This window comes from Salvia miltiorrhiza, unplaced genomic scaffold (assembly GCF_028751815.1).
Source record: "Salvia miltiorrhiza cultivar Shanhuang (shh) unplaced genomic scaffold, IMPLAD_Smil_shh fragScaff_scaffold_19_1, whole genome shotgun sequence".
NCBI classification, from domain to species: Eukaryota; Viridiplantae; Streptophyta; class Magnoliopsida; order Lamiales; family Lamiaceae; genus Salvia; species Salvia miltiorrhiza.
In genome coordinates, this window is record NW_026651441.1 from 1 (window position 1) to 58,849 (window position 58,849).

At 39.8% G+C, this 58,849-nt stretch overlaps 2 protein-coding genes and 1 long non-coding RNA gene across 4 annotated transcripts; 2 read left to right on the forward strand and 1 right to left on the reverse strand.

The window, feature by feature from the left end:
• The first annotated feature begins 7,730 nt into the window (after window positions 1-7,730).
• Window positions 7,731-14,566, forward strand: LOC131002787 (zinc finger protein BRUTUS-like At1g74770). The gene is made up of 12 exons (XM_057929257.1): window positions 7,731-8,191; window positions 9,032-9,250; window positions 9,550-9,744; window positions 9,812-10,158; window positions 10,275-10,503; window positions 11,104-12,746; window positions 12,955-13,173; window positions 13,256-13,393; window positions 13,554-13,788; window positions 13,879-13,938; window positions 14,083-14,154; window positions 14,239-14,566. The coding sequence occupies exons 1-12, from the start codon at window positions 7,937-7,939 to the stop codon at window positions 14,338-14,340; spliced, it is 3,714 nt and encodes a 1,237-aa protein (XP_057785240.1). The 5' UTR covers window positions 7,731-7,936; the 3' UTR covers window positions 14,341-14,566.
• A 132-nt stretch (window positions 14,567-14,698) lies between these two features.
• LOC131002788 (LOB domain-containing protein 27-like) lies at window positions 14,699-16,816 on the reverse strand. The gene is made up of 2 exons (XM_057929258.1): window positions 16,068-16,816; window positions 14,699-15,946 (listed from the first exon to the last, which is right to left on the reverse strand). Exons 1-2 carry the CDS (start codon window positions 16,814-16,816, stop codon window positions 15,844-15,846), a joined length of 852 nt encoding a protein of 283 aa, XP_057785241.1. The 3' UTR covers window positions 14,699-15,843.
• On the forward strand, window positions 16,201-17,147 carry LOC131002789 (uncharacterized). Of its 2 annotated transcripts, none has more exons than XR_009094411.1 (2): window positions 16,201-16,429; window positions 16,490-17,147. It is a non-coding gene; the product is annotated as an uncharacterized LOC131002789 (long non-coding RNA). The 2 variants fall into 2 exon arrangements; XR_009094410.1 differs by having other exon boundaries at window positions 16,499-17,147.
• The last annotated feature ends 41,702 nt before the right edge of the window (window positions 17,148-58,849 follow it).

Consider the following 58,849-nt stretch of genomic DNA (forward strand, 5'->3'; position numbering starts at 1 on the left):
CCAGGGCTCGGTACTCGCAGGGCTGCTCTGAACAGCGCTGAGTTTGGCAAGGCTGGTAGAGGTGATATCGGCAGAGCTGGTCAGAGCAGAACTGGCTTCGATTCTGCGCTGGAGATGTCGGCTCCTCTGCTCTGGTACCGACTCCTCTGCTCTGGTATTCGACTCCTCTGCTCTGGCTTGGGCAGAGTGGATCTCGGCAGTGCTGCTCTTATCAAGGGTTAATGCATATGTATGCTCAAAAGGAAAAGATTCAGGGATGCAATTGAAACTCGATTCTATCCGATTTTTATCCAATCGGGAAAGGTGGTCAGCTACGTGATTCTCGCTCCCTTTCCTATCCCTGATTTCTACATCAAACTCTTGCAACAGTAAGACCCAACGGATGAGACGAGCTTTAGCCTGAGGTTTAGTCATCAAGTATCGAAGTGCAGCATGGTCACTATGGACAATGACCTTAGAACCAATGATGTATGCTCGAAATTTATCCAAGGCAAAGATCACAGCAAGCATCTCTTTTTCAGTAGTGGTGTAATTTACTTGAGCGCTATTCAAAGTTAAACTAGCATAGTAAATCACACGTAACATCCTATCCACACGCTGACCTAGCACCGCTCCTACAGCAGAGTTAGACGCATCACACATGATCTCAAAGGGTAATGACCAATCAGGTGCAATCACAACCGGGGCAGAGCTCAACTTAAGTTTTAATGTTTCAAAGGCATGCATGCAAGAGTCATCAAATTTAAAAGGAACGTCCTGAGCTAGTAGTTTGCATAGAGGTTGGCTAATTTTAGAGAAATCTTTAATGAAACGTCGATAAAAACCGGCGTGACCTAAGAAACTCCTAATCCCTTTGACATCAATAGGGGGTGGCAACTTTTGGATTACCTCCACCTTAGCTCTGTCGACCTCTAGTCCATGCTTAGACACCACATGACCCAAGACAATCCCACGAGTAACCATGAAATGACTCTTTTCCCAACTCAAAGTTAGGCCACTTTCAATACACCTTTTCAACACTACATCAATCTTAGTCAAACAATCATGAAAAGACTGCCCAAAAACTGAAAAATCGTCCATGAAAACCTCCACGAATTTACCAATCATCTCAGAGAATATGGACATCATGCATCGTTGAAACGTCCCGGGTGCATTGCACAATCCGAACGGCATCCTCTTCCATGCAAATGTCCCAAAAGGTGTGGTGAAGGCAGTCTTGACTTGATCTTTCGGTGCGATTGCGATTTGGTAGTATCCTGACAAACCATCTAGAAAACAATAAAAATCATGTCCTGCTAAACGATCTAACATTTGATCAACAAAAGGAAGAGGAAAGTGATCCTTTTTGGTGACGGCATTGAGTTTCCTGTAGTCAACGCACATCCGCCATCCCGTGGTAGGACGCGTTGGCACCAACTCCATCTTGTCATTCCGCACAACCGTCATTCCTCCTTTCTTTGGCACGACATGCACCGGGCTCACCCACTCACTATCACCGACAGAGTAGATAATCCCTTCGGCCAGAAGCTTAAGGATTTCCTTGCGCACAACCTCCATCAGCATAGGGTTCAAGCGTCGCTGGGCATCTCTCTTGGGTGTAGCTCCTTCCTCCAAGTTGATCCTGTGCATGCATGTGGCTGGACTAATGCCACGGATGTCACCTATGCTCCATCCCAGTGCTGCCTTGTTTTTCTTCAATACTTCGAGCAGCGCTGCTTCTTGCTCTAAAGTTAGAGTAGCCGAGATGATAGCTGGCTTCTCCTCGCCTTCTTCCAGAAAAACATACTTGAGATTGGCGGGGAGTTCCTTCAGTTCCAGCGCTGAGCTCGGCAGGGCTGGTGGGGCATCGCTGAAGGGCAGAGCTGGCTTCGGCAGCTCTGTCATTGTCAGAGGCGGCTGGGCAGCGCTGAACTCTTCAGCTTCCCTCGCTAATTCCTCTATGTCGGCTGATCCTGCGCAAATTTCCACGCATTCTTGCTCCTGTAAAAATACCTTCTCAACCAAGCCATTAATAGCATCTATATATGAGCATTCAGTCACAAAGTTGGCAGAAGGCATAGCCCGATTTTCATGCACTGAGAAAGACACTGATTCCCCTAACACTGTCATTTTAATAGTTCCATTTTTGACATCAATCAAAGTGTTAGTGGTCGCCATAAAGGGTCGTCCTAATAGCAGAGTGTGGTCTCTGCCATTCTCATGCACATCCCCAATCTCAAGGACTACGAAGTCAACAGGCACAATCAAATCCCCGACTCGCACCAGAATATCCTCAACTATCCCACGGGGATACCTAACGGACCTATCAGCGAGTTGTAGACACATGCGAGTGGATTTCAAATTACCTAACTCTAATTGTTGAAAAATAGAGTAAGGCATCAAATTAATTCCCGCTCCCAGATCTAACATACCCGTGGCTTCCTTACCATTTCCCAAAGCAATATTAATCACAAAGCTACCTGGATCGCGCTGCTTTGGTGGTAAGGATTGCTGCATGATTGAGGTCGCTACTTCTGAGACTAGAATCTTCTCATTGTCCCCGAACTTCCGCTTGTTGGAGACCAATTCCTTGAAAAACTTCACATATGCTGGGACTTTTCTGATCACATCAAGGAGAGGAAGATTCACGTTCACCTTGGCAAGCATGTTGTAGAAGTCGGCGAACTGTTGGTCTTGCTTTCCGTTGCTCAATCTGCCCGGGAAGGGAATCGGTGGTCGATAAGGTGTAGAAGCTTTGTGGAGCTTGACCTCCTTCTCCTTCTCTTCTTCCTTTTGCTGGTCTCCCTTTTCTCCATCAGTCGAGTTGGGCAGATCTGAACTCGGCAGCTCTGGTCTGAACGGAGCAGAGTTCGGCAGCTCTGTTCTGATAAAGCCAGAGGGATCTGTTCTGCTCTGGCGGAACGGTTCCTCTGCTCTGACAAGGTCAGAGGAATCGGTTCTACTCTGACGGGACGGTTCCTCTGCTCTGGTTTGTGTTGGAACCTCCATTTTGTTATCCAAAATCTTACCACTGCGGAGAACAGTTACAGCAAGAGCTTGATGTGGCTGAGCAGGTTGGCCATGAAATTTCCCAGGCTGCTGTTGTTGTTGGATTTGATTCAAGGCACCGGAAAGTTGTCCAACCGTTGTCTCGAGCCTTTTGATTGTAGATGCTTGGGCCTCCATACTTTGTTTGCTGATCTCCATAAAGGTTTACAGCGTTTCTTCGAGCGTGGATTTTTGTGGTGGAATCGGCTGTGCACTCTGTTGCGGAATGGATTGCTGCTGCTGGTATTGTGGTCTGTATGGTTGAGAAGACCTTTGCTGTGGTGGGAAATACTGTTGTTGTTGTTGATAGCCTATTTGGGGTGGTCGACGGAATTGATTCCCCCCAAAATTTTGATTTCCCCATCCAGCATTCGGCTGATTTCTCCATCCTCCAATGGCATTTTGTTGGCCTTGATTCATGTTCTGCCCATAGGGTCTGCTTGGCCCTTGATTGTAGCCTTGAAATCCTTGTGCCGCATAGACCTCAGCTTGCCCTTCTGGAGTAAATTCTCCCATTCGATGGCACTCATTGGTTCCATGGCTGAAATCTCCACATATACCGCAAGGCTCAACGTACTGCATGGCTGGATTCGGCGGTGCTGACATCGGCAGCGCTGGATTCTGCACCGGAGCTGAAGTTTCCATCTTTCCCATCTTAAGATGCTCCACTTGTCTCACAAGATCGGCAACTTGCTTCTGCAGCTCAAACTGATTTGTCACGGCACTAGCCTCCACTCTCCGTCTACGGATTGACTTCTGTTGGGAGCTTTCGGCCAAGGTCTTGAAAATCTCTTTCAGATCTGCCGCAGTCTTCCGAGCTATGTTTCCTCCTGCCGTGCTGTCCACCATAAATTGGGCAGTTTGTACTAACCCATCGTAGAAGAACTGCATCAACATCACATTAGTGAACTGATGTTGAGGGCATTGACGGAGGAGTTCTTCATATCTTTCCCAAGCTTCGTGCAAAGGTTCGTCCGCTCCTTGGGTGAACTCCATTATTTTTGTTCTCAGCTCCTGTGTCTTGTGACTTGGGTAGTATTTCAGCATGAATTTTTCACAAGCATCTCCCCATGTAGTGATAGAGTTGGGCGGCAGAGATAGCATCCACGTCCTTGCCCGGTCTTTAAGTGCATAGGGGAAGCACTTGAGCTTGAGTTGGTCCTCCGTGAGAGTAAGCAGAGGAATCGTTTGCACTTGCGTGCAAAAATCTCGGATGAATTGCAGCGCATCCTCGCTTGGCATCCCGTGAAATACCGGCAGCAAATTCGAGTCATTCGGCTTGAGATTATAGTTTCTCACAGCAGCAGGGAGTACTATTGCTGACGTGTTGGTATCACCGATAACCGGCCTGGTGTAGTCTCCCATGTATTCCATGTTCTGTGCCATGACTTCTTTCTCCTCGTGTGTGTTCTGCACTGGTTGGTCAAATTCAGAACCAGCGGCTTCCTCCTCCTTTTCTACCTTGTGATCTGCCGTGTCTAAAGTCTGCTCTATACGGTCAGAGCTGGCTTCCGAGTGCGCCTCAGAATCGGAGTCAGAGTATAGCACGTCTGCTCTGGGAAGTGTGCGAGTGTTATCCAGCGGGGGAGTTAGTTTTCTTTTCAGACTACGTCGTCCCTGCATACACAACACTTAACACACGGATTACATGCACCGGGTGGAAGGGAAAGGAAAGTAGTAACGAGAAAAACAGAAATTAAATAAAGCAATTAAAAACGACACAACTACAACGCCTAAAACAATCCCCGGCAACGGCGCCAAAATTTGACTCAACCTAAACACCTCTAAGTTGACTCACAAGAGTACGAGGACATCCTAGCAGTGATAAGCTAACCCAAGTCGATCTCACAAGGAAAGTTTTTAAGGGCTTCTAATTGTATCATTAGAAAACAGTAAAGAAAGCAATAAAGAGATTGATTATTAAACTAAGACTTAGAATTAAAAACTTAATTAAAAACCGAATTATAAAATTCAACTAGACGAATTAAACTATTAAACCCTAGGCAAGATTTTAAAGAACCTAAATTAAACCTACTTATGAAATAAAATACTTGTGAATTTAAAGACTTCTAATCTAGGCGTGAAACTAAAGTGCATAATTTAAAATGCATGCATGAAAAGAAAACATAAACATAAACGAAAAGCATAAACATGATGAAACAAAGTAAATTGAATTTAAATACGAAAAACCGTAAAAACGTCTTGAATATGAAATTGTGTCACTCAATCACAATCCAAGCATAAAAACTAAATAAAACTAAATAGAAACCTAACTAGAACAATGAAAACTCGAAACTATGAAAGCACTAAGAAAGCAATTAAATCCTAAGCTTCGGATGCCAACAGCTCTCTAAGATGGCTTCTAAAACTAGGGCAAGAATTAATTATACAATGAAAACTATGGCCCTATTTATAGACTTCAACTCCTTCTGGATCACCATGGAAATTATCATGCAAAGTCGGACTCTAAAAGGAATAGAATCGTAGATGATAAGGTAACTCCAGCTATGACGCGCTCAGCAAGTAATCTCCACTCGGGCGGAAATCGCGGCTCTCGCCAGAGGAATGGCTATCGCCAGAGGAACGGATGACTTCTCTGATCTTGTCAGCGGAATGGGTTCCTCTCTGGTATTGATTCCTCTGACGTATCTCTACCCTCTGGCATATTGACTCCTCTGGCGCCTTGATTTCTCTGGCGCTTCCTCCGCTCTGGCGCTTCCTCCGCTCTGGCGGGTGATTTCTCTGGCGCATGCAATTTCTCTGACACGGAGCTTTGCTTCTCTGACTTGGTGCATTTCTCTGCTCTGGCTTCCGCGGCCTGGCTTGTCGATTTCTCTGGCTTGAGCAGATTTCACTGCTCTGACCAGCGACTTCTCTGGCTTCTTCGCTTCTGCACACCAGAACACCAAAAACGCCACTTCTCTCCAAAATTGCACTCTTCCAACTCGAAAACCTAAATCTCCTGCAAAGCATAAAATAAACCATAAAACGCACCAATTTCCAGAAGATTTAACTTAAAATATGCACATGCGAACCCCTAAAATTAGAACAATTAAGCATAAATCAGTTATCATTGTAAAGAAAAGATAGGTGATACTAAGTTGGCGGGAGATAATCGGAACCCCCTGAATTCGCCCCCTGGTTCGAATTTGTTAAACATGGAAGAGAATCCTTGGGCACTATAACAAATGAGAATGGCAATACAGGGTTGCCTTGCCGTAGGCCGCGTGTTGGTCGAAGCTCCCAATAGACCCTAATGTTGAGCAGAAACGAAAAGAAGATAAACTAAGCGCACCTCATAACCAGATTGCACGTCTGTTTCGAAAAACCCATGTGCCTCGTGACCGCTTCAAAATAATACCATTCCACCCGGTCATAGACTTTACTCATCATGTTTAATTTCAGTGCAGGGAACCCGTTCTTTCTAGTCTTTCTTGCTCTCAACTAGTGTCGGCACTCAAAACTTATCAACACATTATCTGTGATTTGCCTCCCTCTAATGAATGCACTCTGTATTTGATCAAGAGTAAAAATTTAAAATTCCCTATTCCTTAAGTTATATGTGAAAAATACCCTCTTTTATAAACATAAGTATTCTATGCCCTATTCTTTAAATACCCTTTGATTTGATGGGTTTGTCTGGTTTTTTGTGAAAGTCTTACACATTTGATCGATTTGACAGCCATCAGTCAAAAAAGTCAACGATTTGACAGTTATCAGTCAAGAGTACATATGACCGGAGGGTGGCTAGATCATGTTTCCGTGCCGAGCACCAAGTGTGAACTTGTTTCGTGGACGGAGGGAGTATTTCTTTATGTCGATTATTACTTTTCATCACAATAATAATTACTTCGAATAATTCATGTCTTTGAACCCAGTCCTGACTGGCAGAGCAGCGGAGGGCACAGGCTCGGAGCGAAGGGCGCGGTGGTATACTTATTTTGATGAAATAATTATTATTGTAATAAAAAATAATTATTGATATAAAGAAATGTAATGTTTCAAAACATTAGTTTGTTTCACGTCGATTATTACTTTTCATCAGAACAATAATTACTTTGAATTATTTGACCCAGACCCGCGTCTAAATTCTCCTGGACCCGCGTTCAAACCAGCCTAGATCCGTGCCCAGACTCGCGCCCCAATCCCGACCCGACCCATCTGATGTATACATTCGTTCTAATAAGAGAATTTGTGTTACATTTTATATATTGGCTCTTTAAATTTTTTCAACTATGCTTCATAGCTTATTTGTTAATACTACAAATATATATGTCTAAAAATACAAAACTTTGGGGAAGACGTCAAAATCATTTGGTGTAACTAAAATATTTGGCGCATGCACCCGTCATCTCATATTAATCGTTCTCTTATTTTATGTGGGCTCCTATTATTAATAATAACGTGAGTTTAGTATTCTGATTATTTAATTTGAGATGGCATATTTGAAATAGCGTATGGGCCCCCTAGTAAAGCCCAACGGGCCAAGGTCAAATAGCGGAGCGAAGCGTGTAAGCGTGAGGATGGCACGTGCCAAGCTGATGCCCACACTCTCTCCAGTGAAAGATCCGGTGCGGCAACGACAATACCTGTACAAAAACACCGGCACACGTGGCAGCGGCACGTTGGTCCTACCAACCCGCCAAATTTGTAACAGACAAAACATAAGCAGCCCGCGCCATGGCTAAAAGGTGTTAGTTAAAACGTCGGGGTCGTTGGAATTGTTTAGAAAGTTAATTTTTAAACAAAAACCGAATTAAATAAGTTTGAATCTGTGATGAAGGCAGCACACGCACGGCCTGAATCCCCATTAAATTGCAGCTCAATCCTGCCGTGGAGAACTCCCTTTTTTGGTCCCTCGCGCCATTGATGAAAGGTGGTGGTCTCGGCGACGGCGTCTTGTCGTTAAATGGGCGGCGGGGAATCCGAGAAGGAGGAGGACTGGCCGGAGCCTTCGTTTGCCGGGGCCAGACTGGTTGACGCGCCCATTCTCTTCTTCGTGGTTACTCACAAGGCTTTCCGTGCGGAGCTCGATTTCGTCCGCCGTGTGGCGGCGGAGGCCTCCGAGGGCGGCGCTGTGAGCGGCGCAGTTGTCGTTGACCTTAGCCGGAGGCTGGAGTTTTTGAAGCTTGTGTATGATTACCACAGTGTTGCGGAAGACGAGGTTAGACTCATTTCCAACAAAGCTGATTTTAGTAAATACATGATTTTTTTTTTCTGAGTTGAGATATGAACTTTCAATTAGACATTCTCCATTGTCAATGTTAAGATTTAGTATTCTGCTTTTGAAGAAGAAACTAAATTGTGAAGAAGAAGAAGAAGAAATTAGGGCAATTTTATGCTTTCTTTTTCCTTACTTGATGATGCACCCGAATTGGGGTGCGTTGACTTGGAGGAGTAATTATAGTTGCCAACGTTCCTTTTTGCTAGGAGAAATTTACCTCTATGTGAAAATGATGAATGCATTTGTGCTTTACCTACTTGTACATTTACTTGTTTGATCTTGACGTTCATAATTTCTTCAACATTTTTTTTTTACTGTCTGATGTTAAGAGAGCTTGAATATGAAGCACATGGCTGCTATTGTGCGATGGGGAATTCATTCATTACATACTACAATGAACTTGATAATGGTTTAAACTATACCTAACTAAAACTCAATTTGCTTCAGACGGATAAAACAGAGAAGATTTTGTTGTGGTAAACTTGGTTACAGAATGTAATTTGTGATATCCCTTAGGTAATCTCATTTGTTTAGATTAAACAATAATTACTTTCATTTTTTTATTTTTACGAGTCTACACCGTATTTCTGTTGGCGAGGGGATGCATCAAGGTAGTCCCAAATACAAATACTCATGTGTTGTTGTTGTTGTTGTTTTTTTCTCTTCTTTTTTTTGTGATATACCTTGAAAAACTTCAGCTTTGATATTTTTTCTGCTGAATTTTGCAGATTCACCGTGTGTCAATGACTCAAAATTGCAAATCTAATTCTTAAATAACAGGTTATCTTTCTGGCGTTAGATGCTCAAGTAAAGAATGTGGTACCGACGTATTCTCTCGAACATAGTTCTATAGATGATAGCTTCAGTTGCATCTTCCACTACTTGGATCTCTTGATGAACAAAGATGAAGATGCACATGAAATGTTTCAAGATCTTATTTCTTTGATTGGTACTGTGCAGACCATGATTTGTCATCACATGCATAAAGAAGAGGAGCAGGTATCTATCGAAGTTTTCAACTTTTAGCAAGTCAGATTTATTCTTTCCCCTTTCTCCGCAAGTCCAGATAGTAAGGGTTGTAGTCTTCTAGTAGCTTATTTGCTCTTCAAATTACTTGACGTATTTTTCTTTATTTTCTTAATGACTTAATGATGGAGCAAAAGTGATAATAATTTAGAGCTTTGAAGAACTGTTCACTTCTCAAGACTTAAAACAAAAAGTTGAATTCACAAAATTGAATGAATCAGTTGAGATCTAAGTATTCATTGTTTTTATACATATAACTTGTGTGGATGCAGGTTTTTCCTTTGCTGATGGAGAAATGCTCTCGCGAAGAGCAGTCTCAGCTCATCTGGCAGTATATGTGCAGTGTGCCCACCATACTACTGGAGGAATTTTTACCGTGGATGACTCTTTATCTTAGTACAGATGAAAAAGTAGATGTCCTACATTGCATAAAGCTTATTGTGCCTAAAGAAAGGCTGCTTCAAGAGGTAGATCCCAAGCCAAAATTATCAAGCAATGTCATTAAGTATCTGAAATTGGTAATGAACTCCACAGGTAGTTGTTTCCTGGATTCAGCACGAGAGTTCTTCTTCTGGTGCCAACAGCATATATGGAAAAAGACATCAACTTTTAACTGGATTATCCAATAGGGACATACATAAGCTATATCCACTTCAGATTTCCTGTGACCGAGAACAGCAATTCAAGAAAGCATGTTCAATCCAAAAGAACTGTGTGGAGGAACCCGTCAAGGGTATGCATATATGGCATGCTGCTCTGCGAAGAGATCTCAATCAAATTATTGAGGAATTGCATCATATAAGAAGCTCAATCTGTTCTGCTAGTTTGTCTTCGGTTATTGTTCAGCTCAAATTCATTGCAGATGTCTTGATCTTCTATAGGTAACCATGATGATTAATTTTAATTTTTTGGTACAAGTCTCCAACTCGATTGGGTTGAGACAATTTTGTGAGCCCATTTGATGCTTGTGACGCTTTCCTGTCTCATTTGAATGCAGCAATTCTTTGGATAAAATATTCTGTAATTTGTCAAATCTTGTGGCGGAGAATAGCATATCTCCATGCAGTCCACTCATAGATGAATGCCAGATTAAAGTTCTCCGAAGGTTGCTGCTTTATGAATCTCGAGGTTCGATACAACTAGAAAACTTTGTGGAGATGCTTTATCAGGAACTGGAATCCCTTGTAAGAGAGCTGGGTAAAAACTTGATGCTTCTTGAAACTGAGGTACTATTTGCAGTATGTTAATTATCAATTGTTCATTATTTTAAATGTTTTTCATAATCTAGTCAATATATCATGAATACCGTTATAGGAAATGCTGGTAATTATGCAATTCAAGCCGTAAAAGATTTGAAGTAAATTATGGATTAACAAGGCAATTTTTCTGTGAAGCATCTTGAAAAGTTTTCTATAGGGAATTGTATGAATGTAAAAGTGAAGTAAAAATTAATATTTGATAATGCTTTGTATTTTAGAATCTTAGTGTGAAATCAAAGTAAAGCACAGATATTCATAAAATGATCAAATCATATTTAGAATGTCAAACGATTGAAGGCTCCAAAGTACACCACCAATCAGACAAAATCTATCTGTCTAGTCAAAAGTGTGACAGCAATCAGACAGACCTACATAGTTAACCCATTGACAATAATACTTCTGATTGTCACATTTATAGAATATAAATTTGAGTATATCTTTCATCTATTTAAGCACACACATAATCAACTGCTTTAATCGTCTCTTTCAGTGGTTTGCTTTTAAGTTTCATATAGTTGGAAGTGAGTTTTGTTGCTTCAGTAACTTTATTCTTCAGTTTTTTTCCAGGTTTTCCCATCCATCAGCACGAGTTGCACTGTTGAAATGCAGATGTGGTTACTCCAGGCATGTCTTTATATGATGCCACTCGGGCTGCTAAAGTGCACTGTCACTTGGTTCTCGTCTCATCTAACCGAGAACCAGTCAAAATCCATTCTAAAGAAAGTAGAGCTCGGATGTCCTGCAATAAGTAAATCTTTTACATCTCTACTATGCGAATGGGTCCGCATTGGTTGTTCAGGGAAAATCTCGGCTGAAAAATTTAGAGAAAATCTGGAAGAAATGTTCAATGGTAGAAGCTTTTACTTAGCTGAGCAAAATAGGCAGAAAATCATATTCTCTGATTGGATGTTCAACCCAAACTCAACAACAAAGATAAAGATAACTGCAGACTTTCCATCTTCTTCCGCCTCTAAGGAAACAGGAGAGCATGATGTATTTTATCCAAGTGAGATGAATATTCGCATATTCTTTTCTCAGAAGTTCAAAGGAATGCTATCACTTCAAAGAAATCTTGTGGAAGCTGACCATGTTACTTCCATGACTCTCGAATCTAGGCCAATGGATGCTGTTTTTTATTTCCATAAAGGTCTGATAAAAGATCTGGAGTATCTTGTCAGCTTATCAGCTAAGCTGGCTGCAAATGTTGGATTTCTCGCTGAGTTTAAGAAGCGCTTCAAGCTTTTGCATACCATTTATCAGATTCATAGTGACTCAGAGGATGAAATTGTTTTTCCAGCTCTGGAATCAAAGGGAGCACTTCAAAACATAAGCCACTCCTACAGCATCGATCACAAGTTGGAATTCAAATATTTCATGAAAACTTCCATAATCCTGGAAGAGATATCTGAATTGCATGATCAGCAGGGAAGCAAAGAGACTAGGGTGCGGTTGGACAAGTTGTTTTCGAAGCTCCATCATACTTGCTTGTCCATGCGTAAGGTACTATCTGATCACATGTATCGTGAAGAAGTTGAAATTTTTCCTTTGTTTCGTGGAAGCTTCTCTGTTGATGAAGAAGAAAAGATCATAGGCCATATGCTTGGGAGGACGAGAGCGGAGATTCTGAAGGAAGTGATAACCTGGCTGATGGCACATCTAACTTCTGATGAGCAGCAGGCCATGATGTCTATATGGCTCAAGGTTGCTAGAAATACGAAGTTCGATGAATGGCTACGGGAATGGTGGGGAGGTATGACTGAACATACCTTATCCACAGTGCAAGAGGGATCAAGACCTCCTGATGACCCCCTGGAAGTTGTTTTAACGTATCTGCTAAAGGATGGTACTCAAATGAGAAAAGTAGGTCATGACAGAGAGACACAAAAGGGATTTTATAGCGAGGATTGTAAGCATTATGGATCTTCTGATGTTCATAAATCGACTTTCGCTGGCGGAGGGAAGGATGCATTCCAGTCTCAAGACTTATGCCTAGCTCAGAATGAGACTGACAAAAAGAAACTCAATGAAGCGGATAAGATATGCCATGATGTAGCAGAGATAACTAGTACAGAAAATCAGAAGTTGAGCCACCAGGAGCACCCTCTAAGCATGAACCAGGAAGAGCTGGAAGCTGCAATAAGAAGGGTCTCTCGTGACCCTAATCTGGATTCTCGGAAAAAAACATATTTAATCCAGAATTTGCTAATGAGGTAATGGCATAAAAGATATCATTGGTGAAATGACAATTCAACTGCTAGTAATTTTTTTGTCTGCATGATGCCATCAGTAGATTCTATGCAATTTAAATTTTTGTGACTTGTTGAGATATGTCAAACTTCATTAAATCAGCTTATTTTAGTCCCTCAGATGATTAACTTTTCTATTATGCATTGGGTTGACTTGTTTATGTAATTACAGCCGTTGGACTATAATGCAAAAGATGCAACATGAGGCTTCTGTTGGAAATCACGAGGGAGATATCCCAGGTCAAAGTCCTTCTTATCGAGACCCTCTTGGAGTAACTTTTGGTTGCAAGCACTATAAGAGAAATTGTAAGCTTCTCGCTCCATGTTGCAATAAGCTTTACACATGCATACGTTGCCATGATGACCACCAAACAGACCATTCAGTGGACAGGTTAGACTAGCATGAATCAGGTTGCTGCTCAAATTATTTCTTTCTCTGACGTGTAAACTCATTTTTACATTTCTTGCTGCAGAAAAGCTATTATAAAAATGATGTGCATGAAATGCATGGTAATTCAGCCAATCGGGCAGAAATGTATAAGCCAATCTTGCAATGGCTTCTCCATGGGAAGATACTATTGCAGGATTTGCAAATTGTTTGATGATGAACGGTTAGTTGATTATGCATATCTGATTATCAGCTTTGAGGCTTCATAGTACTCTTCCTTCTCTTAATAAAACCTCAAAATTTCAGAATAAAGCCTACTTGTCAATGAAATGCAGTTTATAGGTATTATATTAGTGAATGATCCTAACTGATATTTCGGACAGGCAAATATACCATTGCCCTTACTGCAACTTGTGCCGAGTTGGGAAGGGGCTGGGCGTTGATTACTTCCACTGTATGAAATGCAATGCTTGTATGTCGAAGTATCTCTTTGTACATATATGTAGAGAGAAGTGCCTCGAGGATAACTGCCCAATTTGCCACGAGTACATCTTTACATCAAACTCTCCAGTCAAGGCACTTCCATGTGGCCATTTGATGCATTCATCTTGTTTTCAGGTATTACCATTCTCTAGAATTTATCTTATATGAATTCATGATTTTTTTCTTTTCAAAATCGACATCTTATTCCCTTTTTCTTGCTGCTAGGACTACACTTGTTCTCACTATATTTGCCCGATTTGTAGCAAGTCACTGGGTGACATGCAGGTTAGTTTATATTCCTTTCTTTTAATTGTATTTTTTCAGCAAAATAATATTAAGATGAATGCCTTGTTCCACTGTTCCTCTTCTTGTTCGAACTTACGCAAAAATTTAGTGGTGTTCAAAAATCTTCATCAATCTCCAACACAGGTGTACTTCGGGATGTTAGATGCTCTGTTAGCAGAAGAGAAAATTCCAGAAGAGTATTCTGGCCGGACTCAGGTGTGCTAATTTGTGATTCTTGAATTTGAAAAAAGTAACCGTAAGACAAAATGATTCAAATATGCCTGCGCAATGGATATGCAGGTTATATTGTGCAACGACTGTGAACAAAGAGGAACTGCCTCATTTCATTGGCTTTACCACAAGTGCTTATATTGTGGTTCGTACAACACAAGGGTTCTCTGACTTGAATTCCCTGAAAGTTTTTATGTCCTCATGACTAGATGTAGATATATCTCCTTTACGATTTATGCAACTGGTATGAAACAATTGCAATTTTCAGTAGATGAACTTATTTTAAGCTACTCTATCGCCATTTTCCCTCTAGTAGAGAGATTTTGGTAAAACAACCTATTGTAGGTTTCTGTACTTAGTTCAATAAGTGAATAAATGATGATTTCCAGATGCGTTATTCTGATTTTTTTCAGAAAGTAAAATATCATATGAGTCAAGGACATTGTGTGTTGATATTTTTACTTTTCCAGCATATATTTTCTCTGAAGTCTCAAAGGATATACTGTGAGACTTCTGACTATAACAAATAGTTTGATGTGTACATTTTATGATATAATCACATTAAAAGAACACTAATGTATTTCACAATTCGAGGTTATAGTCTAATGACCGACGAGAGTAGTTTCTCAAATCTCCAGTTGTATTGGGTAGGACAAAAGCTATGGATGTTAGTTCTAGATTATACGCAAGTAGTCTCATTTATCTTAGCTATTAAGATCTTACAAGACAGAACTTTTTCAGAGTTCTTCCTTTAGATGTGAGTAGCTTTTGTTTAGAGAAAACTTTCTTCGTGTAAGCTTCTTACTAGTATAAAGCAAACACTTACTCCAAAAACTGTAGCATTGACATATATTTGTTACATATATTTGTTATTATACTCGTATGCTAGCCTTTTATGCCATTTGTGTTGCCTGTTCCACCTTCCTACTGGTCAGCACGACTATTTTATATTTATATTGATGGTTGATACATTATTATCAAGCTGGAAATTATGTTCTAAATAATTTCTTCCATCTTTCTACTTATTGATCTAATTCTCTAAAGTTCTAATATTTCCATAGATTTTTTATTTCTTATTCATCTCCTAATCATGAATGCTACAAGCCTTTATCTGTTCAATGAAATTTATGAAAATCTCGTCTTGTGAGTACATTCTGACTTATTTGATCATCAATACCTTTCAATCAGTCTGTCAAAATTATCCAAGACCGATGAGGTGTTGCTGTTAGCTTGTACATTTTATTTTTCCATTACGTTACCTGTTGCACCACTGATAAGGGGTTGACATGATTTCTTATATTTGCGGTTGAAAAACAAACTACTGTGATTTTATCAAGTCTTTTACTGTCATACAGTTTTTCATCTTGCTATGGGACTGAAAAAGGTAATTTCTTGAGGCAGGCTAATAAGGATGTATAAAATTACAGTCTCAAATTCAATTGAGGTGAGAAATTATCTCCTACATCTTAGGCTAAGTGAATTGAGCATTAGTTTTCTGAAGAAAGACTGACTTGTTCATTGCATATGAAAATGTACACTTAAGACGAAAAATATATATATATATAATGTGAATTGTAATGCTTACTTTATGAAAGTTGTGTATGATTGAGAAAATAAATATGGCTTCCCAATCAGCCAAGGCTCTTTCCTAGAACATCCACCATTTTGATGTTATTAGTTGAAGCTTGTAAGGCTAAAGCATGCTGCAGCATTCTTCAGTTCGTTCTCTGCTATTTGCTCATCAGACTGTCTGCAATCTCTAACCGACGAGTCCAAACTACATGTTCGGTTGAAACATGAGTTCTTGTGATGGAATATATGACTAAAATAGTAGTATCATGCTTGGCAATGAGATATCTGAATAACAATATTGTTATCGTGTCGAGAGAATGAGGTACCTGGATTCGTATACTTCCTTGGGACCAATATAAGATTGTCTGTCGTCAATATTGTCAAAAAATGAATACATCTCATTGTAATCTTGTGGGACTTGTGGGACCTGAGGTATGGTTTGTGAAGTAGGCATTTGTGATTGCATCACCGCTGAATTGGCATTGTTGTTGTAGTCGTTGTTGCTATAGCTGCATAGCGAGTCGACATCATTACAGTCTTTGTTGTAATGATCCCTATTGACATTATTGGAACAAGAAGAGGGATGTGCTGCCACAAGGTTATACTCTGGCTGGTCGTCTTGCTGGATGAGGGCGGCGACCATGGCCGTGTTCCCTGGAGGCGCCATGCCTAACTGCAACTGAGAGAGGTAATCATCTCCAGGCGACGTGTCTTGTTGTTGTTGTTGTTGCTGACGATAGTAAAGTAGTTGTTGCAGGACGGCGTGGAGTTCCTTCTCAGCTAGTTGAATCTGATAGGCGAGGTTCTGAACTTCGACCAAGCATCCGCAAACGGGGTACCTCTCGCGCATTGCAGCATGGAACTTGACAGACTTGATGGCGATGGCCCTCTGGTCGGGGTGGAGCTCCTTGAGCAGTTTCTGTATGTTTTTCACTCCAAACAATCTGTGAACATTGTGGAACACCTGTGGCTGATCGGCTGGGAAGAAGGGTGCAAGGAGGCATTGAGGGGTGCACCTCCGCCTCTGGAACTTGCACGACGCGCACGCCTGCCCGCTGTTGCCTCTCAGGGTCATCCTCAAAATGGAAGCATGGTGGTTCTGTTCTGTTCTATTTTCTGAGAGAGAGAGATGGGAAGAGAGTGATGTCAAGTGTTTGTGTGAGTGTTGGGATTTTGGTGAAAGACTGAGTAAAATTTGTAAGGCGAAAATGATGGGAATGTTTGTTTGAAATGTGGGGACAAGTGGAGGTTTATTAGGAGATTCCTATTTTGCTCAGCAAAATATGGATTTCCTAACTTTGAGGGGCTATGCTATTTCTAGTGGCTGTGCCCGGTTTTGTCGATATTATGTTAAGTGAAAGTCAAATGTTTTTTTTTTTCCTAAAAAAATGTCAAATGTTTATTTAGTATGTTTTGAATTCGGATTTTATGTTGTAATTAAATTAAACGTGGCAGTGTGAATGGTAATACATTTACAAGAATATAGGAACATTCAATTTTGTGTGCATATACAATGTTCACTCAGACAATGGATAAAAATTAGTCTATAATTTGTCGAACTCCTCCAACCTGACGTCACCTGTAGCAACTTTCTCGCACTTCCAGCGCAATAACGTGAGCCACTCACGCACCATGGTATACTCGCAGAGCTCATATTCTTCCTCTCGTATTAATTTAAAATTAAAAAGTTGTATACATAATCATATGAATATTACTCATTTATCTTGTTAAATTGAGAAATCATTTTAAAATCATATTATCACCTTTTAATTTGCAATTAAACTCAAAATTGAATGACAATTATTAGAGTAGTTAAATAGACTTTTAAAATCATATTATCATTTGTTCAATCTCGACAAATTAGCAATTTGAACTTTTAAATAGACTTCAGCTTTTCATGCATTGTGAATTCGTGGTACGAATAGAAAGAAAAATCTCATTGATTTAAAGGAACATTAAAAGTGTGTTGGTTTAACGATAGAATAATTAATGAAGTTCATTTGGTATGGCTTACCATTGCTTTTCTAGTTCACGGTTACAACCTCTCTAAGTATAACTAGTATTACTCCCGTGCGATGCACGACAATACCTACTTAATTAAAATAGTAAAATAATTATATTTTTTAAAATATTATATTTAGATAATAAAATTCTATAAGTTACTTATATTATTATATAAAATAGCTATAATAAAGATAGTTTCGTTAAAAATGAAGATGAAACTGTTTCATCTTATAATTGAAGGCGTATGAATGATCAAGATCTTAACAAAAACTTTTTATCCAATAATTATTATTATCTATTTAAAATTTCCACCAAAATATCTAGATATTTTTCTTTCTAAATTTCTATTAGTCTTGAACGAGTTTCTGAAACTTTTAATTACTTTTTACTGATTTGCATTTCACAACATATTTTTTTGAGGTGTTAATTGACTGTAAATTCACAAACTATAAGTGAATTTTGGTATTTTTTTTCAACTATATAAAGTTGCAATATAAATACATAAACTTTAGCTCATTCTGAAATTTGCACTGAATTTTAATTTCGTCCAAATCCATATTAAAGATGTATAATATATACACATTATATTAAAATAATTTATACAAAATTTTTACTGAAATATATACAGTACTAAAATATATACATATGTATAGATAGATACATACATATATATATATATATGTGTGTGTGTGTGTGTGTGAGAGAGAGAGAGAGAGAGTGTGTTAATATATTATATCTATATATACTTTTTTATATTTAATGAATATAAAGTTTAAGTTTAAAATTTATATTTTGATAAAATAATAGTAACAAATACAACCTAGCAACAATTATCCTAAAATAGATGATCAAGGATCATGACATTTTAAATATTTTTTATGCATTAAATGAATAAATTAATTCGATCAAATTCAACCAACAAACAATTAAACTTTCCAACCGAAATTATAAGTGATTTTGTCAACAAAAATGGTGCGATTATAAGTCATATTTAAGAGATAAAAAATTAATTAGTTCTATAAATTATAGTGCCATGATTATATTATAATTAATTTGGTGCAATTATAATTTATACACAACTATAGTGACTTGATTAATCTTAAATGTTCATTTATTTTATACTTGCTAACTAAATGTTCATGAAAAAAAGAATAAATAGATAAATAATTTTGTTAAAAGTCCATATAAAATCATAAATCTTGATCAAGGTTAATATTTTTATAATTTTATTTAGGTTTACTAAATATGGTATATACATTAACTGGAGATTTTATGATCATTTTAGACAAAAAAATATGTACATATTTTATTAAATAAATATGTAACTAAATATTGTATATACGCTCTGAAAATATTTTATGATCATTTTAGATAAAAATATATGATTACATGTTTCATTAAATATACAGGTGTAAACACAAATTTTATTGTATTCAATTTAATGAAATACAAAAATGTGTACAAATCCAAAATATATGGATTGATATGAATTTGTTGCGGGTTGCGACTTGATCCTCTGATTATCCTCTTCGAAGTTTCGTGAAATCTTTGGAGGGAAGTACGCCTTCTTGATCTCCTGTGATTTGTATTTGATTTGATGACTTGAATTTGGCTTTGATGACGTCGATCCAGAGGGCTTCCACCTTATTTCTGAATCAAACGTTGACTTGATGAATTTGATGAAGAACTAGTTGACTTCCTTGGAGAACGCCTTGATTGTTGGAGATGACTTCGTTGTAGTGAATTACTCCTTCAATGCTTGAGCTCTCAAATGATTTGTGTGTGTCCTTATGAGCTTCCTACATCTCATATTTATAGTTGTAGGAAAAGCTAATTAAGGAAGCTTAGGGTTGGGCTTCAAAGCATGAGCCCGTAAATCTTGGGCCTAGGGCTGAGGTGGCACAATATGATTGGATCTTCTTGATTCATTTCCTTTTATGCAGAATTTGACACATGGAAGCTTATGATTGGCCAATAAATCCACATAATTAAATATCAATTATATATTTATTTAATCTTGGAATGATATTTAATTTAATTCTAAAATATAAAATAAAATATATAATTTAATATTTAATTTATAATTTCCACATGGCACAATTTAATTGGCCATAAATTTTAATTGCCTACAACAGGTAACTAAATATTGTATATACATTAGGTGAACATTTTATGATCATCTTAGACAAAAATATGTTGTTACATATTTCATTAAATAAACATGCAATATTGGTCATATAAGATAGTAGGGAAGTCAATCTAGCCCGAAACCGTGGGCTGGCCCTATTAACCCACCATCCGAGAGGGTTAGGATTGAATATTTTCAACCCGATAAAAGTTACAACCCGATTAGCCCATAACCGAATAGCCCGGCACCCGATAGGGTCGACCCGACTAACCCGATGGGCTAGCCCGAAACCCGAGTACTTAACTTAGAATATTTAGATATAAAAATAAAGAATGATAAAATATTATAAAGTCTCCTCATTTCACTTTTCTTTATTTTTGAGATGCATTGGTTCTATGAGTTCAAACTATTGTTGGATATTTTATTATTTTTTCTTTAACAAAATTGAACATTTTATTGTTACCAACTTATTTTATATGTTATGTAATCTTGATGTTTTTCACAATATCTCATATTTTTGCATTTAGTGCTTGCTATATAATTTATATCTTTGATTTCTATGTATATTTTATACATTATACATTAGACATTAAAAATAACAAAATACAAATGATTATTTTATTTTTACGCCTTTAAGCCAATTAGCCCGATGGGCTAGCCCGAAACCCGAACGTTTAGGGTTAGGGTTGGAGATTTATAACCCGAAAAAATCTCCAGCCCGATTAGCCCGCACTCGATTAACCCGGAACCCGATAGGGCTGGCCCGAAATTCGGTGGGTTGACCCGATTGACATCCCTATAAGATAGTGTTAAGCTACAATGTAATTTTAAATAAGAACTACACGGTAAAAACTATGAAAATGTGATAAATTGTATCAATAGAAAAAATTATAGTAATAAAAAATATTTGTATAATCTAGCGTAGACGAAATGAATAAAAAAAATTAGAAACAAAAAATTATTTCCAAATATAATAAGGTGATTTTTGACGGGAAAATATAACTTACTATTTTTGAAAGTGGTTGTGCTTATATATATATATATATATATATATATATATATATATATATATATATATATATATAAGGTTAGGTTCTATGACAACCACTTTCCTAGATAGAGAACAAAGACCAAATCATGTGCGTCGATCTTGCTTAATTTAACGGTTCATATGATTTTCTGGTTTGATTTTTCATGTAATTAAATATTGATTAATTACATTTATTTAATTCGAAAAGGGTAAATATGTCCACTTAAATCCACTGAAATCTGGGATCACATTGAACAAATCCCGAAAATTCCTCTCTTCCCGTTCTGGGACCTGATCCGTCAATAAACGTAATAGGTGAACATTAGTATGTTCATTTGTTTTCTAACGAACATATCGACGAACATTAGTATGTTCATTTGGTTTTCTACGAACATATCATTGAACATTAATATGTTCATTAATTTTTCTACGAACATATCAACGAACATTAATATGTTCATTAATATTTTCTACGAACACTAGGTTCAAACTCCTTAATTAACCAAACTTTTGCATTATTTTTGCAGAAATCAACCAACAGAATTTATACAAAGGTTCTACCTTCAAACACCCAACTGAATTTTACAAACCAACAGAATTTACCAACATTGATTTTGTAGTACAGAACCACCAAAATAGTAAAATTCATAATTAATGGGATTTTTGTGTGATTTAGCAAAAAAAATTACTAATATTTTTTTTTTATCAAAAGTATCTTATTTTTGTGTGATTTAGCAAAAAAAAAATGGCCTACTATTTTTTTTTTTATCAAAAGTATCTTATTTTGTAAGATGTCCAGAAAAGGTTGTAAGAATGACTAATATGAAACTAAAAATTTATTTTGTCGCTTTAATATATAGTATCTTATTGTATTATTAATTTAAGTATTTTTTTGAAACATTATTAAGTATTATTTGTATATTAAATAACAGTAAAAACATAAGGCAAATTCTCAAACATTCAAAATAGTATTTCGAACAAATCAATTCCTTAATTATTAATAACATGTTGGGGTGGTGCTCGGTGGTGGGAAGAAGTGGGCAGTTGGGGGGGTGGGCGAAAATTGTGGAGAAAGGGGGAGGAAGAGATGATAGATGGTTCATTGATCACCTTCAACACCGTCTTGGGGATGGGATGAATACAATGTTCTGGGAGGACGTGTGGGCTATTAACAAACCTCTTAAGTTCTCTTTCCCGAGATTGTATAACTTGTGTTCGAATAAGAAAGGCCTCGTCGGAGAGAGTGGGTTTTGGGAAGGAGAAGAGTGGGTGTGGTCGGTGAATTGGAGGAGGGATTTGAGGGAAATGGAGACTGGTCAGGTGGAGGAACTTTTGAGACTTGTTGCTGCTTTTGTCCCTTCTACAGGTTTAACTGATGGATGGATTTGGAGGGCAACTAAGGACGGTAAATTCTCAACAAAGTCGGCTTATGATTTGGTGGCGGCTTCCAGAGAGGCGCAACAAATTCAACCGGCTGAGATGGCTATGGTTTGGGAGGCTCCAACATCACACAAAGCCAAGGTGACGGCGTGGAGATGTCTTAGAAATCGTTTGGCTACCTGTGACAACTTGAGAAAACGACAAATTCAAATTAGTTGGGAAGAGAGAGGATGCAACGCCTGCGTCGCTGGAGAGGAGTCGACGGAACATCTGTTTCTTCATTGCCCGAAAACTGCGGCGGTGTGGGACCAAATATTCCAATGGTTACACATCAAAACGGCAAATCCTAGAGGTACTCTTCATCACTACACTTCCTTCATCTCTGCTGCCAAAAAGAAGAAAGGAAGAAGATTGCTAAATGCGTTATGGGTTGGAACGGTTTGGACGCTTTGGGAAAAAAGAAACGACAGTCGCTTTCAAGGAAAGATTTGGGATATTGAGAGACTTGTTTTACAGATCAAGGGTAGACTTTGGAGTTGGAATGAAGTTTATAAAGTTTTGGAGTTGAGAATCCCTTTCACCATGTGGTGCTCAAAGGGTTTCAATCTTTCATTCTTGTTTTGATTGGCATCTCTTGTGCCTTGCTTTTTATCTCAATAAAAATTTAATTTTACTGATAAAAAAAAAATAACATGTAGTTGACTCTTATGGACAATTAACTAAATAATTCTAATAGGACTGATTCATATGTATAATTAATAGTGATGAGGAGTAAAGTACGCGTGTCTTTAGGGTGTAGCGAACGGGAACGGCCAGAGCTGGGCCTGATCAAAGGAGAATCGCTTTAATTAGCATTTCTCGGAGACACTACAAGAAAAACACGCGTTTAACGACCGAAATTAACGACCGAAAATTTCGGTCGTTAATTTTGCGGCCTTAACGACCGATTTACGACCGATTTTATTTTTTATTTATTTTTATTTTTTAACGACCGAAAATTCGGTCGTAAAAATTATTTTTTTTATATTTTAATAATTTTTTTAATTTTAACGACCGAAAATTCGGTCGTTAATATATAATTTTTTATTTTTTTATTAAAAAATTATTTTTTTAAAAAAAAATTATTTTTTTTAAAAAAAATTATTTTTTTTAAAAAAAATTAATTTTTTTAACGACCGAATTATTCGATCGTTAATATTATTTTTAATTTTTTTTTTAATTTTTTTAATTTTTTTTATTTTTTTAATATTTTTTAAATAAAAAAATATTTTTTTAATTATTTTTTTAAAGACCGAATTTTTCGGTCGTTAAAATTATTTTTATTTATTTTTTATTTTATTTATTTATTTTTATTTTTTTATTTAATTATTTTATTTATTAACGACCGAATAATCGGTCGTTAATTTTATTTTTTCAATTTAAAAAAAATTTTAAATTTCGTTTTTATTTTTATTTATTTTTATTTTTATTTATTTTTATTTTTTGATTATATATAAATATATATAAATATTTAATTATTTTTTATTAATTTTCTATTTAATTATTTTTTTCAAATTATAGAGAATATTTTGAAAATGATTGTTATTTTCATAATATTATTCTATAAAAATAGATAATATTGATTATTAATAAAAATGTGATATTATTTGCAAATAATAATAAATTATTAGATTTATTATAATAAATTATTAGACTTATTATAATAAATTATTAGACTTATTAGATTTTCTAAATTATTAGATTCATTATTTTCAAAATATTAATAATTTTATTATTTTAAAATAATAAAATTATTTTTCAAATATTAATTTTATTAATATTGATTATTTGATTTAATATTGATTTTGTTGTATATTTGATTGTTATTTTTCATACTCATATTTTCTTTTCTTTTTTTATTATTTTAAATTCGATCATATATATATCGTCAATGTTTCGCCGACACCACAAATCTTAGTTATTATCTCGACATATTATAAGGTTATGAATGATTAATGATATTTTATATTGAATTAGAGTTTAAATGAATTAATAGGTACTATATATATCAATAATACGAGTGTTCTCTATTGGTGACTACTCGAAAGGAACTTCAAGGTTAAGCGTGCTTGACTTAGAGCACAAGTAAGATGGGTGACCTACTGGGAAGTTCATCAAATGGTATGCAATTAAGAGCGTGCTTGACTTAGAGCACAAGTAAGATGGGTGACCTACTGGGAAGTTCATCAAATGGTATGCAATTAAGGTCAAAATACATTAGAAATACACTAAAAATACTTGTGGGATACAAAGATATAAAAAAAAATATATATATTTTTTTTTCGAAAAAAAAATATTTTTTTATTAATTTTTAACGACCGAATTTTCGGTCGTTAAAAATAAAATTTCGGTCGTTATTTAAAAAAATAAAAAAATAATAATTTTTTTATTTATATTTTTTATTTTTTTTTCTCTTTTTAACGACCGAAATTTCGGTCGTTAAAAATAAAAAATCGGTCGTTAAATTTAACAACCGAAAAAACGGTCGTTAAAACTCGGGCGACGATGCAAACAACGACCGAAAAAAACGGTCGTTAAATCGGTCGTTAAAAATATTAACGACCGATTTTTGGGTTTTAACGACCGAAATTTCGGTCGTTAGAGCCGCATTTTCTTGTAGTGAGAGTTGTCGTCCCAAGAAGGCATTTACGAACTTTGATTGGTGTTCCTGCTAAGTGAGCGGTCAACGCTGACGACCTAGCTTCACTGGAGAAGGTCACCTCTGCTCGGTAACCGAAAGCTGACAAACCACTGACACACCCGATGGCTATCTAAGTGGGGCTTCTTCGCTAACTAACCTAGTGATTGTACGAAGATGTTAAATGACCCCTTTACCCCTTTTGTGTACCTCTTTAAATAGGGACTTCACTTCTCATTGTAATTCTCATGCAATACAAGAATACAACACTTTTTCTCTTTTCTTCGCCGTCTTAGCTTAAGCTTACCAACGATCGTGACTAACAGGTGAAACACCTCTCTTCTAACAGTACGATGCAATAAATGAACTTATCAAATAGGATAATTAAATAAATATTAATCCCCAAAATGTAGGCTAAATTTAATCAATAGGATAAATAAGGTTAGTATTGATTCATATATATGCATATTAATGGGGTAATCTATACATCTATACAGATAATTGTGGCGCTTTTGTTAGATCAGTTGTAACTGCTTCCAAAATTGTAACTGTTCCATATATTAATCAACTTTCCAAATATAGATTGAGTAAAAAGGCGGGATTTTTTTTTAGCTATTGGACCAGCTTTTATATATGTATAGATAGATAGATAGATTTATTTATGTATAGTTATATTACATTGATTATAACATAATTATTACTCTCTCTGTACACTAAAAGATATCCTAAGGGAGGGTGACATCAGTTTTAAGAAAATTTGTGTTATTTATGTAGTGAGTGGAGAAAATGTCCCACAAATTATGAAAAGTGAAAAAAATAATTAAGTTAGTGAGTGGAGAAAGAGATCCACAAATTATTACTAAAAATAGAATAGGGCATCTTTTTATGGATAAATCAAAATGACAAATTATGACATCTTTTCGTGGACAGAGGGGGTATTATTATGGAAAAATTGCACCTAAATACACAAACTTTGCCAAAAATCTATATTTGACGCGAAGTTAGGATTTTACATTTTAATACACCAACTTTCGTTGTTGTCCAAATTTGACACGACTTAATTCTTAGAAATTCAAAAAATAACCCATTTTTGTAAATAATTATACAAAGACCCACTTATGTTATAATTTGGGACATTTAAACCAAAACAAGATATTTCCTTATGATGTTTTCTTTTAAACCATTTTAGGCGCGGATCAAAGATTAAAAGAAAACATCATAAGGAAATATCTTGTTTTGGTTTAAATGTCCCAAATAATAACATAAGTGGGTCTTTGTATAATTATTTACAAAAATGGATTGTTTTTTGAATTTTTAAGAATTAAGTCGTGTCAAATTTGGACAACAACGAAAGTTGGTGTATTAAAATGTAAAATCCTAACTTCGCGTCAAATATGGATTTTTGGCAAAGTTTGTGTATTTTCACGCAATTATCCCTATTATTATTGATAAATTTAATAAAAAAATATTCTTCACAAAATTATTCTAATTTTGGCAATAGCAATTTTATGTTAACATTTTTTAAAAATTACACCTTAACAAATGAGCTTCTAAATTAATCCAAACTAAATGAATTGTTATTAGTTTTTTTATTATTATTTTACTATTATATACCTAAAGTGTAATATCCCGCCCATTCCTATTAAGTTTAGAATTTAATTTAAGCTTAGATTAAGATGATTCACGCCGGATAAAAGAAAAATAATTTATTTAATTCCAACAAAAATGAATTTCAAAAGCTTTTGTAAATATTTCAGTTATTTAAATTTTTGTGCATTGCATATTAATTTAAATATGAACATGTGTATATGTGAAATATTTTACATATAATTAATATTGATTTTTACAAGATTTAAATTTAAAATTTATGTTTGGCTTTAATAATGTATGTGTGTTGAGTTTAGATGATTCATTTTGGGCCATAGTTTTAATTGAACCTTACTTGTTAATAATCAAACCCAAGAGTCTTGTTAAAGGGGGGGAGGGGGGAGAAGCCCAACCCACCACCTCCATTACTGCCAATACAGCAGCATGCTCACCCATGCCTGAGCTACCCTATTTTCGAGCCATGCCTCAGCCGCACAGCTCAAGTTCAGCCATGCCTTAGCCACCCATGTTCCTCCAATCACAGCTGCCACCCTTATTCCTCCAATCACCGCTGCCACCCCTATCACCCAATCTCTACAAAGTTGTACTTGTACTCCAACACACCTTTGCTTAAGGCAACTCCTCTGCCGCTTCTATTACACAACAGTCAATCTCCTTTCTCTCATTTCACTTATCCACTCTACTCCAGCAAACCAAGGAAATCTCCTTCATCTTCTTCTCCACTCCTCATGTGAATGTTGAAGGAAACGATATTTGAAAGTCTCCGCAGCTCTCATTCACGGAGGTCAGCCATACTACAAGTAAATCAAGCAACAACAAAATTCAGATTTCACCAACTAGAACCAAAGGTTTCATCTGCGAAATCCATCGCCATTTTATCCTTACTCACGTCTGATTTCAATTCACCAAACTTTTTCCAGTTTTCAAACTCTCTGCTAAGCAAAAGTCAACTCATCCCATGAAATTTACAGATTTCATATATATATATATATATATATATATATATATATATATATATTGGTCGAACAAAATGACATTTAAAAAAAAAAGAATACATGTGCATATACTCTGTCATATATACATATATGTATATATATACTTATGTACACAGCATGAATGTTGTTAAAAAGAAAAGAAGGGTAGAAGAATGTTTGATGCGTGTTGATAAAAATAGAGTCTTGAGCTTGATTTAGCTTGCTTTCGAATCTGGGGTGTCGAGTCGGTTGGTCGTTGTTGCTGTTGAGTCGAGGTCACTAGGGAGGGGCGGCAACCGCGGTGGCTGCCGGCGGTTCCTGGGCGTGAGCCCACCGGTGAAGGAGAGGCGGCGGCGGCACAGCAAGGGCTGTGTTCGTGCGCCCTATTTCCAGGAAAAAAAAGAAATTGAGAAAGGAGAGATGCCGAGGGAAGAGAGAGAGAGAGAGAGAGAGCAGAGCTGGTAGGCAGAGCAAAGGAGAGTAGGCAGAGGAGGGGAGAGTAGAGCAGAGCTGGGAGAGAGCAGAGCTAGGGGAGAGCAGAGGAGAGTAGAGCAGAGGAGGGGAGAGTAGAGCAGAGCTGGGGAGAGCAGAGCTGGTAGGCAGAGCAGAGGAGAGTAGAGTAGAGCATAGCAGAGCAGAGCGTAGTTACAAGAGCAGAGCGTAGTTACCAGGCAGAGCGTAGTATACCAGAGCAGAGCGTAGTATGCCAGAGCAGAGCGTAGTATGCCAGAACAGAGCGTAGTATTCCAGAGTAGAGCGTAGTATACCAGAGCAGAGCGTAGTATACTAGAGCAGAGCATAGCATAGCATAGCAGAGTATACTAGAGCAGAGCATAGCGTAGAGCAGAGAATGGGGATGGGTTTTGGGCTTACGTGTTGGGCCTTCTTCTTTTAAAACAACTGGGCTTTACTCATTGGGTTGTGCGGATTTTTCTTTGTTTCATTAAAAGGGACTGCACTTAATTATTTAATTAGACTATTAGATAGTTTGATTAATTATTTTAAATGATAATTTGCATAATAATATTATATTATTATTATGTGCATATTTTAAGTAATTACTTATTATATGCTAAGCATGTTGCATTTATATTTTGCAATGAAAGTATTTATGATTTAATTGGTTATTATAATTCCAATTACAAAAGAAAGACGAGTAAGAATATTGTTGGTGTTCTTAACTCAAGAATTTTAGTTTTCAATTATTTATTCATTAAATTTTGAAAACTCGGCTAAGTGAATCATAGGATGTTAAGCACTTTACCTTGACTTAAGATTAGATTCAGGAGACCTATTAAGAGTATAGATTTCTTGTAGGCTTTGTGGATCGTGAGGACTAGCACCGCTATTCCGATTCAGAGATAAGAATAAACGACAGTCATTGCCTATACAGGTGGGCTTATTTTCCAAATGTATGTTTGAGTTACTAAGCTCTAAATGTTTCATGAAATGCAAACTGTTTATCCAATAAATATTTTTTGTGCGCTCTGTTATGTTTAAGGCTCGCAATTCATGGATCGATCGAGGTTATCTTATGGCCTAACACATTATTTGAGAATTGTGTACACTTGTTAGTTGTTTCGATGGGTTGATCTCCATCGCGCACTAATTCCTGTAAAAGGCGTTATAAGGGTGCTTGGCTGGATGTGTTCCGGAGCATGTATCATGTAAGGCCTGCTTGGGTAGCGTCCCGAGGTCAATTCAACTTGTCTGAGTTACGTCCTCAGGGCAAGTGTCATGGGATAAAACGATACGTTGGTGGCTTAAAGGTCCGGTATCACAGCGAGTAACTAAACAGAGTGTGACAACAGCGCGCTAATAAAATGAAATACTTTAACATGCTTAGAAGTTCCTTTACTTTAAAACCTTCTAAGTTATGTCATGAATGATTGGATAAACTGCTCTTACGAATTGTGAAATGTTTTAAAAGTTGCAGCCCACTAAGTACATTAGTATTTAGCCCAAATATTTTCAAATGTTTTTCAGGTTGCTGGCTGGTGTTGATGGGGAGAGCTGAGGCTAGGGTTCAACTCCGTGTTTTGACTTCCGCTGTAGTACTAGCCTTTATTTGTCTTTCGTTTTCTTGACTTAAGACCTTTATGTTATGACTCTAAACGATATCTTTTGTTGAGTCTAGACTTTTGACTCTCAAGTATTTTGATTAAGGAATGTTGGTTATCTGAAGCATGAAACTAAACTTGTGATCCTAAAGTTTGTCATGTTTGTTGATTGATTTGTATCAATTGGATATCTGTTTTCTTCATCTAAAGGGGCGATGCTCGATTGTTATCCCTTTTATTCGGATTTCACAAGGTTTTTCCCTTGTTCATTTAAATGAGTAGTCGTACCCCAGTTATAGTTATTGTTTCAAGAATTGCGGTGTGACATAAAGGACATAAAATAATAATAATAATGAATTGTGATAACATTTGTTATATATATATGTAAAAATATTTTTCTATGATAAAAATCTTTGAAACAAAAGTAATTATTTATAGATAATAGTGAAATAAAGTAATTTAATTTTTGCATTTAATAATTCAAATATAATATGCATAAAAAATATAATATGAAATGAATAACTAATTATTTATACATATTAGATCGTGTTAGAAACAAACTAAAATTATTGATTATATTGTTGGGAACACGGAAACCTATGATGAAACTATTTATAATTTATTATTTAAAATTTAAATTTTAAAATATCTAAACTATTTATAATTTACTGTTTGGGGAGAGGTTCAAATAAGAACCACTAAATAAAATTAGAACAGAGAACCATTTTAAGCCATTCGATCATCAAGATCTACGGTGGATGCATCATCTTGGTGGATGAATGCAGATCCTGGGTTCGAATCCTGAAGGGAGCAAAAATTTTATTACTTTCGGATGCATTAAATTTAATAGCGAATGCATTAATTTATATAGTAGATGCATTGATTTTAATGGTTCTGATGTTCTCACGATAAGTGTGGTTCTCACTATAACCACACCCTTACTGTTTGTTCAGTATTTATTTTTGGCCTCTTTATTTTATTAAGATACAACATGATTATTTTTGTTGTTATCATACTATATAATACTCATTAAATTTAATATTATACTCGTTGAGTTGATAATAGTGTTATTATACAAAATTTTAAATCAAATAATATTTAAATCAAAATAAATTATTTTTTGTTACCAAATGATCTAACTCATAAATGATGATATTTTGATATTTTTATGCAATTTAGAATTTTTAAAATGGGATATTTGTCATAAAATACACGAACTTTCAACAAATTTTGATTTTTCCCATGATCTTGAATTTTTTTTAAAAATACACAACCTTGTGATTTTTTCTGATTTTTCTCACGAGCATGAAATACCCCAAGTAAAAGCTGATTTTAGGGCTTTTGACTTAGATTTTTTGATACGTAAGCGTGAAAGATTTTTTAATGTATTTTTTTTGTAAAATTCTAACTTCACATCAAAAATGAATTTTGAGCAAAGTTTGTGTAATTTAGATACATTTTTCCCTTATTCTTGCAAGACTTACACGCGGGGTGGTGTAGTTGTTTAGTTTGATTTTGTCGCGTGCAGCAGCTTGGTTGTCGGGGGGTCTGTGGCCTTTCTCTCTGGCGTGAGTTCTTTCTTTTATGTTGTTTTGGTGAGCCGGGTTTACCTAGGGGTGATGGTTCGGTCGGAACCTTTGAAGTTTTTCCATTTCCGCTCTGTCGTTTGTTCTGTTCTTCTGTACTTTTAGATGGGCACTCTTTTCCCTTGGGCGTTTTCTTTAATAAGATTTTAATGAGGCCCGGCCCCTAGTTTGTTCGCTTGTACTCTCAAGGGTGTTTTGGTTCTCATCTTTGCTTTTTTCGTTTTTTAATAAAGCTCTATTTTAGCATAAAATGATAATTGTAACTCTCTCGTTTTTATAGGTAGCGTAAGTTCTAACTCCTAACAATATAAAAAAGTGAACTTTTTGATACTACGATGCCTCCCATTTTGAAACTCACAACAAATATCACTTCACCAAACTCACATTTCGAAACTTGGTTCAATTCTACGCTGCCTCTCAAAACCCTTGACAAAATCACAATGGCAAATCCAAATCGCTCAAAATGCCACAACAAATCATACGGTCGCGAACAAGAACTAGAAGAAGAAAAACAAGAAAAAGAAGAACAAGAGAGCGGTGGAGTCGAACACCGTTCTCGTCCGATTGCCGGAGCCGATACCTCCAGACGTGATTAATGAATTTCTAACGCGCATGCCTCCAGACGTGATTAACAAGTTTCTGACGCACATGCCGCTCAAATCGCTGCTCCGTTTCAAGAAAGTGTGCAAGTCATGGAGCAGGCTCGACACGAATCAAGATTTCATTAAGAGGCAGATTGACTCCCCGAGAGCCTCGTCTCATATGTTCATGCCCATCGCATATATTATCTTGGCCCCATATTTTACCAAAAAAATCATCTTTTAACAATCTTCTTGGGCCACTGCAACGGCCTAATTTGTATGGCTGTGTGGTTGTTCTTTGGAACCCTACGAGGAGATTGACTAAACGTCTTCCCGCGGGTTCGGGTGCAACAAGGCGGGGGATGACTTTAAGGTGGGGAGGATTATGTGTTGAAAGAGATAATAATATGGTTGAGGTTTATTCCTCCAAGTCAAATTCATGGGGAACATTGAATGATGTGGAAGTAAACTTCAAATTCAAATTTTCCAACACTCAGGTGATTGTCAAGGGAGATCCCTATTGGATCATCAACATGTTTAACAAAAACGACGGGGTTGATGAGGCTACAATTTCACTGACATTTGATGCTGAAAGATATTATGGACTAGATTAGGATATATTTGATATATTCTAATACTAAGGAAGAGAAGACAATTTAGAATTGTCTTCTTCCTTATAAATAAGGGAGCTTGGTCTTCCAAATGATAAGACACGAAAACATTAGCTTAGAGCTTTTTGCTTGGCAAAACACTAAGAGAGCACTATAGTTTCAATCGGAGATTTCCTAGCTGTCGACGATTGAATCGTGCACTTGGAATCGTTCCTGAATCGAATCGACATACACGTGGATACTTAGTAGTGGATTCACGGCACGAATCGAGACGCACGCGTACCACACAACGAGTAAGTTATTCCTTTCGTTGTGTGCCTATCTCTACACATAATGCATTTGTAAATCTAGATCTAATCCTTGAATGTATATTCCGCTGCGTATCATTAGATGATGTCAAGGATAACCAACAGTGGTATCAGAGCCCGGGGCTCGATTTACAATTGCTATTGTGTTCTAATTGTTTATGGGTTAAGAATATGTGATTTTAGAAATCTGAAATTGAAAATTCAGTTTGAAATCGAAATTTTTGAAATATGTTTCGACTTTCGAATTGGAATTGAAATCGATAGTTTTGGAATTGGGTTTTTGTTGCTGGGCAACATTCGAACCTTTGCTGGATCACTGCTGCTGCCATCGACCACCGCCGATGCAGAGGGCGTGGGTGATTAACGAGGCGGCGCAGGTGGGTCGGGGCTCGCCGGTGCGCCGCGCCCGACCACTCGCTGCCGTCTGCGTCGCGCCTCGATTCAGAGACGCCGCTATCCCTATGCAACGCGTCCCTAACGCGGGCTTGGAGTCCGGTGGTGGGAGGCGACGGCGTGGTGGCGTGTTGGTGGCGAGACGGCGCGAGAGGCGTCGCACCGGCGGTGGTCTCGCGCGGCGGACCTGCGCGCTCGCGGCGAGAGCGCCGCTGCTTCCTCCTCAGAAAACGCCTCCCCTCGACGCGGGCTTGAACTCCAGCGTGCTGACGACCAGCGGGCTTTGTCAGACGAGGTCGCGCGACGTCGTCGGCGTCGCGGATCTGGTGGCGGCGACGGGCTGACGGGAATTGGAGGGAGGCGGCTGCTGCTCCGGGCGAGATGACGGGAAGGAGAAAGAGGCGCTGCTGTTGCAGCTGCAAATCCCTTTTCCCCAACCCTAGCTGCTGAATTGGTTTTTGGGCCAAGGGTGTTTGGGCCCGGTCTGGGCCTGGGGCTGCTGGGCTGCGGTCTTTAGAGTATGGGCCTGCAGTTTTAAAAATAAATGGCCCTTTGGGCTGAAACTGTTTTAAAAAAAAAAATATATATATATATTTTATTAATTTAGAATTAATAATTGAACCCCAATTTCAGAATTAATTTATTAATTGGATTAATAAATTTAAATTATTGTTATTAATTTTGAATTAATAATAATAGAAATAAATTTATATTAATTTAGAATTAATATAAATTGATTAACCCATATTCAATTAGAGAATAAAATATTAATTTGATTAATGATTTTATTCGTAGAGGTTTTATGTCTTTATGTGATAAGCATGTTATTTGATTTTATGCTTATTATTTAACTATAGTAGTTAAAGACCGCATATATCTTGGGTAGGCGGCGCCCAATATGTGTGGTCCGCATTTTTATATGCCTGGGTAGGCGGCACCCAGTAATTGTTTTGCTATTTAATATTGGATATTAAATATAAGCAATTAGTATCACATTCTAAATCCCCATTAAATATAAGTCTTTGTGTAAGCACAAAACGCGTCATCCATCATAATTGTTTGAGTACCTTACCTTTTTCATCCAAGGGTATTTACATAAAATTGTATACTCTAAATCGACAAGGCCAAGACTCATTCATAGGTTGGCACCGTGTGATGGGGTTGACTTACTTAAATTATTTTGGAACGCAAAGCGACCAAGAATGATTTAAGGACGCAGATTAATTTGATTAATCAACCAAGAGTTGCAAAATTGTTGTTGCAATTGGCTTAGAGGCCTACTAAGTAATATTATTGTAGTCATCAGCAAAGCAGAGGCTGCATAATATTGACTTGGATCTTGGACCACTAAGATTTATATGGATTATAAATTCGTATTTTACGTTGGGGGCGTAAGATATGTTAAAATTAGTGGGAGCTAATCAATACGATAGCCCATTGTTTGATTAGTGATACAATGTGATCATAGTTTATTCTTTCTAATTTGCTTTTCTTTATTTATTGATCAGATAATATGTCGAATTTGTCACTGAAATGTTTGATAGAAACAAACAAGTTGACTGGGTCAAACTTCACGGATTGGCTCCGTTGCTTGCGTCTGGTCTTAAGGCTAGAGAAGATTGAGTATGTCTTGGACAACCCAATCACTGTCATTCCTGACAAGCAGTCTGCTGAGTATGCATCATTTGATGAAGCTGCTCACAAGAAGCATGTTGAGGATGCAACATCGGCACAATGTGTGATGTTGTCCTCTATGACTACGGAGTTACAGAGGCAACACGAACACATGTTCCCTTATGATATGCTAAAACACTTGAAGAGTCTGTATGCTTCAGAAGCTCAGACTATGGAGTATGAGATACTCCGAGATCTTTTCAAGTGTAAGCTTCAGGAAGGGAGTCCGGTTTCTGATCATGTACTGAAGATGATCGGGTTGATTGAGAGGTTGGCATCGATTGGAACGATGCTACCCGCTACTGTCTCTGTCAATCTGATTCTGCAGTCTTTGCCTGCCTCATTTGAAAACTTCATTGTGAACTTCAATATGAACGGCACGAAGGCAAGCCTGCCTGAGCTTCATAACATGTTGAAGACCTATGAGTCTTCCACCTCTAAAGGCAAATCTGTGCTCATGGTGAGCTCTACTGCCACGTCTTCCAAAAGGAAGTACAAGCAGAAGAAAAAGCAGAAGAAGGCATTTGATGCTGGTTTCAAGCCTAAAGGTGGAGGGGCTCAGAAAAGGCCGAAGTTGCCAAAGGATGAATGCCTATTCTGTCATGAAAAGGGGCACTGGAAGAGAGACTGCCCGAAATACAAGGCACAAGGTGCATCGGGTATGAGCTCGGGTATGTTTGTCATTGAGATAAACATGTCTATTGATAATTCACAATCTTGGGTATTAGATACAGCTTGTGGCTCACACATTTGCAATAATGTGCAGGGCCTAAGTGAAACCAAGAAAGTGATGCCTGGGGAAGTCGATCTACGCGTGGGAAATGGAGCAAGAGTTGCTGCTGAACGCGTGGGGACTTATAGATTAGATCTTCCTTCGGGAAATAGACTTGTTTTAAGTAATTGTTACTTCGTTCCTTCTATTTCTAAGAATATTATTTCCATTCCGATGTTGGACATTGAAGGCTTTTCCTTCCATTTTGGAAACAGTAGATGCTCGTTTTCCCTTAATGGATTGTTTTATGGAAGTGCCTCTCTTTTGAATGGTTTATATTATCTTGAATGTGAAAGGAGTATTCTCAATGTACAAAACAAACGACCTAAACTGAGTAATGCAAATAATACTACCTATCTTTGGCATTGTAGACTTGGTCATATCAATGAGAACAGGATAGCGAGATTGAGAAAGTTAGACTATCTCAAATCATTTGACCTTGAGTCATATGGTGCTTGTGAATCCTGTCTCAAAGGTAAGATGACTAAGAAACCTTTTTCTGGGAAGGGGTTACGATCCAAAGACTTGCTAGAATTGATTCACACAGATGTGTGTGGACCATTCCCAACAGAAGCAAGAGGTGGATATTCGTACTTCATAACTTTTACTGATGATTTTTCGAGGTATGGATATGTGTATCTCATGAAGCACAAATCTGAGGCCTTTGAGAAATTTAAGGAGTTTAAGTTAGAAGTCGAGAAACAACTTGGGAAAAGTATAAAGGCTCTTCGATCAGATCGAGGAGGAGAATACTTAAGCCATGAGTTTCTTGATTACTTAAAATCACATGGAATTCGGTCAGACTGGACTCCTCCGGGAACACCTCAAATGAACGGGGTATCCGAAAGGAGGAATCGAACTTTATTAGATATGGTTCGATCCATGATGAGTTTTGCAAGTCTCCCCTTATTCCTTTGGGGTCATGCCTTACAGACCGCTGTTTATATTCTGAATAGAGTTCCTTCTAAATCAGTTGAGAAAACACCATATGAGTTATGGTGTGACAAAAAGGCAAGTCTTAACCATATGCGGACCTGGGGATGTCCTGCTTTTGTTAAGAAAATGATGACTGATAAGTTGGAATCTAAAAGTGAGAAATGTTATTTTGTGGGATATCCTAAGGAAACAGTTGGATATTATTTCTACGTTCCCGGTGATCACAAGGTGATTGTTTCCCGGAATGTGACGTTTCTTGAAGACACATTTGTCTCTAAGGAACAAGGTCACAATACGATAGAACTTGAAGAAATTCAAGAACCGCAAAATAACATAGAGGATGAAAACTTGTCTAATGGTGTGGACAAGAATTCAGTGGGAGTATTTGATGATCTATTGGGAAGGGGAATATCTCTTAGAGAGACGCCTCAAGACAATGAGATGCATCAAAGACACGATGATACAATAGTTGTGTCACCACCACCTCAAGAAAATCTTGAGGATGTCCCTGAAAATTCTGAAACTGTTGAAACGTTCAACACAGAGGAACCTGCTCACATTCAGAATATACAACCCGAACAAACGCAAGAACAACTCCATAGGCCTCGTAGGAATCGTCGAGCACCTGAAAGACTTAATCTATTGGTTGAGAACCAAGATGATGGAGTTGATTCAGATGATGATGAACCTAAGACCTATACCGAAGCGGTGTCGGGCACCGACTCGGAGAAGTGGCTTGAAGCCTTAATTTCCGAAATGGACTCGATGTACTTCAATCTAGTCTGGGAACTAGTTGATTTGCCAGATGGGAAATATCCCATAGGCTGCAAATGGATCTTCAAAAAGAAGAGAGATGCAGATGGCATAGTACGAACCTACAAGGCTAGGTTGGTGGCAAAGGGTTATAGTCAACGCGAGGGCATTAATTATGACGAAACCTTTTCACCAGTTGCAAAGATCAAGTCCATTAGGATTTTACTTGCTATAGCTGCATATTATAACTTTGACATTTGGCAAATGGATGTCAAAACCGCGTTTCTCAATGGAGAACTTGAAGAGGAAGTCTATATGACTCAACCTGAAGGTTTTGTATCCAAAGAAAGGCCGAATGCAGTATGTAGGCTAAAGAAGTCCATTTATGGACTTAAGCAAGCTTCTAGGAGTTGGAATATTTGCTTTGACAGAGCTATCAAATCGTTTGATTTTGTCAGAAGCAAAGAGGATCCATGTGTTTATAGTAAACGCAAAGATGGGAACATTGTCTACCTTATCATATATGTTGATGACATTTTGATTATGGGTAGTGATCGTTCCATGATGCAATCCGTGAAAGATTGGTTGGCTAGCTCCTTCATGATGAAGGACCTAGGTGATGCTTCCTATATCCTTGGGATAAAGATCTATCGGGATAGACCTAATAGATTGTTGGGATTATCACAATCCACCTACATAGACAAATTGCTAAAGCGCTTCTCAATGGAAAATTCCAAGAAAGGATTTCTTCCTATGGGACATGGTATTATCTTGTCTAAGAAGGGTTGCCCTTCTAATGACCAAGAGATCGAATACATGAAAAGGATCCCATATGCTTCTGCTATAGGATCGATAATGTATGCCATGACATCTACTAGGCCAGATGTGTCTTATGCGCTTAGCATGACAGGAAGATTTCAGCAAAATCCCGGTGAGGTACATTGGAGAACTGTCAAGACTATTCTAAAGTACCTTAGAAGGACTAAAGAATACTTCTTAGTCTATGGTGGACAGCCAGAGTTATCAGTTACTGGGTATACTGATGCTAGCTTCCAAACTGACCATGATGACTATAAGTCACAGTCTGGCTATGTCTTCATCCTCAATGGTGGAGCAGTTAGTTGGAATAGTTCCAAACAAAGCACTACTGCCGACTCCACCACCGAAGCCGAGTATATTGCTGCATCTGAAGCTGCAAAGGAGGCTGTGGCTTTGTTAGAATTCGTGAAAGAACTGGGTGTCATTCCAAGTACCAATTGTGCAATACCGTTGTATTGTGACAACACTGGTGCAGTTGCGCAAGCAAAGGAACCAAGACCCACGAATAGAAACAAGCACATTTTCCGAAGATATCATCTGATCAGAGAAATAATTGAAAGAGGCGATGTGAAATTAGAAAAGGTACCCACTGATGATAACTTAGCCGATCCTTTCACCAAGCCGTTGTGTATAGCAAAACACAACAAACATTTTGAGAGCTTGGGTGTTAGACATGTTGGAAGTTGGCTTTAATTTAGTGGGAGTTTTGGTTTGAATGTCTTAGAAACAATTTGAATTGAGACATCCTTACCTGATCACATTTATATATGTTATTTGATTTCATGGGCTAGTGCATTTATTAGAATATTTGGTTTTATTGTTTGACTTTATTCTTTTATTTGTTCCCTTGAATTATCACTACTATTAATGATGTGAGACATTAATGGTTTGAGTGTAATTCTAAATATGCCCTAACCAATGGTCATCAAGAATGGGATATTGATGACATGCGATAGGTTAGCATGTGGTCTGCATCATATTCTTAGAGAATGTAGTTGATCTCACAACTACGAGTAATTTGATTCTCGTGATGGACACATGGATATTTTGGAGAATATTGGTATACCCTGCTATTAAATCATTTGTTCTAGTGTCTATGATTTAATAGTGTATGGAGTATGTAATAGTCCTTTGACTTGAGGTCAATACTCATTTTGTTTGTTGAGTGGTGTGCTTTGACCAAGTACAATGCTTGCACTCCATCAAAGGGGTAGATACGGCTTGTGTTGGGTACATCATGAGGCAAATGGAAATGGTAGTTGAGCCAAGAATAGGATTCATTCCTCGATTTGAATTTCGAGAGAACACTTCAAATTCTCTATATTATTTGACCGTTAGTCATTGGCCAATGCAAAGATATATTCAATTAGAATAATTGAATATGATCGGAAGGGTCATTTAATAAAGATGAGATAAAATGATTGAGCTATTGGGATAGACACATGGCAGATCCTAGGCTCAATCGAGTGGTTCGTGAATGAAGGGATATTACATAAACTTCATATAAAGGTTTGTTTACAGAATCCACGTAAACGTTCTTCATATATCGAGTTCGCTACACAACGCAGTCTAGGAGTTTTGTGTAGACTTTAATTTGATTATCGTCGATAATGGAGGCCTAAAGGGTCACACTTTATGTGTATTGTTGATTCGCTCAAGAGTGCAAAGTTAGTGCTTGGTGTTTAATCTAATGCTAGTCCAAGTGGGAGATTGAAAGATATTATGGACTAGATTAGGATATATTTGATATATTCTAATACTAAGGAAGAGAAGACAATTTAGAATTGTCTTCTTCCTTATAAATAAGGGAGCTTGGTCTTCCAAATGATAAGACACGAAAACATTAGCTTAGAGCTTTTTGCTTGGCAAAACACTAAGAGAGCACTATAGTTTCAATCGGAGATTTCCTAGCTGTCGACGATTGAATCGTGCACTTGGAATCGTTCCTGCATCGAATCGACATACACGTGGATACCTTAGTAGTGGATTCACGGCACGAATCGAGACGCACGCGTACCACACAACGAGTAAGTTATTCCTTTCGTTGTGTGCCTATCTCTACACATAATGCATTTGTAAATCTAGATCTAATCCTTGAATGTATATTCCGCTGCGTATCATTAGATGATGTCAAGGATAACCAACAGATGCTACCAATATGAAATTCAAGGAAGTGGTGCCATCGCCGCTGAAAGATGGGTGTCTTGTGAATTGGCAAGAAGAACTTGCTATGATTCACTTAGAGGGTGTTTGGCTAAGCTTATTTTAAAGAGCTTATAAGATTTTTCAAGAGCTTATAAGTTGTAGTTTCTTAAGAGTGGTCAAAGTGTTTGGATAATTGAGGTAATGAGCTAGAGAGAGAATTTTTTTTGTTAGAGAGAGAAAATATGTTTTTAGAGAAAGAAAATCGAAGAAAAATAAACTTCAATGATTTATGATGAAAATAATAAATTGTAGTTGAAAAATATTTGAAAAATAATTGTTGCATATAAGATTATAAAAGAATAAGTTGGGGTAGGGGAACTTATTTTTTTGGAAGCATATAAGCTGTTTAAGAGCTTATTTTGTCAAATACTTTGAAGGAGCTTATAAGCTCCTAAACAGCTTATAAGCTGTTTTGAAAATCTTATAAGCTCAGCCAAAACACCCTCTTAGTATATGAAGATGGATGTATTGATGTATGGTGTTATGATGGCCCGTGGGCCATCAAAAAGAGAATTCAAATTGAGATAAACTTTGATTTGGACGTGAAGGTGGTTTCATGTTTTTCTTGTTCGACGTTGAACATAATAGTTGGGCTATGCAGAGACCGTCACCTTTGTTTTGTTGATCCCAAAACGGGTCGCCTTGTTGTGACTTGTGAGCAGGATTGTGGCTCATCCATACGGGTATTTTTTTTCAATTTAATCGACTATAATGAGTGCTTGTGAAAGTTTTGTTGCTCTCGCAAATACATAAATGTTGAGTAGAATGTTTAAACAATGTACACAACAATCTATGAAAAAGCATAATGCAACGGAAATGAAAAGTACGCACAATTGATAATTTTTATACTGCAATGTTAATTAATTGCAGTTGTATGTTCACTATAATGGAATCTCTCTAATTGAATGGAGTTGATAAAAGAATAGAAATCTCTTCTAATCCTATCAACTAATGCTAGCAACAACTACTTTGATGAAGCTAATCTAGTGATACAAACAATCAAACCTACTGATTAGACCTAACAAACAAGTATCCCACTCAAAGTTTGTTACACACGAGTCTCCCACTCAAAGTGTGCTGTGAACTAGATATCGTGAATGATATTCGAACAATAGCTTCTGAGCTCCTGCACTTGTGTATTTTATAGCTTGAAAAATGGTACTGAATGCATAGAGCTTCGCCCCTATTTACATATGTGAATCTAAGCTTGTAGGGCACAAATATTTGCTAACACTTTAGGGTTTAGGATTGAGCATTTGCTCCCCAAGTTTAGGGATTTGTTAGACATGTAATGTTAGGTCCGGAGGGTCTCGAATAGGTGTATGGGCGGGGGGGAAATACACCTATAGGCTATTTTTCAAAATGAAATTTTAGATACAAACAGACTCAACCTTTTTACTAAAAAGAGTTTTGTCAAAACAAGGTTGACGACTGATACTGAATACTCTTCAGTAAAGAGCTATCAGTTAAGTCAAAGACTTTAACAGATACACGTAAGGCTTCAGTCGAGTTTGATAAACAGAGAGATATTATGAATCTTACTGACTATCAGAAGATAGATCAGTTAGACTAATAACACACGCATCGGAAAACTTTTGTTTCGAAATAACCTGTGATTTTAATCACGTTGTCAGCAGTTAAGTTTCTCTTTGCAATTAATCAGTTTTCAGTTTAGGAAAGAAAAGGCACAAGTAAGAAGGTAAATACTGAAAGCTGTAAATAACACAGAGATTTTTACGTGGTTCGGAAAACACTTCTTACATCTACAGTCGGTTGATCAGACCAACAACTTCACTGGGCATGTGCTTACGGGTGCACAGCAAACCGATGCGTGTGCTTACGGGTGCACAACAAACCTGAACGTGTGCTTGTGGGTGCACAACAAACCGAGACAATTGAAGAGCCTATCTTCAGTACCAACACACTGGGTTGGATTTCTCACTCCTAGCGCACGCACACTGGGCACTAAGATCTCACGGAGACAGAACACTGGTCTGAACTCCTTTTCGACACAAACTCTCAATTCGGTTCGTTGAAAAGAGGTTTGAAAACTTGCCAACTAAACCACAAAGAACAAGTTCTTTGCAGTCAGTTTTACCTAGGCTTTGGATATACAATATTTGCCTAAGTTCTTAGAGAATGTATGTAATCAGCAGTGACTGATTTTTGGCTTTGTGATTCTCATCTTCGATTCAAACTTTGGGGAGGCTTGGTTTTGTTGAGTAACGAATTCGGCAGCGTTTTAGCTTATGTTGTTGAATCGATGAAGATTGAAGTGATCCTCGAGCATAATTTATAGGAGACGTCTTGAATAGATCCGTTGGCGGAGATGGTCTTCAAAATTTCTTCCGTTAGAGAGTAATTTGAACTTGGGTTGAGGCTTCAATCTTCGAGATTCCTTGTTTGGTGAGAACGACTACTTTGAAGAGCAGGAGATGGGACATCTCTAAAAAGGTAATCACCAAAAAGGAATGGCCTCTGCAGAGAAAGGACGATCCTGAGATCTCTGCATTTAATGCGGTTGTACTTCTGGAGTGCATGGCTTCTAGCGAAACATGATCGAGTGGGTGTAGATTTAATCGGTGAATTATGGTAAAGCGATGAACTATACCTAGTGTTACTTGAAGATCGTGAGAGAAAAGTAAGGTTGAAAGCTCGAGAGAAAAATTGTTGTTGTATTGCAATAGTGAAGATAACGTAAGGTTACAAGGAGCACGTAAGCAACTATTTATAGATTACACGTAAAGGGTAAAAGGGTACATTCATCGCTGGAGCATGCGTCTTGCGTGGTCAGGGGCATAATAGTAAAATTGTCCTTACGCGGGAGATTTTCCCGCATTTTTGGTGATTCCTCTGGCGAAGGGGGTTTCTCTGGCGAGAGTCGTTCCTCTGATAAGGTCCATCCCTCTGAATCCTCTGCGAGAGCCCATTCCTCTGATGAAGTTCGTTCCTCTGACAAAGGTGGTTCCTCTGGTACAATCCGTTTCTCTGATGTATCCATTCCGCTGGTGAGGCCCATTCTTCTGACAAAGCCTGCTCCTCTGATTTATATGATTTCTCGGCTCTGCACATATTAATCCTCATCAACTACTCCCCCCTCTGGTCTGACTAGTCCGCTCTGGAACAGAGTAACCTAGTCAGAGTGTTCGCCCGCGTGGCTGACGTCATCCGCATTAAATGCCCGCCCCTTTTACAGTGTCCTTTTCTGTTTTTCGAGGTTACTTTTTAACCTTTGCGTCTTTTCGTCTCTCCGTAGGATTTCTCGACCGTTGATAATTTCTCTGATGCCACGTGTCGTTCATCCCGTATGTTGGCAGTTGCCCGCATACGTTTTACTTAGTCGGTTCAAATTTTTATTTTCCACTATTCATCTTCTTCATTTTACTCCTTCGCGATTCTTTCTTAATCTCCGGCGATCTTCTCCCCGTTCCGGCGTATTTCCTGCGACCTTTCCATTCCAGTTTTTTCCGTCGATCTTTATTTGACTTAGGTAACTTGCATACTCCTCTCCTGGTTCTTATATTTTGTCGTGGATAGGTTATCTGCTGTGTTGGTGCTCTGATTGAGCGTGAAAACCCTAGGACTTTTTAGATTTTTTTTTTTTGATAATGGCTTCCTCCTCCGCCCCTGTTGCCCAACCTGACTTTTCCCCCTCTCCTTTTCCTTCTCCTGTAACCTCCCCGGTGGACTCTCCCCCTCCTTCAAACCCTAGTTCGCCCCACGATTCCCCGGCCTCGATTAAGCCTCAATCCTCCGCTCCCAGATCCCCCAAAACTGTTCCTCCATCCCGCCTGGGTGTGGCGGCGATGCAGAAAATGTATGACAGATGTAGACGTCCCGAAGACCTGACATTTGAACCTTATTCCAAAGCCTCAGTGCCTTTTACTAAACTCAATGCGGACAGGATCCCCCTCTTCGCAGCACAAGTGGATGCCGGTCTCAGGCTTCCGCCCCCTCCTCTCCTAATACAAGTTTGCAATCATTTCCGCATTCCTTTTTTTTAAGTGGCTCCCTCCGCTCTTCGGAGGTTGTTCGCTTTCCACATTCTTTGCACGGCCCACGGTGTCCAGGACACCGCCAAATTGTTCATCCAGACCCAGACCATTAGATGGCAGGGTCACCCCTTGTACAGTTTCGCCACTCGTAAGACCTACCCTACCTCCTTCCTCAGCTCCCTCAATTCCCATGACAAGGGATTCATATCCCGTTACTGCTATGTGAAAAATAACCGGGGCCCTTGGCATCGGTGTGGTGCCAAGGAGCTGCTGTGGCATGAGTTCCGAACCGCTTACCAATCCCCTGCTCCCGGGAAACCTTCCGATGTTGACCTTGCCATAATAAATTTTTTGAATTCCCTTAATAAAGATGTCCCTTTCCCCTGTAAGAGCATAACTGAAGACAACACGGCCCTAGCTGCCACCGGCCTATTTCCCCTGTATCCTTCTGGATCCATAGGTAAAATAGGCATTAGTAGTTATGTGAAACTTATTTATTACCTTGTTTTTGTTGATTAAAACCCCATTTTGTTTGCAGGGATGTCGTGGAGGAACAAATGCAGGGCCGAACTTTCCTCTGATCGTCCCTCTGGTGAGGAGGGGCAGAGCTCTGGGCAGCCCCTGGAATCTGGGGTAGACGTCTCTGGGTTGTTACCTGTTGTGCCAGAGGAGACCACTCCGGTGCAGCACTTCCCTCCGGGCAAGGGAAAGGACATGGAGGTGCTGCTCACCTTCAGCCCAGACAGCCAGAGGGCAAAGGGCTCTGGCTCGGGCCAGAGTGGGGGGCGATCCACCATTCCGGTGGTGGATGTTGAGGATGTCGAGGATGAGATGCCCCTCTCCCGATCACTCCGCAATATTCCCACTCCGGAGTCCCGAATAGTCCAAAGAAAAAGAAAGGCTGCCTCTCTGGCCCTTGTGGAGAAACGGCGCAAGGAGAGCCTATAGAAAGGCAGCAGGCACGTGGATCCCGAGGCCGGGACGGCAGGTGAAACAGAGGCAGCAGGCTCCGAGGATGCTGAGAGGGGCAAGGCATTGGCCTTGCCCGAAGAGGAATCGGAGGCCCCTGGCCCCAAGCCGGTCTCGTCCCTAAAGGGGCGTAACTTTGTCGACACCCTACTCTCCCGTATCCATCCCAAGGATAGGGAGGCCACGCGGAAGATGAAAAAGTCTTTGCTGGAAAATTCCCTCAGCCGCCTGGTGCTTCAGGTACCCTGCATTATTTAACATATTTAAAAGATTTTATTACTGACCTTCCCATTTCTCTGTCCTGACATTTTTCCTTTCTCTTTCTGCAGCTGGAGTCCCAGGTTGGGGGGGTGATCCAGTGCATCGATGATTACGGTGCACTGGAGAATGACTTGGAGGCGGAGAAGAAACGAACGGAGGAGCGTGACGAGCAAGTTACTGGTACCGTGCAGCGGTTTAGCAAGGTAGAGGCGGAAGTGGCCGAGTTGAAGGCTAAACTGGCCCAAGCAGAAGTGGAGAAGGCCTCCTTGGCCTCTGAGCTGGCAAGGGTCACGAAGGAGAGACATGCGAGCCTCGCTAAATTCAAGGCGATGTATGACGAGCAATACAAGGAGGCCAAACGTGGCTGGAGGACGATCTGCACGGATGCTCAGAACCGTGGCTATGTCATGGGGGCACGGGACCAGCGCCTGGAGTACTTCTTGTCCCCCCAGGGTCAGCATTTCCTGGGCATGATGCTGGAGGGCACCTTGGCAGCCTTCAAGTAGACTCCGGATTACTTGGAAGGCTTCGGGTCCATCTTCGCCTACGTGATAAAACAGACCGCAACAAAGGCGTTGGAGATGGCGGGGGTGACCCCGGAGCAGATTGCTGCCCTGAACCTGTCGGCCTTGATGGAGAACATCAAGGATGAGGACCTGAACCAGCTGCTGGGGATCACTGCTGATTCTCCCAAGAAGCCGGAGTGGTGGTATCCGATTTTGGAGAAGGCCCTTCCCTATTTTGCCTTTGGGGTCGGCTCTTCATCGGTGCCTGCGGCTCCGGTGTACACGCCCGCTTTCTGCGCTTCCCTGGTGAGCTTCATGAACCGGCTGCGAGGTCCAGCTGCCAGCAACACCCGGGGATTTTCCCAGTATAGCATGGAGTCTCCTCTGCCCTCCGGTTTCAAGGTCTCAGCCTTCGAGGATCCTGCTTCTTCTCCCGTCGCGGTGGATCAGCTTTTTGCCATGTACAAAGATGAAACATCATACGTGCAAGAAGCTTTGAAGCTGCTGGATGTAGAAGCCCGTCTTCCCAAGGTAAAGGATACTGGCATGCTGCCGGTGTTTGCAGAGGGAGCCTCCTCTAGCCAGGTCTCCGCAGCTGCTGTCCCTGCTTCCGTCTCTTCTGCCCCTGTTGCTCCGGATTCCTCGGCCTCTGCTCCTCCTTCCTGACGAGCCTGTTATTCATCTCCCTGGCCTGATTAACATTTTTTGTAACTCCAACCTTGTAAATATTTTTAATACTTATTTTTCTCTCGCTGTATATTCTGCCGTTTTGGCTATATTAATGAAGTTTCTTCATTACTTGACTTGCTTTTAAATTTCCATGCTGGTCCTGCCTTCCTTCGCACTTTATGTTGTTCTGTTATTTGCTGGTATTGAGCTTGCATTCCCGATAGGATAAGATTTTCATTTTTTGTTGAAGTGTTTGTGATTCCTCTGGTTGACTTTTCCTTTGAGTAGCTTCCCCAGCTGTGCTTTCTGCTTGATGCTTCTGAATGATCCTTCTTAATGATTCTTCTGAATGGCTCTTCTGATTTCCTCTGCCGGGAACGTCTTGGATCCGGCCCTCTGTGACTACCCTGAGCATTTCTCTGATCTCCCTTTCTGGGATTTCTCTAACTCCTGCTTTGAGGATTTCTCTGACTCCAGCTTTGAGGGTTTCTCTGACTCCTGCTTTGAGGGTTTCTCTGACTCCTTTTGGGCCATCCCTTCGTTGCTTCCCTCGCTGCTTCCCCTCGCTGCTTCCCTTCGTTGTTTCCCTTTGCTGCTTCCCCTGGCTGCTAGCTGGAACACTCTGCGCGGAGCATGGAAGACCCGGGGGGTGCAACCAACTTTCACGGCTTACGATTGAACAGTAACCCCCTGCACGGAGCATGGAAGACCCTGGGGGTGCAACCAACTTTCGTGGCTTACGGTTGAACAGTAACCCCCTGCACGAAGCATGGAAGACCCTGGGGGTGCAACCAACTTTCGTGGCTTACGGTTGAATAGTAACCCCTTGCATGGAGCATGGAAGACCGTGGGGGTGCAACCAACTTTCGTGGCTTACGGTTGAACAGTAACCCTCTGCGCGGAGCATGGAAGACCCTGGGGGTGCAACCAACTTTCGCGGCTTACGATAGCAATGAATCCTCTGATCTGCCCTTGGAGCTTGCTTTTCCCTTGACTTGCTGAGAAGCAATTCCGCGTTCCGTTTATCTGCACGGAGCATGGAAGACCTGGGGGGTGCAACCAACTTTCGCAGCTTACGATAGCAATGAATCCTCTGCTTTGTCCTTGGTGCTTGCCTTTCTCTTAACTTACTTAGGTAGCAGTTTTGAATTTGTTTTTCCCATGATTCACTAAGCAGCCATTTTGAATTTGTTAATTAGGGACTATGGGTATACACCCTACTCCCCCCTCTGGTGACATGTGCAATGCTCTGCATGAACATGTAGAGTATGTAATATGAAAAGCGATAATTAAAGTGAAAGAGACAACACCAGGGAATTCCCTAGAACCACGTATCTGATTTTATTGATATCATGGCCCCCGAACCTCGTTAAAACCCCTGTGGGGAAAAAGAGTATTCGGTCTACAATTTGTCGTGTCATCTAAGCAACATTACACGTAGAACTTTTTCAAAGTATTGATGTTCCATGGTCTAGGAAGAGCTCTGCCGCCTGGATCCGACAGAATGTACGCTCCGCCGCCCAGGACCTCGGTGATGATGAAGGGGCCCTCCCAATTGGGTTCAAATTTGCCCACTGGCTTCAGTGCGTCGGCTCTTTTGAGGACTAGGTCGCCCTTGGCTAACTTCCTTGCCCTGACCTGCTTGTCGTATCCCGCCTTAATGATGCTCTTGTACTTCGCTGCTCTGATATGAGCTTCTTCCCTCTGTGCTTCCACAAGATCGAGCTCTGTTCGTCGGAGTTCGAAATTGTACTCTGTATCGTAGGTAGTGATGCGATATGACTCCAATCTAGCCTCCGCTGGTATCACTGCATTGGATCCGTATACCAGGGTGAAAGGCGCCTCTCCTGTTGCCGTCTTCGGGCTAGTTCGGTAAGCCCAAAGGACGGTATCCAACTCCTCGACCCATTTCCCTCTGCTCTGATTCAGCCACTTTTTGATGCCTTCGCAAATTGATCTATTTGCGAGCTCCACTTGCCCATTCGCTTGAGGATGAGCTACGAACACGAAACGATGGGTGATGTCCATTCTGTCACAGAAATCCGCAATTCTCTGCCCTGTAAACTGGGTTCCATTGTCCGACACAATGATCCTTGGGACGCCAAATCTGCAACATATGTTCCGTCACATGAATCGGTCCACTGTCACCTCGTCGATTTTCCCCACGGCCTCGGCCTCGACCCATTTGGAGAAGTAATCCACTGCCACTATGAGGAAACACTTGCCCCCTGGTGCCGTGGGCAACTTCCCAACGATATCTATGCCCCACTTGTCAAAGGGGCATGCAGCATACATGACGCCCATGGTTTCTCCCGGGACGTTGATTCTCCCAGCATGTCTCTGGCAAGCCTCACATATGCGGACGAACTCTCTGGCATCTTTGTTGATGTTAGGCCAGTAGAACCCTGCCCGAATGATTTTTCGTACGAGATCACGGAATCCCGTGTGACCACCACAACAACCTGCATGAATTTCTTTTAAAGCAAAATTAGCCTCATCTGGAGATAAACATTTTAACAAGGGTTGAGTAAAAGATCGCTTGTAGAGTTGATCATTGATTAAACAGTAATTCTCATAGCGAGCCCTCTGATTGGATTCTTTGCTTAAGTGTTTCCCTGTCTTAAGAAAGTGTATGATTGGGGCCCGCCAGTCATCCCTGATTTCCACTGAGAAAACCTGTGAAGTCCCCATTTCTCTGGTATCACAGAGCAATATGATCTCATCATTCCATGTCTGTTCCACCGCGCTGGCCATGCGCGCCAGTAAGTCTGCTGTGTTCTCTTCTCGGGAAATCTGCTCGATTTTGAACTCCATAAATTTTTGTTTCATTTTGTTGATTTTGCAGTGGTATGCTTTCATCCGCTGGTCCTTGACATGATAAGCCCCCGACAGTTGTTGAGCCACTAACTGGGAATCGGTTCTGATGATAACACATTCAGCCTTCAGCTATGACAGAATGTGCGCTCCTCTGACCACAGCTTCATACTCGGCTTCGTTGTTGGACATCCGGCAAGTGAATTTGATAGCAAATTGATATATCCCATATCCTGGTGAGATGATGTACACCCCAATTCCACACCCTTCCTTTGTAACTGACCCATCAACAAAGGCGATCCAAAATTCTTGCATAGGACGGCGAGTGGTTTCTTGAATGAAATCCGCCAGAGCTTGTGCTTTGATTGCCGTTCTCGGCTCATACTCCACATCGTACTCCCCCAGCTCCACGGCCCACTTGACCATTCTCTCTGATAAATCCGGTCGCCCCAACACTTGTCTGAAAGGTAGAGCAGTGCGCACCACTACCCGATGTGATAAGAAATAAGGTCTCAACTTCCGGGCTGTGACCATGATTGCCAGAGCAGCCTTTTCAATCTCAGTGTAGTTTAACTCGGGGCCCTGGATGATTCTACTGACAAAGTAGATTGGCCTCTGGTGATTTCCCTCTTCTCGGATAAGCACAGAGCTAACCGATTCTTCTCCCACCGCTATGTATAGATACAACGTTTCTCCCGGGACTGGCTTGGTCAGAGTTGGGAGCTTTGCCAAATATGTTTTGAGATCCTCAAATGCCGCTCGACATTCCGCTGTCCATAGAAATTTGGTCCCTTTCCTTAAGATTTTGAAGAACGGCATGCTGCGCTTTGCTGACCTGGAGATGAACCTGCTCAGAGCAGTGATACGCCCATTCAGGGTCTGCACTTCCTTGATCCCTCTGGGTGGTGTCATTTCCATGATAGCTTTGACTTTCTCTGTATTGACTTCGATCCCTGCAGGAGTAACTTTGTAGCCCAAGAATTTCCCTGTGGTGACTCCAAAAGTGCACTTTGCTGGGTTCAGCATGAGCCGATTGTTTCTGATGACTGTGAAGACCTCCTCCAGGTCAGAGACATGATCCTCCACTCTGACACTCCGCACCAACATGTCGTCAATATATACCGATATGTTCTTTGAAAGTTGCGCTTTAAAGATTTTCTCCATCATTCTTTGATACGTGGCCCCTGCATTCTTTAACCCAAATGGCATGCTCTTCCAACCATAAACTCCACAACAGACGGCGAAAGCCGTTTTAGCAATATCCCCTCTATGCATTTTCACTTGGTGATAACCCTGGTACGCATCCATCATTGACAAGAGCGCGCAACCGGAGGTAGAGTCAACTAACTGATCAATCCTCGGCAGAGGATAGTGGTCCTTTGGGCAAGCAGCATTCAAATCTCTATAGTCCACACACATCCACCAAGTGTTTGTCTATTTTGCTACCATCACAGCATTTGATATCCACTCTGGATATTGGACTTCCTCAATATGCCCGGCGTCCAACAGCCCTTGAACCTGTTCCCTGATCGCGGCGTCCTTCTCGGCCGCAAAATGCCTTGTTCTCTGTTTTACTGGCCTAACCTTCGGATCTACATTGAGGCAATGTTCCGCCAACCCTCTATCTATTCCCTTCAAATCGGCTGTGCTAAAGGCAAACACATCCGCGTTTCTTCGGAGGCAATTGGTCAGTTCCTCTGTAGTTTGCTCATCCATGGAAGACCCTATCTTGGTCTGAAAGCCCTCTCGCCCGGGGAACAACTCTATCATATTACACACGTCACTGGTAGAGACCAGAGCGGTCTTCTCTGTACTGTCCCGGTCCTTAATAACCCTTCCAGTTCCTACCTCTCTTCTGCCGGGGTATTTACTTCGCCCACTTTCCCCTTCTTCCGTGCATCTGGTCCCTCTGTTAATCTTTCCCTTTTTTGCCCCGAGGAGTGTGTAAGCATTTGTACATGGCAAGCTTTCGATGCCCTTTGGTCACCCCAGACCTCGCCCACTCTTCCCCCTCCGATGGGAAATTTCATCTTTAGATGGAACATGGAGATTACTGCTCTGAACGCCGTCAAGGCGGGACGACCGAGTATCACATTGTAGGATGGTTTTGGCATATCCACTACCAAGAATCGCACTACCCTAGTTTTGCTGCTAGCGGCTGCGCTGCCGAGATTTAACGACAATTCCACGAAACCTAATGGCATGACCATTTCTCCCCCGAATCCGAATAAAGGGGCATTTGTTGGCTCAATGTGGGCTTCAACTCCCATGTTCTGGAGGCACTCCAGATATAGGATATTCACTGCACTGCCCGAGTCTACGAAGATACGATGAACAATGCAACCGGCTATGTCTGCCATGATAACCAGCGCATCGTCATGTGGATACATCAGTGTGCGCAGATCCTCTGCCCCGAAGTTGATTACTGGCTCATCTGCCGCACTCGTAACCTCCATAACCTGCCTAGGGTAGTACCCTGATTTCACTGCTCTCACCACTTGTTTCTTGGCTCTGGTGGACGTGGGCATCCCATTTTCTCCACAGATCATGTGGACCTCCCTTCTGTACGGAAGTTTCTGTGCTTGTATCGCTCCTCTCCTGTTATCGCGGTTATCCTCTTGCCGACGGTCCTGATTATTCCCCTGCTCTTGTCGCTGTTCATTCCTCTGTTCTGGCCTCTGTGCCTGGGCTTCGTTCCCTCGGACTATAAATTGATCCAGGTTACCTGCTCGTACCAGAAACTCCAACTGATGCTTCAGATGCCCGCAATGTTTGGTAAAATGCCCATAGGCGTTGTGATACTCGCACAGTTTGTTATTGGGTCCCTGTTGGGGCTGCCCATCTCTGTAAGTCCCAGGCGCCCTGAAAAACGGTTGATTCTTGATCAGATGGAAGATCTCCTCCTATGGTTTATTCAAGGGGGTATACTCGTCGAAACGAGTGACTTCATTCACGGTGCGCTGTTGGCGGGGTGGTCCCTCTGCCTGGGGGGGAGGCACCCTCGGGGGTAATCCTCTGAAAGGGGCCCTGTCCTGGTGTCGCTGTCTCTCTGGTGCTTCCTCGGCTCTTTTAGCCTTGTGTTTGTCATTTTCAGCTTTCCTTGCCATCCTGGCATCCTCCAACTGTAAATACCCCGGTAGTCTAGACATGATGTCGTCCAAGTCCCTGGCCGGTCTGATTTGCAGCTCATCAAAGAAGAGCCCCGGCTTTAGCCCTCTGACGTAGGCACAATTCTTGATCTGGGATTCTGCTTCTGGCACCTCCAGAGTGGCGAGATTGAACCTGGCAGTATATTCCCGCAGTGTCTCATTCTGGTCCTGTTTGATATCTATCAGGGAAAGAGCTGACTTCCCAACTCTTCGCGAGCTTGCGAACTGCCTCAGAAAACGCACTTGTAATTCCTCAAACGAAAGGATGGAATTTGGAGCAAGCGTCCCAAACCACAACTGGGCGGGGCCAGTCAGCGTGGTGGAGAATATACGGCACTTGATGCCCTCAGTATACATGTGTAGAGTAACCAATCCCTCAAACCGATTGAGGTGTACTTCTGGATCAGTGGTACCATCGTAGTCCAGAGAAATGGGTTTGTAGCTTTTTGGCAGAGTATCCGCCAGGATGTCGTCGGAGAAAGGACTGCGGTTGTTGATGGGGTGGAACCTTGACGTCTTGGCCCTCTTGTCCTCCTTGTATCTCCCATGTTCTCTTCTTTCCCTCGGCGCGTCATGGGCATGACGCTTATGCACCCTGTGATCCTGTTTTCCAGAGGAGTACTCCTGCTCCCTGCCCTCTGATCTCCTAGTCTGTTGTGACTTCTCTGACCGGTGTGATTTCTCTGTCCGGTACGACTTCTCTGCCCTGTGGGACTTCTCTGACCTCTGCGCCCTGTCGTCCCTCTGGGACTTATCCCTTAGTGAGTTCTCCAGATCCTTGAGCTGGTGTTTCAGTTGCGACACTTGGTTTTTCAGACGCGCATTCTCCCTCGGTCTCTCCTCCTCAAACACGGGAGAAATGGATTGACTGTCAGACTCATCAACCCCCTCCCTTCTGACAACGCTATTGAGCCTGACTCGGCTCCCCTCTGGCCTTTTCTCCAATTCCATATCAGCAGGAACCCTCTGTATTTCCCCAGGCATCACAGCCTGTTTGTTGATTATCGGGTTATTTACCTCCAGAGCAGCGGGAGGTGGAGCCTCAGTGCCCTGTGGGTTGAGCCCTCCCAGCAGGGGAGTTGTGGCGGGGATAGTGGACAACATGGGAGTCCCCAAAGCCTGGCGCATGGTAGCGTAGTTGAGCAGGGCCATCATTTGCTCGGCCAATCCAAAGTTTAGCGATCCACCACCAGATGTGGGGACCAAGCTTGGCATGTCAGAACCCGGTGTCACCAGAGCAGATCTCTGGATGTTGGCGTTCTGTCTTGTCAGCGGGGTGGCTGAGATGGCGTGAAAACCCGGCGGCGTGGTGAAGGTGGTGCTACCCTGCATGCCGTTGAACAACGAGGTCGGCACCTCAGTAGCGTGAGCAGCGGAGTTGAGCTCAACAGCGTCAAACTCCTTTTCCAGAGTGCGGTGGGCGTCTGAAGAACCCATGGTACCTACACATAAACAATGTGAGAAAAATCCTGATAAAAAATGAAACGATCCACCTCTTGTGACCGAAATTCCCGAGATAAGAAATCCAGAGCGCCGGCGCGAAGGCCGTTATAAATTCCCCCTCAAGATATCACCATACTCTGGGAAATAAACCCAGGGCATAGACCGAATTAACGGAGGACAAACGACAAAGATTTCCACTTTGAATTCATATTAGGATCCAGCAGAAGAAACAGACTATCAGGAAAACCAAATTAAGAAATCCGAAGACAGACATAAACAAAGCAACAACCAAGAGATTTGTTAGCGAAACACGTTAGGTGCGGTAGAAAATGAAGATTACACGAGGAAACACGAAAATCACGACCCATAATTACCACGCTATACGTAAAATAACCGTAAATCCACGATGAAAAACCCCGGAAAGCAAAAACAGAGTGTCAACCAACAATTCACTGGTGCAATTCGTTAGATCCGTAAGGAAAACACAAATTATGCGAAGAAACACTGCCACAGTACACAATTATCCCGATCATGCGTAAAGTAATCACAAATGAACACCCGATCTGCAATCCCCACCACCTTCCCATCATGCACATGCAGGGAAAAACACAAAAACCGCATATCTCAAAGGTTCATAGGTAGGACAGCCCAGAAAACACGATTATGGACTCAAATTCATGTGGGTAATCAGATTAGCAGCTCGATCGAAGCCTGCGCACGCAAATCCGAACGTAATTACGGATCTGTATGCGCCGGCGAACAAAACTCACGTCCTAGCCCAGTATTCCCACAGACGGCGCCAGATGGCGAAACATGATCGAGTGGGTGTAGATTTAATCGGTGAATTATGGTAAAGCGATGAACTATACCTAGTGTTACTTGAAGATCGTGAGAGAAAAGTAAGGTTGAAAGCTCGAGAGAAAAACTGCTGTTGTATTGCAATAGTGAAGATAACGTAAGGTTACAAGGAGCACGTAAGCAACTATTTATAGATAACACGTAAAGGGTAAAATGGTACATTCATCGCTGGAGCATGCGTCTTGCGTGGTCAGGGGCATAATAGTAAAATTATCCTTACGCGGGAGATTTTCCCGCATTTCTGGTGATTCCTCTGGCGAAAGGGGTTTCTCTGGCGAGAGCGACTTCTCTGGTGTAGGTCGTTCCTCTGATAAGGTCCATTCCTCTGACTCTTCTGCGAGAGCCCATTCCTCTGATGAAGTTCGTTCCTCTGACAAAGGTGGTTCCTCTGGTACAATTCGTTTCTTTGATGTATCCATTCCGCTGGTGAGGCCCATTCTTCTGACAAAGCCTGCTCCTCTGATTTACATGATTTCTCGGCTCTGCACATATTACTCCTCATCAGCTTCCTTTGAATATAGGAGATTCAGTCCGAGGAAGAATGTTTAACTGATACTTGACTTTAGTATCAGTCCGCTGAATCCACGTGGCGCGCATTAAGTAATCAGTCGAAACTGATCCTTCGACTGATAAGCCAAATATCAGTATTTGACTTTGTCTTAATCGTTACATCAGTCGGTATCTTCAGTCTTCAGTCCTTCATTCTTCAGTCTTCAGAACAGCAACTAAACTAGAAAAAGAACTCTAACACTTGAGTTCGAACAGTTCTAGTCTATTACAAGTGAAACCTATTGATTTTGGTATCATCAAAACTAGGATTAGGATATTTCATTAAGTTCCCAACATGTAAACCACCAATCCCTAATGATGAGGACTGTAATACCCATCAGCGCTGTGCTTAGCAATAATACAGGGACATTTTACCTAATTATTGTTATTATTATTAAATAAACTAACCAGCGCAGGTTTAACTAAAGACTTGGGATAATAAATGAATACGAAGAGCCTGCACAGTCGAGAGGTGCCAGCGCAGTCAAAGATACCTGAAGCTCCCGCGCTACCAGAGACAGCCTGCCAGTGTGCAGCGCTACCAGAGACAGCCTGCCAGAGTGCAGCGCTACCAGAGACAGTCCTGCCAGAGTGCAGCACTACCAGAGACAAAAAATGAACTTTTATGCGTCAATTTTTTTAACATCACTATCTGGAAGTTTAAAAATCAAATTTGACTTGTGAGATTGTATGATTTGGAGCTTCTAATATCATAACTAACTTGTAAACATCATTTTGTATGGAACTTGAAAAAATCTTGACAAACTTTTATGCATTATTAGCTTCAAATATTATAATTGGGTTCCAAGAATCATCACGTTTGGAGTTTGAAAGAACAAATTTAACTTGTGAGTATCATCATTTAATTGGGTTTCGAGAATCATCTCGCTTGGAGCAATTCAAATTGTATTAGTCTCAATCATTCCTCCAATTAAATATAAATTTTTAATTTGGAGAGCAAGAGCTTCTTCTTGTATAAGTTTTATTTTAGTGAAACCTTATAAAAAAAAGGGTTAATAGCCAAAAAATACACGAAGTTTGTTCGAATTTGCAAATTGCATATGACCTTCAAAAATGGCCTCAGAATACATGACCTTTTGATTTTTTTTGTCAGACATGTAAATCTAATTTTTATCGAGATAAAATAAATAATAAAATTTATTAATTTAGATTATATGTAAGTTAATATTATTATTATTATTATTATATATATATATATATATTATTAATTATATTTATTAAGATTAATTTTTATCGAGATAAAATAAATAATAAAATTTATTAATTTAGATTATATATAAGTTAATATTATTATTATATATAAATACATTTATTATTAATTATATTTATTAAGATTAATGAATCTTTATATTGAATGTAAAGTTAATTAATTAATAAATGATGAAGATTATATATGATAAATTATTGAAATGGAACAATTCTAAGCATGCCACATAGGTTAAGGCTTAATCCTATTATAAAGAAGATGATTTCTAGATTATATGTTTAGAACATGAAAGAATTTAATAAATGATTTAAGTTAATTTGGATTATGATTTAATTAGCTAAATTTCTGATTAATTGTTACTCTACAAGTGCTATTACGTGCATATGATTTCTAGATTATAAGTTTAGAACATGAAAGAATTTACTGAAAGTTTTGCGTACTTTTGCAAAAAAAATTATTTTGATTTAATACTCGAATTAAGTTTCAAAGTAAAAGTCGAGCAATGATATGGTTGGAGCCCTTAGGCAAGAAAACAATTTTCAAGTTTTATGATGATTTTTGAAAATTCGGATGTTGCTAATCTTTAGAAATTGATGACAAGTTATGGAAAGTTAAGGTTTATGTTAGGACTACGAGTTTAAGAGGGTGTATTGGTTTGAGATTCTATTGAATTTTTTTGGACTTTAAAAAGTTCATAGATTTTCGTGAATTTAGGAAATCCATAGACTCTATGCAGAGTTTGACTAACTTTTTTTTATTGATTTTTATGGATTTTCATCGACTTGATAGGAATTAAGAATGCAGCAACCCAGCACCGATTGGAGCCGAGCTGAAGATCAAGCACATATTGGAAAACAGTTTGTGCCTCCAATGATGGACCCTGTGCTTGGTGGTTATGCCCGGAACATGCCTGATGCAAGGGAGTCGGAAGTTCTCTCTCTTTTTGCCACCATAATAAATAAGTAATGCCTCGATCTCTTTTATGATTTTGTTTTGCTTGTGTGCTATTCCTCGTGAGTGGACAAATAATCTGAAATTCTTGGATATTTAACAGCAGTATATTATTTGTGCTTTATTTTGGCTAGCTGCTTTTAGGTTTATCTCCTTTTTATCTCTTAGGTATAGGGGGGCAATGCTTGAAGATGTTTCTAAGATATTTAAAGCTGTTTTCCAGTGCACTCTAGAGGTTGGTGTATCTACTCTTAATGTTTCTTCGTGTCAATCTCATAGCTCTTAGTTTGAGTGTGCTGGAAGTGTGTTGTCCTGAGCATCGTCCAACTCTATTCTGAAGACTATCCAGAGTCCGCCATCTTCAGCGCAGGCTCTGGAGGAGGAGGTCCTTCGCGACGGCGCAGGAGCTTCAGCGACGCCTTCGAGACGTCGTGCACTAGCTTCTCCTGCCCATGATCGCTGATCTCCAGCTTTATCCCCGGCGAACTTATCAACTCATTCATTGAGAGTCGTGGAACTCGTTCAAAGAATCGAAGTCGAATTCAGTTTGACATCTTTGTTGTTGTATCAATGAGAATATCAAATAATGTAAATTTTATTCATAGTGTTGAATTCTACTTATGGGGTGACCGGGTGAGGTGAAAGAATCCACGTAAATCTCGTGTGATGATGTGAGATTTCTCTCTTTGTATTTTTGAAGGAGAATCCATCAAAATCCATAGAGTTTTAAAATCCACAGAATCTTGGATACCTAAGAATTTTTTTAGACTTTTTAAAATCCATATTAAATATCTCTAGATTTTTAAAGATTTTTAAAAGTCTGGATTGAATACACCCAGACTTTTAAAGTCCAAAATAATCTTAGAGACTCTACAACCAATACACCCCCCTAAGTTAAGAACTTATCTTATACTCCCTCCGTCCCAATAATCTTGTCCCACTTTCCTTTTTAGTTTGTCCCAATAATCTTGTCCCATTTTCTTTTTTGGCAAATTTTAGATACTAATTAATTCTTTCTTTTGGAGGTCAAATAGTAATTAATTCTAATTAAACCTATCGGTGCCCCCCTCCCCCCAAACAATTAAACCCACCCCCCAGCAAACAATTCCCCCCTTCCCCCATCGTTCATCCCGCCTCCCCCTTCCCCCATCGTTTCTCCGGCGCTGCACCCGACGTTCCTCCGGCGCCACCTCCCCTTCCTTCCCCCATCGTTCTTC

Bases quoted from the DNA above. Each gene is read 5' to 3' on its own strand.
- LOC131002787 (XM_057929257.1), top strand. From the start codon at position 7,937: ATGGGCGGCGGGGAATCCGAGAAGGAGGAGGACTGGCCGGAGCCTTCG. The intron at 10,159-10,274 runs GTAACCATGATG...ATTTGAATGCAG, and splicing joins GATGTCTTGATCTTCTATAG to CAATTCTTTGGATAAAATAT. The intron at 13,789-13,878 runs GTATTACCATTC...TCTTGCTGCTAG, and splicing joins TGCATTCATCTTGTTTTCAG to GACTACACTTGTTCTCACTA.
- LOC131002788 (XM_057929258.1), bottom strand. From the start codon at position 16,816: ATGACCCTGAGAGGCAACAGCGGGCAGGCGTGCGCGTCGTGCAAGTTC. The intron at 15,947-16,067 runs GTACCTCATTCT...CCGAACATGTAG, and splicing joins AAGGAAGTATACGAATCCAG to TTTGGACTCGTCGGTTAGAG.